This window comes from Hyaena hyaena, unplaced genomic scaffold, assembly GCF_003009895.1.
Source record: "Hyaena hyaena isolate Hyena2069 unplaced genomic scaffold, ASM300989v1 scaffold_90, whole genome shotgun sequence".
Taxonomy (NCBI): Eukaryota; Metazoa; Chordata; class Mammalia; order Carnivora; family Hyaenidae; genus Hyaena; species Hyaena hyaena.
In genome coordinates this window covers 1,082,263-1,143,210 of record NW_024080722.1, presented here as the reverse complement: position 1 = coordinate 1,143,210, position 60,948 = coordinate 1,082,263, and the positions used below count along the sequence as shown (strand labels likewise).

Here is a 60,948-nt window from a genome sequence, read left to right as displayed (position 1 = left end):
CTTTTAAGAATCAGGTCTTTCATCCTTGTGAAATTGGTGGAGTGCATCCCAGGCATCCCTGGCTTGGGAATGCAGGATGTGGTAGACAGGGATGGGAATGGTGCAGGATGAGATACTGGGATGATATAAAGAGATGAGTGGGTTGTCATTAGGGATGGAGAGAGATGAAGTATGGCTTAACCAGAAGGAGAAGTCTGATAGTTGGAATAATCTATAAAGGATAGAGAAGAGGAAGAGAGAAGAGAAGAGAGAATTGAGATTTAGGTGGGCCTGCAGTCAATCATTCAACAAATGCTTATTTGGGTCGTAAAATGTACCAGACAGTGTTTAGGGCAGCAATGGGGAAGCAGACAGGATGCTCATGGAGCTTGGGGTCTACTGTTGAGTACAGACTGTCAAACAAACAGTTAAACCAAATTGTGATGAGCATTATGATGGGGGAACTACACAGGGCCAGGGAAAGAAAATGACTTTATAATAATTAGAATTAGGTTCTGCTGTATATAACACACAACCAAAATCACGGTTGCCCAAATGAGGTAAATGTTTATTTCTCTCTCACATAAAAGAGGTTCAAGGCTACAGTGGCATTTCCATATATCATCAGAGGCAGGGGCCATTATGTTTTTGTTCCACCATGCTATCATTTAGCTTCCATCTTCAGTGTTACCTCATGGCCCATGTTGGCTGCTGGAACTCCAGCCATTGTTTGTAAGATGAGGGCTGCAAAAAAGAAGGCAGAAAAGAGATCCCTTCCTGTTGAATCCACTTTCTTTGAGCAGCCTTCCTCAAAGTCCCGTATATACATACATTTCATTAGGAGACTTGGGAATAGGTTGTACCCAACTTCAAGGGAAATGGAGGCCTGCTAAAGTTCAGGTTTTGATAATTAGGATGAAAGAAAGAAAGAATTCTGGGTTAGTTAGCAGTCACTGACACAAGTGTTTTCATCTTTTGTATTCTATATTCATGAGTACCGAAACATGATGTTGAATTCTAGCAGAACTACCAAAGATTATTATTTTTGGCAATAGAGAGTATTCTTTTGTAATGAAAGGTAGAATTCATAAAAAATATATTTAAATATTTCATTTTAAGACCTTGAGCTTACAGGGGGTAAAGGTGAATTTTTCTGTCAGCAAGGTACTCAACTAAGGAGATCTTTTCTCTGGCTGTAAGTAGCCAGAGATGAGCAGACCGCCAAAAAGATTGGACCAGGGTCCAACCAGTACAAATCAGGGTATCAGGTTGAGTTTGGTCAAGCAGACCTTGCTATTATAAAATTATCTCAGTTGCAGAAAAAAAGGAAATTTCTATACTGATAACAGTGGAAGGTGGTATTTGGGAATTTTTCTGTAGTTTTTCTGCTTCAGCAGTGACTTCTTATCCCCATCTCAGTGTACGCCACCTGAGTCAATGCTAATAATGTGGGTTGAATGAACACTGGCAATGAATTTGCCTCTGAAAGATTCCCTCTTTTTACTTCCTTTAATACAGAAGGACTTGAAATCCATAACCTCAAGTTGCTACAGTATTCCAAAGGAGTCAAAGAGCTGAGTAAAAGTCTGAAGGTTTAGTTATTTATGGTGCCAGAATTTGGGGCTGATGTCTAGGTCTGGATCTCTACTACAGGGCTTGCTTCAGGGCCCTCACTTCTAATAAAAGCATTAGAAATAAATTAGAAATAAAAATGGCCACCAGAAGTAAGAGCAGTTCATTGCTTTTGATTCATCTGTTTCATAACCTCTTTCTTTTTTTAAGTAACCATTTATTTAATGGGTTTATAATTAGGACAGCCAAACAAAAGTGAGAGACCCCATTACTGTTTTTAAAATGGAACTTGATGGGGCACCTGGGTGGCTCAGTCGGTTGAGTATCCAAGTTCGGCTCAGGTCACGATCTCACTGTTCATGGGTTCGAGGCCTGCGTTGGGCTCTGTGCTGACAGCTAGCTCAGAGGCTGTAGGTTGTTTCAGATTCTGTGTCTCCCTCTCTCTCTGACCCTCCCCTGCTCACGCTGCTTCTCTCTCTCTCTCAGAAATAAATAAAACCTTGAAAAAATTTTTAAATGGAAATTAATTTCCAAGTAAGGTTAAGTGTGCTGTCATTCTACTTGAGGACTTAATTAAAAGCATAAATAATATACATAAATCCTATGAAAGCTGAACCCTGAAGGAAATGAAATTGAGCATATTCCAATATATTCAGGGAGAATTTAAGATCTGTGTGAAGCTTCTGTCTAAAAGGCAATTAGCATGGCAAAGGAAACAATCAATGAAACTAATAGGCAACTGACGGAATGGGAAAAGATAGCTGCAAACAACATATCAGATAAAGGGCTAGTATCCAAAATCTATAAGGAACTCACCAAACTCCACACCTGAAAAACAAACAATCCAGTGAAGAAATGGGCAAAAGACATGAACAGATACTTCTAAGAGGACATCCAGATAGCCAAGAGACACATGAAACGATGCTCAGTGTCACTCATCATCAGGGAAATAGAAATTAAAACCACACTGAGATACCACCTCACGCTGGTCAGAGTGGCTAAAATGAACAAATCAGGAGACTCTAGATGCTGGCGAGGATGTGGAGAAACGGGCACCCTCCTACACTGCTGGTGGGAATTAAGCTGATGCAACCCCTCTGGAAAACAGCATGGAGGTTCCTCAAAAAATTAACAATAGAACTCCCCTATGACCCAGCAGCAGCGCTGCTAGGAATTTACCCAAGGGATACAGGAGTGCTGATGCATAGGAGCACATGTACCCCAATGTTCATAGCAGCACTCTCAACAATAACTAAAACATGGAAAGAGCCTAAGTGTCCATCAACAGATGAATGGATCAAGAAGATGTGGTTTATCTATACCATGGAATACTACATGGCAATGAGAAACAATGAAATCTGGCCATGTGTAGCAACATGGATGGACCTTGAGGGTCTTATGCTGAGCGAAATAAGTCAGGCAGAGAAGGACAGATACCATGTTTGCACATATAGGTGGATTAGGAGGAACTTAACGGAGGACCATGAGGGAGGAGAAGGGGAAAAATAGTTGGGGAGAGGGAGGGAGGCAATTCATGAGAGACTCTTTAATGCTGAGAACAAACTGATGGTTGATTTGGGGGGGGGGGGGGGGAGGGGGGAGATGGGCATGGAGGAGGGCACTTGTTGAGATGAGCACTAGGTGTTCTATGGAAACCAACTTGACAATAAACTATTTAAGAAAAAAAAAAGAAAAAAAAAAGGCAATTAGCTACCATCGTTTGCAAGCTACTCAAGCCAGTGAGAATTGTTACCAAATAATGCATCTCATTGAGACAAATAATGCATCTCATTGAGGCAAATAATGCCATTGAAAAAGACTTCTATCTTAACCTTTCTTAAAATGCATTTTGAACAAAACTGAATCCAAATCTATGATTTTCTCAAATAATTAAAGTGTTTAGAAGAATATAATTTATGAAGGATCCTTACTGTGTCATCCTTTACATTTATATTTATTTACACACTCATTCTTGTCCCAGTTGTTTTCACATCCATGATTTTATTTGGGCTTTACAACTCTAAACATGATGGTTAGGATAAAGGTTGAGTTCAGAGAGTTGAGTGATTTGCTCAGGCTACACAGCCAAGTATGAGCCATTCCTGAGGTCGCGTTGAGAGCGTGCATTTATTTGACAGCTATTGGTTGTGCCCACGCTCTGAGGATGCTATTGTAGAGACAATCGCTGCTCTCAGGGAGCTTCAGTGTGCGGACTCGTGAGTCAGTTGGCTGGACTTGGGTCTTGGTTCTTCTACTCACTGTTTGACTTGCACAAATTCATTGCTATGTGCCTCAGTTTCCCTATCCATAAAGGGAGAATAAATGAAATACCTCATAGGGTTATGGTGAAAATTAGGTAAATGAATTATTGCAAAAAGCTTAGGATGGATCTGACCTTGAGTAAGTCCTCAGTAAATGTTAGATTGTGTTAGTAGGAGAGACAGACATTAGCTGTATAAGCATGCTTATGAGAGTGTAATGATAGGCTTGAGATAAACAGAAAGGAAAGTAACAGTTCTATTAGGGCTTGGGGCTAATGGAAGTTTCCCCAAGCAAATGGCTCTCACTGGAACTCTGAAAGATAAACTGGTGCTAACTATTCGGTCATTCCAGACTGAGAGTTGGGGTTTTAATTCCTGGATTACATATTCATTTTTAAATATAGTGCAACTCTTAGCACAATTTATTTAAGACCAATTTGATGCTCTAAAGCATATGGAATCAATTTTTTTTTTCCTGTGGCGAAAAGAACACAAGCCTGGAAGTCAAAAGACCAAGGTTCCAGGTTGAAGTCTGCCATCAACTCACTGTAAAACTGGGAAGGGTCCTTTAGTCTGCTTCTGGGAATAATTTAGAAGTTCAATCGAATGTTTACCTCTAAGTCTACTAGGGTCTGGCCACAATAAACTGTCCATGGTTTCCCCTTTCCATATGTATGCTGTTTTATCATCATAAAATATTCAAGTCATTACTTCTACTTGTGAAAATCCTACCCATTTTCTGAGATCCACCCCAAATGTCCAGAGGGATGGGTGGGTGGGACAGAGATGACTTTACCTGCCAGTCCTCCTACTTTTACCGAGGAGGGGACTTCCACTCCCCTCCCCAACATTAGCCAGTACAAGAAGACTATTCTTTGCTTTGAGGTAAAATTCATGTAACATTAAATTAACCATTTTTAAGGGAACACTTCAGTGGTATTCAGTACATTCACAATATTATGCAATCACCACCTTTATCTAACTCCAAAATATTTTCATTGTTCAAAAAAAAAACTCCTTACCCAGCAGGCAGTCACTCCACACCTCTCTCAGTCCCCACCCCACCCCTGGCAACAACTAGTCTATTTTGTGCTTCTATGTATTAATCTAAGGAAGACTTCCCTCAACTCCCATCGTTCCCAACAAAAATATAACCTTATCCTCACCTAAACTTCCATTCCTTTTCTCTGGTGATACGTTAATTCTATACAACTTGAGAGTCTTTTATCCCTTCCCCTCCCTCTTGCCCCAGTCCTCTCTGATTTTGGATCCTTTTGCATTAAGGGCAGTGTTCATGCCACATTAAAGTGAATTGTGTGTAGTGGTTTTACCATCAGGTTTCTCAGCCCTTGATTCTGGTGCCACACTTTCATCTACTTACTTAGGTTCCTGGAACTTTAATGTGGGAAGTTGTCCCTCTTAATTGACTCTTGTCACATTGTTGTTTACGACCAGGAAACCGTCCTTGTGTGGCTGGAGCTGCAGCACGTCAGCAATACACAGACCTGTGAGGGGTGACAGTGCACAGAAGCACATTAGGGGGCTCCCAGAGTACTTCTTCTTCTCCAAAATTCTTGTATTTTACTTTGAGGCAGAGAAAAATGTGGTATTGAGTTTCCTTCCCCCCTCTCCCTAGATTTTGCTCTTCTTGCAAGTTCTACTTAGTGATGCTTATTTCTCTAATCAATTAATATTTAGAGAGTTTACTACCATTGGCCACTGTTCTGGCTAATGCAGGCAGATACAATAGTGAACAAGACAGGCAAAATCTTCCCTCCAGTCAGGAAGATATAAACAATATGTAATGAACCATTAGGCGGTAACACATATAAAGAAGGGCGGGTCATGAGGGGGAGCGTATGCTGAGGGAAGGGCCCTCTCCTACACAAGTTGGTCAGAGGAAGCTCAGAACCTGTGGCAGAGTGAGTCATGGGGCTATCTGGTGGGCAAGCCTTTGTCTTCAATATTCAAATAATGGCCATAAATAAAGAGTCCTTATTATGATTATTTGTAAAGTTAAAAAAGTACTCTTTTTGTTATAGAAAAATTAAAACTTATATAAAAAGTAGAACAAATGACATAATGAACTCCCATGTTCCTACTACCCAGTTCAGTGATTATTATCAACTCATGGCCATTTCTGTTTCCTCTGTACCTGTCTCTCCTGCACTTCCTGGAATATTTTGAAGCAAATCCCAGTACCATGTTATTTTATCTATAAATATTCCAGTATATATCTCTCAAAGACAATAAATCCATTTTATAAACCTTGTCAAAAACAATGAGAGTTTCTTAGTATCATCAAATATCCAGTCAGTGTTCTCATTTCCACCATCAGTCGTGAACTTCAACCTCCACCACCACCACAAAACATCAGTGACTTCCACTAGCCTGGAATCATTTCCTTAAAGCACTGAATAAAGATATTAAGCACATACCCACAACATTTTTTTAGGCACAGTCTGTTCGGCTCCAGGTATAGGCCAGAATGTTCTTAGCTCACAGTTGACTGCTAAGTTAGGGAATGATAGCAGCATCCTGGTGATTCATATGCACTTTTCCCCCTAGCACTTCAATATTTTTTGCCAGCATGTAATAGAGCTGAACACAAAGTACATTACGCAGCTGAACGCAGCCAGCAAATGAGGAACAGCATACTATGATATAATGTCCATTCACCCCACTTATTTTCCTCCTGGCTCCATTTGGCTGTCAGCTTCCCCAGACGTGTAAACATTTCTCTAACTCAGCCACCACAGCCATCCCTCACACAACCTTCTGTTAAGCTACCTTTACTTGTCTTCTTTTTTTAAGATTGAGTACTGTATGTACTATAATGTTTTTTGTTAGAATTTAATAACTTTAGAACTTTATTAGACTTATCATTCTTTTGTTGCTGTTGTTAGTGCTCTGGTTACAAAACTGCATAGATTTTTTTTTTTTTTTAGCAGTCTTCTCCATCCTATTTTTCAGTGTAGCCAAAGACATTAATACATTATGGAAATAATTTAATGAGTAAAATACTGAATTATAAAAAATCACATAAACATTCTTTTTTTTTAATTTGAAAGAGACAGAAAGTACATGTGAATGGGGGTATGTGAGCTGAGTAAAGGGAGAGAGAGAGAGAAAAAGATCTCAAGTAAGCTCCATTGTCAGGCAGAACCTGATGTGGGGCTTGATCCCACAACCCTGGGATCATGACCGATGCTGAAATCAAGAGTCAGATGCTCAACCAACTAAGCCACCCAGGCACCCTTCAAATAAATATTCTTAAAAACAATTTACAAATGATATTGATTTGCACTGTTCCATAGTTTGAGAGAGAACTCACTAATGAGTCCTGTTTTTACCTCCACTTCAATCTCCCAGCAAATCAGAAAGGTTTTAGGAAAGTAGGAACTTGAAACTGTTGCTCATATAATGATGGCTTACAAAAACATTAAATGAACAAAATATGTTCAAAAACATATAGATAAATCTTTTTCATATGAGGTTACAATGAGAGTCTAAAATATGCTATTGCCAAAGTTCTGGGTAGACTGTCTTATTTAAAACGATAAATATATTGCACTGAATAAACTGTTCCTTAATTCAATATATCATGAATTGTTTACCTTTATTTGAAATGCCAACAGCTTGAATTTCCCAGGTACTTAGGAAACCAGGTAGCACCAACTCTATCTGATGTCTAGAAAATAAAATATTTCATAGCTATTACACACAGGTGAGCCTTAGTTAACCTGGAACCAATTTAACATGGTCTATTAATCAGAAATGTTTATAGTTTTCACATATGGGCTCTTGAAGCAAATTGCAAGAAAACAAAGTTAAATCAGTGGCCATCGGTGGGGAGAAAGTAAAAAAAAAAAAGAACAAAGGACAACAAGGGATTCCTTCATTCTCAGGACAATTGTCTCTACACCAACTAAGTTGAACGACATGAACTAGCTGTGTGGGTCAAGAATGCTGGCTTACAGGCATATACGTATGGTTTGCCACAGATTGAATGCTTGTGTTCCCCCCAAAATCATACACTGAAATCTAATCCCCAGTGTGATGACATTTAGAGGTGAGATCATTGGGAAGTGCTCAGATCATGAGGGTGGGGCCCTCATGAAGTGAATTAGTGTCCTTACAGAAGGTCCTGGAGAATTCCCTACTTCCTTCTGTCATGAGGGGGGATAGTGAAAGACGGCTCTCTGTGAACCAGAACATGGGCTCTCACTGAACACTAAATCTGCCAGTGCCTTGATCTTGGACTTCTCAGCCTCCATAACCATGAGAAATAAATGTCTATTGTTTATAAGCCACTGAGTTGGTGGTTTTCTTTTATAGCAGCCCAGATGGATTAAGACATGGTTCAATATATTCCCATGTTTTGTTTTCATTGCCTGACTTTTACAAATGGAAAGGGCTGTGATAGTTACCAAATAAAAAATTAAATTATTTTCAGTGAACACTACTTTTAAGAAAAGTAGAGTCATCAAAAACAGTTGACACAAAAGGAATTTTCAGAACATCAAAGTCTATTTAGTCTAAACAGTACTTTTCCTAAGTAGTTATTGTGAGCATGGCACAGTCCTAAGACAGAGATAAATAACAAGCTGTCTGCCTTTAAATAACTTATTCTAGAAGAGGAGAGAAATATGTAAACAAATACACTATCACAGAAGGCAATAAGTACTTCGATAAAAGCATACAAACTACAGTAAGAATGCAGAGAGGTAAGTATTTAATTCTTTGGGAGCCACTTTTTCTAACAGTGTCTGAGCTGGGTTGTCAAATGTGAAATGTCTTTTGTCAGGAGTGGAGGGTTAAGAAAGGATTTCCAGGAAAATCTAAGAAAACTGCAAAGAGCAAGTATTGCTGGAGCCCAGAAGGCACAATCAAGGATAGTGGCAAAGGCTGCTGGGAGACGGGCTGGAACTGTTGGGAAGAGCAGTGGATGAGAGGGTCTTAATCTACATAGATTTTGCCTGATGGGTCATGGAGAAGTGGCTTTAGGTGGGGAAATGGCATGATCCGATTTGGATTTTAACATAATCACATGGGTGGCTGTGCTTAGAGACTGAATTAGAGAAGAGGATAAGACTGGAATCAGGGAGAGTAAAGGAGGCTGTTGGGCATCAGGCAAGTCATGATAATGAAAGAAAAATGGATCATTTCTTCAACCCTATGGATAATCAGTTATTTACAGTGTGTGTTTATAAGACGGGGAAAACATTGCCTTCTCTTATTTGTTATGTAGATAAGTAGCATTGGAAATACATACCTAAATGGATGAATACATTATTTGTGTGTTACACACCGCAGTCTGCTTAGAAGTACTGAAACAACTATGCAGAAGTATGACGCCCAGATGTCACCCCAAACTACATGCTCAGTATAAGTTCAAGGTAAGTGAAATGGCATTCTTCTACAAAGATCAGTGCCCAGTTAACCCTGCTACTGAGGGAAAAATCAAACCAATAGCCAACCAAATTAACCTTGATCAAATGTCAGTGATATCTTTAATTATCAAAGAAACCCTCTGAAAACTGATAGACCACTTATTTATCATATTTGAATATTTTTAAAAATTCCTAAGGAAAAAACAATAAAATCTTAGAATACCTTTTAGAAACATGATATGCTTCCCATAACCCGTTTTCTAAGAAAATCCTTCTTTCAAACATTACTATGTGTTGCCTCGGTATATCTAAATTAAAAATATAAAAACAGAGGGTAAACATAACATACAATAGAGTTACATGTTAAAGCATGATGGCTAATCTTTAAGTATTTTAATGAATTTGATCATTTAATTTTTGTGATATCAAAATAGGAAAATAAAATCCTTAATTTAAGGTGTCAAACATACATTACATGCAAAAAGCAAAATACAGAATGGTAATCTCCCATAGGTATAAAACAAAATGTTATACAAAGACACAGACACAGGTATAGATAGAAATGTTTATATAGGCAGAGAAAATTTCTGGAAAGATATAAAAAATTTGAAATAATGGCAATGTCTTAGAAAGCAGGTCGTGTAGGGGTCAGGAATTTTTACCTTATACTTCACACTCTTCTATACAGTATTGTTTTTCTAATGAAAACAAGTGCAAATTTTTAATAAAAGGGTAAAGAAGGATGTGCCAAAGCAAATCAACAAAAGGCAAGAAAGGATATAAAGAAACAATAAGGAAGCATATTCAATAGAAAATATAAGAGAACATGAATAAGTATAAAGTTGACAAACTTGAGTGGGCCTAAAATATCTCATTACAAGTTAGACATTCTAAAACAGGTAAAGAAAAGAAAACTTATCTAGAAATGGATTTAAAAGCTATACAACAGCACCAAGTGATAGAGAAAAGTTTAAAATAAAGGGATAGAAAACCATATACAGGCCAAAAACTGACAAAAGATGAGCTAGTAGTTAAATAATAACTTCTGATAAAATAGAATTCAAAACATTTAAATGAGGTAAAAAAGATATTTTATGTGGATAAAATTATATTTTGCTAAAAAGAAGAGATAGGCATAAACTATGTACTCAGGAACACAGCTTTGAAGTACATACAGGAAAATCTGTAAGAAATACAAGGAGACACCTGAATCCATAACTCACATGAAAAATAAATATAATTAACTTAAAAAGTTAGAAAAAGAACAATAAAACAAAACAAATAAAAGTAGAAGGTGGAGATTAATGGACTATATAAAAAAGAAAACAATTATAGACGTAATTAACAAAACTAAACAATTGTTTCTTTAAAAAGACCAATATGCCCACCAACAGTGTAGGAGAGTGCCCGTTTCTCCACATCTTCACCAGCGTCTAGAGTTCTCTGATTTGCTCATTTTAGCCACTCTGACTGGCTTGAGGTGGTATCTCAGTGGGGGGAGGGGGAGAGAGGCAAACCATGAGAGACTCTTGAATGCTGAGAACAAACTGAGGACTGATGGGTGTGGGGGGAGAGGGAGATGGGCATGAGGGAGAGCACTTGTGAGGATGAGCACTGGGTGTTACATGGAAACCAACTTGACAATAATCTATTTGTAAAAAATAAATAAATAAAATAAAATTCTTCTAATTTTGCTAAAAAAATAAAAAATAAAAAGACCATAAGTATGACAGAGAAAGCTCTGGCAAGTCTAATCGAGAAGAAAAGAGGACATGAATTAACAACATGGAAGGCATTATGCTAAGCAAAATAAGTCAGGCTGGAGAAGGACAAATATATGATTCCACTCATAAATGAAATTAAAAAAACAAAACAGTAAACAAACAAAAAGCAGAATTAGACCTATAAACACAGAGAACAAACTGATGGTTGCCAGAGGGGAAGGAGGTGAGGAGTTAGGGAAAATGGCCTCCCCAGTCACGCAATGAATAATAAATCATGCGGACACGAGGCAGAGCATAAGGAAAACAGTTAACTGACAGAAGTTTTTTAATGGTTATCCTTAAATATTTTATTGATTTTCCTCTAAATTTTATTCTTTGGCTTTTTTGACCCTGTAGATTATAGTACTTTCATATATTTTTTTAGCTAATACAAAATATTTCTATCATGTGCATTTATAAGTTTAGGAGGATTTCCCAGCAATATCACTATTATTGAAGATTTAAGACAAGTTTTATATTTTAAAATATTTTTCAGAGTTTACTTGTTTATACCCTTTTATAAGTTCATGGAAAGGCAGAAGGAAGTTATTAAATGCTTTTTTTAAAAAAAGTTATTTAACGAAGAAAAAATTGTAGCTCTGAGAGGTAATAGATGTTAACTAAACTTATTGTGGTAAACATTTCACAATATATACATAACTCAAATGATTATGTTGTACACCTTAAATTTACACAATGTCATATGCCCATTCTATCTCAATAAAATGGGGAAAAAACTAAATCTAAAAAAATTTAAAATAATAAATAATTAAAAAGTTACTGACTGTTTAAAGGGTCAGATTAAACTAACATTGCAATATTTTTCTTAATTATGATCATGTCTTAACTTGCATGATCTCCACAGTAGTGCAGGTAAGTAGAATTCAGATGAAACCAAGGAAAATAGGTGGAAAAGTAGGTCAGTAAAATGAAACAAAATTTTAATAAATTATACTCATCAGAATTTTCCATGAAACCATGTGAAACTGAACTAAAGGAAACTCTTTTTTGTGTATACTTATTGGGATTCCTTTTCCTTCTAAAATTTCTTATTGAGGGCTATGCTTTGTGGCAGAATCAAGAACGATATTTTGATTCTTCAAAGTCCACTACTGTCTTTATGCAAGATTTTAAGACCCATGTGTGGTCAATGGTATGTGCACAAAATGCGTATCACAGAGTTATTCAGTCAGATATTTCCATTTCACAAACTAGCTCTTAGAGGATAGATAATGACCTACAACCGCTACACACTGAGTTAGTGAGACTAGGGTGACTAGTGGTATCCAAACTAGTATTACTGCCTCTGGCCACTCTGGGTTTTTTTTTTTTTTCAAGCCAAACTGGCAGGAGTTTATACTTCATCTTTTCTACATTAAACCAAATTTGGAAGTACTTCTTCCTATGGCAGCGCAGACTCGGCTTGGTACCTTCTTACTGTACTGCACACAAATAAGGAGTGCTTACATATATCATTCCTTCCGATCATTACAGAGATGTAAGAAGTCTCCCGCAGTTGATCTGCCAGCTTACAACACTGAGAGAAAGCTCTGGAACAACGTGGGCCAAACTTAATCTTCGCAGCTCTCTGCTCGCAGCTCTCCTCCGTTTTAAAGGCTCCGTCACAACAGCACTTCCGGATGAGCGGGTGTTTGAATGTGGATGCTGAGATAATACAACTGCTCTTAGCCAAGTACAGATACAAAGTCTTGGGGCTAGACTTACAGGTTCTGGTCCATCTTCCTCCTTGGTATCCCCTGTTCCACCCTCTCCAGCACCAATGATCAACCGGCCCCTGCTGGTACAGGTATCAGAATGGGAAGCTGCTTCCTCTCCAGACCACCTGTTCCATTTCAGGGAGCTCTAATTGCTGAAGAACTCTTCCTGACATCTTCTAAACCAAATTCTCACTCCTATTACTGGTGCTGACATAGGTACTCATGGAATTAATCCTTTTGTGCAGCAAAAGTCACATAATCACCACTTTCTTGAATATTTGAAGATAGTCATCATGACTACCTAAATCTCATCCTTTCTCCAGTTAACATCCCTGGGGCTTTTTTATTTGGACCATGTTTTCATGGGATATGGCTTCAAAGCCCTTGTATAGTCACTCTCCACTGGACACTCACTTGGCCAAGCTGGTCAAGCCAGTTAGCACAAAGCCTGAGTGGATGAATAGAAGAGTAAGAGCTTTCATTTAGGTTGCCCTCCTGTTTTCTCAAAAAACACTGAAAGGGACCTTAGAACTGGTCATGTCTTCTCTGTCATTTAGAAAGGAGGAAATAACGGTACAGAAAGGGGAAGAGACTTGTCCCAGTGGACGTAGCTGCTAAGGAGGCAGAGCCAGGGCTGGAGCTGAGAGGCAGCATCATAAAGTGAAAAGGCCACTGGGCCACAGAACGGAAGCTCTGACACTTGTGGCCGCGCTACCTCTTCCAGTCATCTGGACTTGGCAACACAGTTCAGTTTTCAGAAACTCACTTTGCCATCATTAAAGGATTATAGTTTCTGCCTAGCCTAGGTCAGAGTGTGGCTTTGGTGAGAAAGAGCTTTAAAAAGAATAAAGCACTGGGACACCTGGGTGGCTCAGTCGGTTAATCATCCAACTTCGGCTCAGGTCATGATCTCATGGTTCGTGGGTTCGAGCCCTGCATCAGGCTCTGTGCTGACAGCTCAGAGCCTGGAGCCTCCTTTGGATTCTGTGTCTCCCCCACTCTGTGCCTCTTCCCTGCCTGTTCTCTCTGTCTCTGTCTCTCTCTCTGCTACTCAAAAATGAATAAACATTAATAAAACTGAAAAGAATAAAAAATAAAAAGAATAAAGCATTAAACATTAGTTCACCCTAAGCCAAGTGCTTTACCTACATTATCTCATTCAATTCTCCTAAGAGCAGAGCAGAGAGAAATTGTCTCTGTTTAACCTGGCAAAGATCACATAGCTATAAGTAGTAAGCTGAGACCCAAACCTGGTCTCTGATTCTAAAAACATTGTTTTATGTGATGCCTTCTAAATATGCCTTTTTGGCAAATACCTGCTGGAATGGGGGGGGCTTTATATTATTATCATCATTATTCTATTAATAATATCATTATTAATAACATCTATTAATGATAATATCATCATCATTACTATTAAATTACAATACCTGTAACTCCTTGACATTATTGATAGTATAACTAAAATGTAAGTGCTATATTAAAATCGGTTCCTTCAGACCCATCTTCCAAATAAGCTCGCCAGTTCCTGAACATCAAATGGATTGAAGTAGTGCCCCTCAGAGCACAGCAGTCACTTGTATAGTGGGCTCTACTGTCAATCTGACCTGTGTCACTCACTATCCCAAGATATTGGACATGTTACTTATTATTAAATTCTCTGGACCTTGATGATTTCATCTGGAAAATGGAAGTAATAAGAATATCTACTGCATGAGATTGGTGTGAGTGTTCAACGAGAAAATCTGATTATGAGGCATCCACAGTGCCTGGCATGTAGTAAGTGCTCAATTAGTACTAGCTATTGTTATTTCATCCTAAAGTTCATCAGACCTACCTTTTGTGAGAACATGGTGGAAGCTACATATTTAAATGCCGCATCAGCTACCCTAAGAGAGAGGAAGATCTATGAGACTATTAGAAAGAAACCAACTCTATCCTAACTATAGAGAATGGCTATAGTGGTGACCTATTTTTTTTAAGTTAAGACTGCACTAAATTTGCTTTACTCCTATAAAGAGTAAAAGCTGGGTGTTCCTACAGATCTTTTCATCTGTTCTATATCAGTTAGTTAGAATGAGAAAATGTAGCAGATCCTTGATCACTTCATCATAACTTCTGAAAACAACATGAAACTTTGGAGCACCTAGACTTTCTATTTCGTCCTTTAATTCTCTTCTTGATCTGGGAATTTTCTCCAATGATCCACCTGTTAAAAAACAGAGAGAGAGAACATCCCTCAGAATAAATGCTTCCATCAGATTATCTAAATTACCAGTTCACAGAATGAACTGAGTATATTTTATCAGAGATCTGTTCTATTTCCCACAACAATTCTGATCTATATACCCTTAATACAGGGATCTACATGAGGAGAGTAAGCATATTTTTGGTAGCAGCATTATTATTTGTTCTTTGCTAAAGTATGACCTCAAGAAGCTCAAACATAGTAAGACAGAAAGCATCAAACACACACATTTTTAAGGTGTTCGTTCATCTCTTTAAAACATATTTAGTGAATGCCTTTTGTCTCCCAGTTAGAGAACACAAAAATCAGTAAAATCCTATCCCTATCCTGGATATCACAAAAGTCTGAAGACATGAAATAGGGGTTTCATTCTATTGATATTATAATGTTAGATTGAGTATAAAGGGACGGTTAGGGGGTGCCTGAGTGGCTCAAGTCAGTTAAGCGTCTGACTTCGGCTCAGGTCATGAACTCATGGTTTGTGGGTTTGAGCCCTGAGTCAGGCTCTGTGCTGATAGCTAGCTCAGAGCCTGGAGCTTGTTTCAGATTCTGTATCTCCCTCTCTCTCTGACCCTCCCCTGCTCTTGCTGTCTCTCTCTCTCTCAGAAATAAAAACATTTTAAAAAATCTTTAAAAAAAGGGACTGTTAGGTGCTAAATTCAGTTTTCCTCCACAAATTCATGTTAAAATCCTAATCCCGTGTCCCTCAAAATATTTGGAGATAAGGTTTTTAAAGAGGTAATTAAGGTTAAATTAGGTCATTGGGTGGGTTCTTATAACAGGAGATTAGAACACAGATATCTACATTGGAAAGACTGTGAGGACACAGGGAGAAAGTGGTCATCTGTAAACCAAGGAAAGAAGGCTTAGAAGATATCTACCCTAGCTCGAGGCAAGATGGCGGAGAAATAGGGAGCTCTATACATTTCTCCTGCACTCATCTCTCAGACAGGGAAGGCCTGACGTCGTAGGACACTGAGCCACAGGAGTTTGGGAAGAGAAAGAGACAGAGTACACTGGGAAGGAAACCTCATAAGTGCTGTGAGTGCGAACTGGGGAAGATAAAAGCGGGCGGGACCCAGGGATACGGAGGTTAGGGGAGGGAACCTGGCTTGCATGCAGCTGCGATGAGTGATTAAACCAGCGAGTGGTGGCAAGCTGCTGCCAGTCCAGGGAAAAGGAAAGGAAAGCTGAGATTGCTCATAAAACCGTCCCTGGAAAAGAGAAGATATCTACCCTAGTGATATCTTGACCTTGAACTTCTGGTCACCAAAATCTGTGGGGAAACAGTTTCTGTTGTTTAACCCACCCAGTCCGTCCGTACTACTTTGTTATGGCAACCCTAGCAAATTAGCACAGGGGGAGAGGTCAGTTCTCCAAGGCCAGCTTGGGAGTGGGATTGGAAGAGAAAGTGAAGCTTGAGCTTTTGTGGCAAATTATAGGAGAAAGGCAGGCCGGGCAGTGGTATGACAGAATAAGACTCCTTCTAAGGTGCTCCCCAAGGAGACAAGTGAGGTTTGATCACAGGGCCTTAAAGCAATACAAGAGAGGAAAAGATCCTGAAGCAGTTTAATCCCACCTAAGATAGACTTTATTCCTTAGAGGGAGTTGGTTGCTGGTGAGAAGGTTCATGCAGAGTGCTGACAAGCTTATCAGAACTGTGTTGTGGGAGTAAAGGATGGAAAAAGATATCTCATGCAAATGGTAATCAAAAGAGAGCAGGGCAGCTACACTTAGACAAAATAGACTTTAAGTCAAAATTATCATAAGAGACAAAGAAGGGATGTTAAATAATGATAAAAAAAGCCAATCTACAGGAATATATAACAATTATATATGCATCTAACATCAGAACGCCTAAATATATAAAGCAAATATTGACAGAACTGAAAGGAGAAATAGGCAGCAATATAATAATAGGAGGAGACTTCAATATTGCACTTTCAATAATAGGTAGAACATTCAGACAGAAAATCAACAAGGAAACAGAGACTTAACACTATAGACCAAATAGACCTAACAGACATATACAGAGCATTCTAACGAACAACATCAGAGTATATATTCTTCTCAAAGGCACACAATCCTTTTCCAGGATAGATCACATGTTAGGTGGCAAAATAAGTTTTAACAAATTTAAGAAGATTGAAATTATGCTAAGTATCTTTTATGACCACAATGGAATGAAACCAGAAATCAATAACAGAAGGAAAACTAGAAAATTCACAAATATGTACAAATTAAACAACATATCCTTTTTTTTAAAAAATATTTTTATTTATTTCTAGGAGAGAGAGAGAGAGCATGAGCAGGGGAGGGTCAGAGAGAGAGGGAGATACAGACTCTGAAATAGGCTCCAGACTCTGAGCTGGCAGTCAGCACAGAGCCCGACGTGGGGCTCGAACCCACAAACCACGAGATCATGACCCAAGTGAAAGTTGGACGCTTAACCGACTAAGCCACCTAGATGCCCCTAAACAACATATTCTTGAACAACCATTAGGTCAGAGAAGAAATCAAAAAGGAAATTAGAAAATACTTCAAGACAAATAAGTATAAAAATTCAACATGTAAAAACTTAGAGGATGCAGCAAAAGCAGTATTAAGAGTAAAGTTCATTGCAATGAATGCCTAATTTAAGAAAGAAGACAGATCTCAAATAAACAACCTAATGTTACACCTCAAAGAACTAGAAAAAGACCAAACCCAACCAAAGTTAGTAAAAGAAAGAAATGAAATATAAAAAAATCAATGAAACTAAAACTTGGTATTTTGAAAAGATAAACAAACTGGCAAACCTTCAGCTAGCCTAGCTAAGAAAAAAAGATAGAAGAAAGAAATAAAATCAGAAATGAAAAAGGAGACATTACAATGATGCCACAGAAATAAAAAGGACCACAAAAAACTACTATGAACAATTACATGATAACAAACTGGATAACTCAGAAGAAATTAAATGGATAAATTCCTAGAAACATAAAACCTACCAAGATTAAATCATGAAGAAGCAGAGGGACCAAACAACCCTATAACTAGTATAGAGTTTGGGTCGATAATCAAAAACTTCCCGAAACCAAAAGTCCAGTACCAGATGGCTTTACTAGTGAATTCTACCAAACATTTAAAGATAAATTAATTCCAATCCTTCTCAAACTCTTCCCAAAAATTAAATAAGAAGGACACTTCCAAACTCATTTAATGAGGCCAACATTACCCTGACACGAAAGCCAGTCAAAGACACCAACAAGAAAATAAAACTACAGGCCAAAATTCCTTGATGAATATAAATGCAAAACTCCTCAACAAAATACCAGCAAAGAGAATCCAACAGCATATTAAAAGGCTCATACACCATGACTAAGTGGGATTTATACCTGGGATGTAGGGGTGGTTCAACATGTGAAAATCAATCTGATGCACCACATGAACAAGTAAAGAATTAAAAGCTATACAATTGTCTCAATAGATACAGAAAAAGCTTTTGATAAAATTTGTCACTCTGTCATGATAAAAAGTCTCAACAAACTGAGAATAGAAGGAAAGAAACTGAACATAATAGGGACATATATAAAAAGCCACAGGTATCATACTCAAAGGGAAAAAACTGAAAAGCATTTCCTTTAAGATCAGGAACAACAATGATGCCCACTCTCCCTCATTTCTATGTAACATACTGCTGGAGGTTCTAGCCAGAGTGATTAGCCAACAAAAAAAAGGCATTCAAATCAGAAAAGAAGAAGTAAAATTGTCCTTGTTTGCAGATAATATGGTATACATAGAAAAAACATTAAAACGCCATAAAAACACTATTGCACTAATAAACTTATTCAGTAAAGTTGCAGTATAAAAAAATCTACATAATCAGTGGTGTTTCTATACAGTAACAATGAACTATCCAAAAATGAAATTATGAAAACAATTTAATTTACAATAGCACCTCCCCATAAAAACCTTAAGAATAAACTTAGTTAAGGAGGTGAAATATTGCTTGCTGAAAGTTACAACCACTGATGAAAGAAATGAAAGAAGACACAAACAAGTGGAAAGACATCCCATGTTCACAGACTAGAAAACTTAATATTGTTAAAATGTCTGTGCTACCAAAAGTGATCTACGGATTAGATGCAATCTATCAAAATCCCGATGGCATTTTTTTACAGAAACAGAAAAAGCAATTCTATAGTTCATATGGAAGCACAAAAGACCATGAACAGCCAAGTCAATCCTGAGGAAGAAGAATAATGCTGGAGGTATCATGCTTTCTGATTTCAAATGATATTACAAAGCTACAGTAATCAAACAGTATGGTCCCAATATAAAGACAAGCATGCAGACCAGAATAGAGAGCCCAAAACCAAATTCATGTATATATGATCAACTGATGTTCAATAAGAGTGCCAAGAGGGGCGCCTGGGTGGCTTAGTCGGTTAAGCGTCCGACTTTCGCTTAGGTCATGATCTCGCAGTTCGTGGGTTTGAGCCCCGCATCGGGCTCTGTGCTGACTGCCAGCTCAGAGCCTGGAGCCAATTTCAGAGTCTGTATCTCCCTCTCTCTCTGACCCTCCCTTGCTCACACTGTCTCTCTCTCTCTCTCCTAGAAATAAATAAAAAAATTAAAAAAAAAAAAAAAAAAGAGTGCCAAGAATACACAATGGAGAAAGGCTGTTCTCTTTAACAAATGGTGTTGGGGAAATGGGATGTCCACATGCAAAAGAATAAAATTGGGCCCTTGTTTTATACCATACACAAAAAATCAACTCAAAATGAATACGGATGGAAATGTAAGATTTGAAACTCCAAAATTCCTAGAAGAAAACATATGGGAAAATCTTCATGATATTGGTTGTAACAATGATTACATGGATATGATATCAAAAGCACAGCAACACCATTTGCAATGACATGGAAGAAGTTAGAGTGTATTATGCTAAGCGAAGTAAGTCAGGGAAAGACAGATACCATATGATTTCACTCATGTGGAATTTAAGAAACAAAACTGATGAACATTTGTGAGGGGGCAAAGAAAGAGAGAGGGAAACAAACCATAACAGACTTTTAACAATAGAGAACAAACCAAGGGTTGATGGAGGGACAGAGGAGACGGGCTAGATGGGTGATGGATATTGTGGGCACTTGTTATGATGGCACTGGGTGTTGTATGTAAGTGATGAATCACTGAAATCAGTATTGTGCTGTATGTTAACTAGAATTTAAATAAAAATTTGAAGGAAAAAAATATTCCTGAGGAGCTACAAAATAAAAATAAAACAACAACAACAAAAAACAGAAACCGAAACAATAAACAAGTAGAATTGCATCAAACTTAAAAAGCACAGCAAAGGGAGCAATTAACAGAGTGAACAGATAACCTATGAAAGGGAAGAAAATATTTGCAAACCATATATCTGATAAAAGGTTAATCTCCAAAATACATAAAGAACTCCTAGAAATCAATAGCAAAACAAAACAAAACAAAACCACCACCTAATAACCCAATTGAAAAGTGGGTTAAAGACACAAACAGACATTTCTCAAAAGACGATATACAAATGGCCAACAGGTATATGAAAAACTACTCAGTGTTACTAATCATCAGAGAAACACAAATCAAAACCACAATGAGAAATCACATCTGCCAAATTGGGTATTATATATATAAAAAAAAAAAGATAAATGTTTACAAGGATGTGGAGAAATTTGAACCCTTGCACACTGTTGGTGGGAATGCAAAGTAAGGCAGCTGCTATAAAAATTAGTATGAAAGTTCCTCAAAAAATAAAAATGGAACTGCCATACGACCCAGTAATCCCACTTCTAGATACTTAACTAAGAAGAATTCAAATCAGGATCTCAAAGACATAGTAGCACTCTTATGTTCATTGCAACACCTATTCAGAAAAGTCAAGGTATAGAAACAGCTTACATGTCCATTAACAGAGGAATGAATAAAGAGTGTGTATGTATAGTATTCCATGGTGTGTATGTATATATATGAATGTATATACACAATGTATATATATACACACACATTATATATATATATATGTACATACAGTATACATGTGTGCCTGTAATACTAATTAGCCTTAAAAGAGAAGAAAATTCTGCAATATGCAACAACATGGATGAACCTTGAAGATGTTATGCTAAATGAAGTAAGCCACTCACAGAAAGGCAAACAGTGTGGTTCCACTTATATGAGCTATTTAAAATAGCCAAGTTCACAGAATCAAAGAGTGGAATGGTGATTGCCAGGTGCTGGGAGAGTCACTAATCAAAAGGCATAAAGTTTCAGTTAAGCACGATGAATAAGCTCTAGAGATCTGCTGTACAACACTGTACCTGTAGTCAACAATAATGTATTTAACACTTCAGTTAACAATTTGTTAATAGGGTAGATCTCGCGTTGGGAGTTATTACCACAATAATATAAAATTTTTTTAGTTAAAAAATTATGCAGTGGGAACAGGGAGGATTTGGAGGGAGAATTACTATAGGTCCAGGAAAAGAGGCTTATTTTCATAACAAGAATATTCAGGTTAGTTGGTTGAAAACGGTGAATTACCATCTTGTTGGGAGTCACCTCCGTTTGCATTGGTGAGGACAGTGAGTCCTGCTAAGTGGAACACTTCAGCACTATTCCTGCCACCACTGCTTCCACAGTCCTGGTCACTTTTAAGTAAAAATTGCAGTAACTGTTGAGAAAGGAAATCATTCCCCCCCACCCCCCCAAGAAAAACAGTTAGTGGCCATTATGGGGAATACTTGAATTGTAGGTAATGTTCGTTGCGAGTCTCTCACTTATCAAATGTTAAGATCTAGTTCCCTGGTTTTCCCAAACCCAAATGCATTTCACTGGGTTTCACTTCTTGAATATATACTATCAAAATTCACTCAAGAGCTAAGCCTTAAACATATAACTTCGATATGGAAGTTCTTGGGAAACTCCTTATGTTCTCCCTTCTTAAAGCTTTGTACATACATTGAATAAAAAAATACCTTTGCATAAATGTATGAATGAATGAATCAGTAAACAAAATATTCACTACCTTTCAGGGTCCTTTTCTAAGCTCTAGTTTCTAAATTTTGAGAGAGATGTGACCCTGTGTTTTGTTGCTCTACCCAGGATAGGGCAGAACATTAAAATTGGTTAAGGATACTCAGTGAATTATTTTTGATAAGGAGGAGGGTTGACTCCTCTTGAGAATTCGTAACCATGACCCATGTGGCCCCCTGAGAGTGGCTGGGGAGGGGGCAGGAGCAGACAAACAGCTACTCATGGCCATAGTGTTCATGTGTAGCCACATAGTCTCCCACACCATCCCCTCTCCATACCTTTTTGCATTTAAAACATTCAACTCACCAAAACCCCAGCATTTTAATTCACATCCCTTCTCTGGAGTAAGAAATTTAATTTTATATATTAGCTTAAAAGGCATCCACACACATGTGCTCTCTCTCTCTTTCCCTTTCTCTGAGAGTCAATAAGGTTATTTTTAAAAAATGGTTTAGTAAACAAGATGATATCATCAGTCCCTGAAAGGAAGCTAGTTTGGAACTGATTGCATCTGAAGGTTTCTGAATGCGGATTTAATTACACTTTAGTTTATTCCCAGAGAAAACTGCATTTTAGCATTTAACTGAAGGAATAAAGGGTGTTCATAGAAAACAAAATAAATTGGAGAGTAAATTAACGGGGTAATTATCCTTTATATGTCTAAAAGGAAAACTAAAAGGGGTAACTCAGATCAAACAAGTTCACTCAATTCCACCCTGTGCTGGATTCCACACAGCTCACACAAGTAACCTAATCTGTGTCTTAGTTTTCCTCATCCATAACACAGGAATTCCACTAACAAGGACTCAACACATTTTAAATATCTTTATTGTTGGTTTGCACCTCATAGGATTGTTGTCAATATTCAATAGGATAATAAATTAAAAGGTCTTACAATATAATACTCAGTATATAGTTAGTGTTCAATAAACATTAGCTGGTGGTATTACTATCCTTAAATTTAGCTGAGAAGACAGACATTGGTACAACCATATCTGTTTCCTTGCTTCTTCTCCCATGAGTGATCCACAGAACACTGAGAGAACCATGGAGGCCCCCTGGCCCCGAGCCATGCTAAGCATCAGTAATGACAGCATTTACTCTACTTAACTCTTTCCATGGGATTTTTGCTTCTTTCTTGGATGCTATTGATAGCACTGCTCACTGATGATAATGCTACCCACGATTCTGACTGAGTTTCCATAGTGAGAGATACAGTTTCGTTTGGAGAATATATATCTTTATTTGGAGACAGATAGATCTAAAATGGGTTGAAAAAAAAAAAAACGTCAAGGTGAAATTAAACACTTACTCAGGATGAGCTCAGGCTAGGGAGAGGGTCTGTGGCTCACCTGAAGCTGGTTGCCACATTCTTCTTTAATATTTAGACAGACTGAGTCCGATATTAATTCTGTTATCTGCTGTGCTGTGACAATGTAATAGACCAGGAGATGGGCTGCAGGAGCCATGTGCTGAGTCACAGAAATGTTTAAAATCTGGTAAGATGAACCTGGAAGTTTCTTCTCTGTGCCAAAGTGTATGATTTTGCCCTTAGATGAAATCTAAAAATACATGACAACAAACATCAAAGTGGGCTTAAATCTGGACTAGTAAGTAGGCAATGATTTAAAAAAAAGAGAGAATTAACATCCCTTGGGCATCTACTATGCATTCGGTATATAGAGATGGACTTAGTTAATCCTCACAATTGTATGTTGTGATTTCATTCAGCCCATTTAGAAGTTGTAGAAATTGAAACTCATAGATGTAAACTGTCCCATTATCTTAAAAGGTTCCTCTCTCAGAATTGATAAGGTTATTGCTTATTCCAACAAATGGCTTAGTAAACAAGATGATGTTATCAAGAGCTGAAAGTAAGTACTTTGGAACTGTTTGCTTCTAAAGTTTTGTTTTTGAACATGGATTTATCCAGGAAGTGAACTCTGATCTTCCTGACTCAAAGCCCATGTCTTTTTCAATATATCATGCTGCCACCCTTGCTAGTTTGTATTTTAAACAGCAGTGAACAATGTCTGGAATCCCTAAATCTATTCTTGAGCACAGGACTTAAATTCTTCCCTTTGTAAATAAGGCATGTTCTGAAGGAACGTTAGCAAGGCCTTAGGGATCTAAAACATGATAATGCTCTGGTTGGTGGTGAAAATATTGCTGAGGTCACTGACTAGTCTGGAGACTGAATGAAGGCTGTGATCAACTCTTTTGTCATGATGTGCAAAGAATATCAGCCCAAGATTCACAAGAACTTGAACAAAATCCGAAACCTACCACTAACAACTTGTGCATATGTCAGGTCACTTGACCACCCCAATTGGTTCCATTGTCTATGGAGTTCAAAGAGGTGTTGTGAGGCTCTGTCATAAGGATGTCTGTGAATGTACTTTATAGATTATAAAGTGCTATGTAAGTTCATCCATTCAATCACTAAATATCAATTGGGTACTGCTTTGTGTCAGATAAGAAATCATTTAAAGGATTATTTGCATAAGTAAAGAAATGCTGCAAGCAGGGGTCTAGATGAATGTAAAATATTATTGAGCTTACCAAGTAATTGTAGTGTGTAATCTTGTCAACATATGGACTTTTAGGGGTAATAGTTATGCTCAGATGTTCCCCCACACGCACACTCTTATGACTGTCTGTCCAGCTAAGGGAAAGGAAACTTTGACTATGTGATGAGTAGGTCACTGCTTGATAGTCATTGCTGGCCTGATATTTTTCTGGAAGGTCTGGGTCATCAGTTCTGACCTAAAAAGACAATGTGAAAAAAAGTAACACACTGAGGCTTAACATGATGATGATGATGATGATGATGGTGGTGGTGGTGGTGGTAAATGTTAACACTTTTCCAGTAGCCACTTATTTCCAGGTCTGGCGTTTAATGCTTGACATATGTCAATGTATCCATATATTTTATACATCTCTCAACCTTCACAACATCTTATGAAAAGGCAATTAGTATTCTACTGCCTTAACATCATGGTAAGCCATATTATCAAGAGTTTACAGAAAAGGCTGTTAATTTAAAAAATAGTAAAGTTAACTATGAAAATCTAGGCTTTTGTAGAAGAGTGAAGTCAAAGAAAAGATCTTAGATCTAAAGTTGGCTCTTTCTTAAATGACATGCCAGCTTATTGACTCATTTCTTTCTGCCACAGGTTGGCAGGAACTAGGAATTTGGGGAGAGGGAAAATGTGGGAAGAGATGTGGCAATAATTCTTTTTTTTTTTAATGTTTAATGTTTATTTATTTTTAAGAGGGAGTGAGCGAGTGTGAGCTGGGGAGGGGCAGAAAGAGAGGAAGACACAGAATCCAAATCAGGCTCTAGGCTCTGAGCTGTCAGCACAGGGCCTAATGTGGGGCCTGAATCCATGAACCATGAGATCAATAATTCTTAAAAGCTGATAGAGATATTGATTGTGAATGAAAATAGTTGTGAATAATTTCAATTCTTAGGAAAGTAAACAAGATTTGTTCTTGAGGGCAAAGTGCAGGGTACACAGGGCACTCTCATAAACATATGTGCCATGCGGTACCAGTTCTTGAACAAGAGAATGCAGTCACCTATGTTTTCCTTGAAGCTGAAGAATTAGATGCCATTCGCTGGGGAAGGTAATTTGATAACAAGAATAAAGGAAAAATGGTTCATGCTATTAGAGGAAAGGGAGACTATGACATCTGGCCCTTGTTTCGGTTTGGAAAGAGATGTACATTCAGCCAATTAATGTTTAGTGATCCCTAATATGTGTCAGGAACTAAGCTAGTTGCTGGGGACTCAAAGGTGAACAATATAGACATAGCTCTTGCCCTAAGAAACTTGAAAACTTGAGACTTTCAGAGAGTAAAGGATACCTACCCTGATTAGCACAGGGTACTTAGAGAAGGCTCCTTGGAGGACATGATTTAAAAGCTGACCCCCAAATAAGTAGGAGCTGGGGAATCAGAGAAATGGATGGAGAGTCCAGGTAGGGGTACAAAGGCCTTGTGATAACAGAGCACTGGGTGTTAGGGGGCTGCAAACTCTCCAATGAAGCTGGAGTTTGTGGAGCCACAGGAAGAGTGGCAAGCAATGGCTTTGGAGTGGGGAGCAAGGATGAGGTCAACTGAGGTCATATTTGTGTTTCAGAAAGATCACTCCACCCCCTCTGCTTCAGTGAGGAGAGTGGGAAGACAGTGAGGAACTGGGTCGCTGTCGGGCCATTCTCTGAAACAGGGTACAGGGAGGTCTAGGGTAGAGGCTGGCAGTGGCCCTCAGTTTTAGACAAAGCAATGTTTAGCTTCTCTGAAATATTCAAGAAAAAAATATGGTGAAGGTGGTGTCTGTAGGAATCTTATAGGATGAGTCTTCAGCATAAGGTATGAGAGCAGATGGAATGACAGAGTAAATGTGTCAAATAAAAACTGTGTCACATAAGAAGAAAGGAAGGTCTGAATAGAACCCTGAGGATCACTTCCATTTAGAGGGCAAATTAAGGATTATTATTCCAAAATGGAGGCTACAAAGAAGAAAGCAAAGAAGAAAAATAAAAAACGAGAAAATGTGGCATCACAGAGGCCGTAACATTGCTTAAAGAAAAAGACAATTGTCAGTCACACCAAATGTCTTAGAGGTGGCAAGAAAGACAAGAACTGAAAACTATCCAGTGGTCATGGCAAACGGCTGATGGATATTTTTGGTGAGAGTAGTTTCAGTGACATGGTGGGGGCAGAAGCCAGATCTCAGCAGCTTGAGGAGGTGTGGAAGGGGGAGAAGAATGTAGGCTGTTCTTCAGTAGAATTAGCATGGGACCTGAGGGAGAGATGGTAGCTGGAAATACTGGACAATAGAAGGCTGTATTCTTGAATCCTCCTGGCAAAATCTAAATTTTCTAGATTTGAGTAGTATTCTGTTTAGCATAAGAAAAAATTATTTCCTAATTACAAAACTGACAGATTCATGCCCTTTGTGGAATGTTCAGTGCACTACACTTTATTACCTGTGCCGAGAAGTCAAATGTTTCAGAGTTGTTCACTAGATTTATGCATAAAATCTCACTCATCTTTCCTGTATCCTCGCTATGATACAGACTGAGGAGACATTTGAAAATACAACAAATGAGAATTCAACTCACATTAAACTCCAGTGTTGTCACATCAGAGGGAATGTTAACCACAAATGAAGCTACTCCATCATTATAATCTGTTGTACTTTTTATTGGATCCAGTTCTCTCTTCTGAGTTTTACCAACTGCTTTTGCTTTCAAGGTTACCGCAACCCCTCCTATGAAATCAGCAAAGGCATCCTTCACCTGTACCTGTTGACCAAATCCATTTTATCAGTTAACACTGATTCTTTACAAAAAGAAAACCCCCCAAATAATCCCCTCCTTCAGGCCCAAACACAAACTTGGTAGGATTTAATTCAGCAGTCAAATGTGGTTCTCAAAGGTCATGTTTTAACCACTCCAGCTATATATGATATGGATTACATTCAATCAATGTACAGTTTTTGAATATTTAATAAGAACAGTGCACTGCTGGGGCACCTGGGTGGCACAGTTGGTTGAGCGTCTGATTTCAGCTCAGGTCATGATCTCATGGTTCGTGGTTCGAGTCCTGCATAGGGCTCTGTGCTGACAGCTCAGAGCCTGGAGCCTGCTTCGGTTTCTCTGTCTCCCTCTCTCTCTCTCTCTCTCTCTGCTCCTCCCCCACTCATGCTCTCTCTTGCTCTCACTCTCAAAAATTAATAAACATTAAAAAAATTTTTAAAAAAAATAACAGAGCACTGCTCCATGAGCTTGTATGTAAGCCATGGGTTGGAAGAAATTATTATCACGTCTGGATCAAGACTGTTGTTTCCCTGACAGTATGTCATTGCCTTGTCTATTCCTCACCCTCTATTCATGTGTCTGTACTGAAGGTCACAGAGAAGCAAGATCTATCAGACATCATTTTCCTCTGTCCTCCTGCAGACTAAAAATGCACCCTATTAGATTTTCTAATCATCTAACCTTGATGCAATATGGAATTCCAGGCTTCAGGAAAAGAGGAGTAGCGACCAAATCCAATGTGTAAGGTAAGAGGGCATATTTGATATTAGTCACGTTGGTTTCTTGGAAGAATCCACCTAAGGTAATAAAACACATCACTTAGAATTTGGCAAGTTCTACATTGTAGTACATGGACCTGCATGCGTACCAACTCCATCCCTCTGCATTTCTTTATTTGGATAAGGACAAGCCATGCATTCATCTCTGACCATTTCACACACAGTTATTAGCCCAAGTCTGGATGATTGTTATGGTCACCCTAGAAGAACCTGGCCACTCTGTGAACCAGTCAAGCGCAGTTTGCAGGAGGTTGGTAAGATGCCCATTCACCAGTTTCAAATACAGTGTCCTCCTGTTCCAGATCACTTGTCAGATTATTTATCCCATTTTAGCTTAAAATAACTGAGCAGGGCCTCATGCCCTCAAGGAGTCAATAATTCTGTTAAAAGAGACTCACATGTAAAGTGGTTGGTTCTCATTTCCAAGGCAACATCCAAACAAATACCAGGTAGTGTGGTATAAGGTACATGTAAAATATTTATTAATAGGTAAGCAAGCACACAAATGACTCAGGGATGCCTTCATAATGTGAATAATTGTTGCAAGGAAAATGTTCTGGTACCCTCATTCTGTTCTTTTGGAAAGATAAAAGGCTATCCTTTGCATGTGGGAGTAGGGGGTCATCACTTTCATGAGCATTTCCCCTACACAGAGCTGGTGGACATGTATTTTGGTGGAGCTCATGTGGCAAAGGCACTTGCCCAAAATGCACCTATAAGAAGTTGCAGAGTTCTTTTCAAACTTTGTAAGAACTGTGAGAAATGAATTGATAGATTAGTTTAAGAACTCACCTGTACTTTCTTGTACTTCCACAAAAACATTAAGATACTTGTCATTTAAATCTTCTAGACTTTTATAAGACAGTTCCTTAACTGCCCTTGAAGTATTAAAATTAATTTCTGCAACTCCATCAATTAGCTGTTTTTTTTTTTTAAAAAGGAACAAAAAGTTAGAAGTTATAATATTAGAGAAGAATTCACTGAGAGGGAATAACAAATTCTGCTTTCATCAGTCTGCAAAATTCTTTACTTGACAGTGACATTGTAGTTAGAGCTGGTGGCAATACAAAGCATAAAGCTTGATTCTATACTCTTAATTATTAATATTATTAATAATGATTAATATTCAGGTCATTTCTTTTAAGTTTCAGGCCATATTGCAGGATCAGAGATGGAACATTCAACATCATATCTCTTCCTATTCAGAATCCGAGGCTAGAATTTGGGTACTACTCTCTATCTGATGGAGCCTTCTCCAGATTGAAGACAGACCTCTGTAGCTTATCTGCTTTCATCAGTGGAACTTCCCAAAGCCCAAAGTTCTATTGGTTTGGTTTGGTTTTGTCTGTTTAATTCTGTGGACTCTTGGGGGTGGTAAAAGCCCACTTTCAATCTCCACATGCAGGTGAATTGCCTGAGTTCTCCAGGACTGTGAAGGTAGCTTGTTCTCTTTTTACCTCTGTCTTCTGTGTTGCTTCATGCATCATTTCTTTTCCACTCCCATCTAAAGTTTCTCTTATCCCAAAAAAGACTGAAGCTTTAGCCTCTGTTACATTCTTATTATAAGAATATCTGTCAAAACAGAATATAATTAATTGCCTTTTGATATTACAATTATAGCAATGATACACAGATAAGATGTGAAATTTGCTTTGTGCTCTTCAACTGGGTACAAAGTACTGCATTTCATCTTTACGGTCTACAGATACAGAGTAAAGTATTTATATTTCTACTGACAAATGAGGGAATTGGTTCCCAGAGAGATAAAACAAAGTTGCTCAACTTCCCACGGTTTTAAACTCAAGTTCATGGAGAAGTGAGCTTAGGACCCAGGTCTCTTTATAAAGAGCCACACTCCTTTCATGACTGTGGCATGGTTGACATGCCCACCCAGGGAACCACTCCCCAGTGCTCATTTTAGCAAAAGGGGCAATATCACACCCATCCTCGAGACATGCCATTTTCAGTCTAGCCCCATATTTGCCTTTGAGTCAAAGAAAAACATAAACTTTCCCTATTTAAATATAAAACAGGCAAGTCAGTGTTCCCATTCACTCATCTTCCAAGTGTGAGTTCTGAGCCTTTTCAATCTGTTCTAGAACTGCTTTTGATAATTAGGTTGTATGATAAATTAATATTAATGAAGTCATGAATATAAAGAACTGAATGTTTTTTATATCATAGTTTTAATACCTAAACAGTTATAGTCACCTGAATAGTCACCATGATTTCAATCTTTAGGATTCTTTGCTTACAAGACTGTAGAATAAGACTGAACTCAGCCAATACACTTCAGGCAAATCTCCTTGAATCCACCTCCCACAGCTATCAGATATTATTAATCACAGTGTTTTTTACATTGAAACTCAAAATCTTTTTCAACATAGGACCTCAGGCAAGCACTAGTAATCAGCCAATTTTGACTCTTGAAATGAAAGCTATTTCACATTCAGGGGCTACATTAATCTGAAAATAGTAATTTTCTTACCTAGCTTTTATAGTAATCTTGAAGTCCTCAAGGTTTTTATGGCTAATGAAGTGCTTTTCTGGTTCTATTAAGACAAAGAAATGTGGTTCCACTGAATGTAAATCTAGGCAAAAAAAAAAAAAAATATATATATATATACACACACACAAACACACACTTTAAACTATGTTTCAAGCGGGGCGCCTGGGTGGCTTAGTCGGTTAAGTGTCCGACTTTCACTTAGGTCACGATCTCGCGGTTCGTGGGTTCGAGCCCCGCGTCGGGCTCTGTGCTGACTGCCAGCTCAGAGCCTGGAGCCTGTTTCAGTCTGTAACTCCCTCTCTCTCTGACCCTCACCTGCTCATGCTGTCTCTCTCTCTCTCCTAGAAATAAATAAAACATTAAAAAAAAATAAACTATGTTTCAAGCAAGAAACTTTTCGGTGCAATGGGACTTAACAGTATCAGTCACATAGGTATCCTACTTCATGATGATCATAAAGCTTCTGAAGCTTCTTTAGCCTCTAATCAGGGACCAATCTCATCTTCCTGCTCTAGCAGTGATGCCCTTATAAAAGCACATGTGTTGCTATCAAAGTCTGAGCTCCATGAAGACAAGTCCTGATCTTGTTAACCTGTATAAACCTTTGCTCCAAGTGCCTTTCATACAGAGTTTGATAAATGTTTATTAAATTGGAAAATGCTCTGCTCCTTTAGCATCTTGTGTTTGACGACTCTTTTCCATGCAGTGTCCAAAGTGTGAGTGTAAATCTTCAACTCTCAGAAAAGGCATCTTCTAGTTATTAGCTGTAGAAAATAACTCTCTTACAAAAATGAGAATTAGAACAAAGGGAAGTGTTAGACTATCCAGCTCTTTGAGGCTATAACTCACAAAGAATAGTTTTCGACTGCTTACAGGACTATGTCTTCTGCCCATTCAAGGAGTGAGGCTGGGTTTCACAATCCTACTTTTGCACAGCTCTGCAGGCTGCTTAATCCAATTGGAGAAGCTGCCTTTCAGAGAGAAGGGAGACTTGGCTCCATGGTGACTAGGATGAGTGGGGAGGGACTGGCTGCAGAAGGGCAAAGCAAGTGTCTCACATTCTGACTACTTTTATTTTAAATTTACTTTGAGAGAGAGAGAGAGAGCACATGCATGATCAGGAGAGGCCGAGAGAGAGAGAGAGAGAGAGAGAGAGAAGAAAGAGAGGAGAAAGAGAATCCCAAGCAGCATGGAGCTGGATCCCACAAACCATGAGATCATGACCTGAGCCAAGATCAAGATCAAGAGTGGGAAGGTCAACTGACTCAGCCACCCAGGTGCCCCCTGGCTGCTTCTCTGTGTCAGAGAAAAATGCCCTCCAATAATGAAAACATAAAGCAAGGGTGTTGTAACTATGAACAGTGTCTAAGAGTGTCAACAAAGCAACTCTAAAGTTCAGTTTAATTGGTTCAGAGGGTATTCTGTTGTGGTGGTTTTAGCATGTTAAATATTTCAAATTTTTACATGTGATTGCTCTCTTTCCTAATTATAAATACCTCTCTGCCTCCTCATCAACTTGGTAAGCAGAGAACATGGTTTAAATAGCTTAGTAAGAAATGTAAAAAAAAAGAAATTTACATAAGAGCATACAAATTAATACTCTAGCCCGTGAGAAATGAACAGAAAGAATTATTAATAAGTTAATTATTAGTACAATTAATGTTAATATTTCCAAAATAAGTTATGCTTTGTTTTTTTCTGAACATTGTAATTTTCCAAGCAATGCTGACTTTTAGGGCTTGATGGGAAGGAGCACGGGCTAAGTCAGAGGTTCCATTCTCCTTGTGAGCCTGGACAAAGTGCTGGTGAAACCCAGACCAGTCTTCCCATTTCTCTGGGTCTGACCCTCTTCACCTGGCCTCATGTTTTAGATGAGGGGATCAGACTAGATGAAACCTAAGAGTGTCAGAGAACCATGGATCGTACAAGAACATTCCCTAATCCAGCCTCCTTATACTGAGGTGAGCCAGACTAAGAGCCCCAGGTCTTCGGCCTTCTGTCCCCCAGTCCACTTCTGTCTACCATTCCTCACTGTCCTGTATTTATTCTTTAGTGAGCCTTTAGCCTATGAAATTATTGCGAACAGTTTTCAAAAATACACATTGGAAATCTCAGTAACTTATGAGAAATTACCATGGCTTTTAACTTCAAAGTTTGTAAGTCCTTTTGCTGTGAAGTCCTCCTTATACATAGCTTTCACTGTCCATACACCATATCTGTGAAAGCAATGCATTAAAACTTTAGGTGTCACCAAGTAATGTATCTCTAATTTACCCAATGACTGTAGGTAACATTCAAATGAACACTTAGTATAGGCCAACCACTGTTTTAAGAGATTTACATGTATTAACTCATTCAATCCTCACAAAATACCATGGAACAGGTTATACTATTATCTCCACTTTATCATCAGAGAAATGAGGCTCACAGAGGTGAAGTGACTTGCTTAGAGATACAGGGCTAGGAGGTGGTAGGACTGGGATTTAAACATGGTTATTATGTCTCCAAAACCCTTGACCACAGCTTCATGTTTAGATGACCCTCACAACAGTTTCAGATTTATGCACCACTTAATTTACTATTTTCGAAAGATGTTTTAAAATTATAAACAGGGGCGCCTGGGTGGCTTAGTCTGTTAAGCGTCCGACTTTCGCTTAGGTCATGATCTCGCAGTTCGTGGGTTCGAGCCCCGCGTCGGGCTCTGTGCTGACTGCCGGCTCAGAGCCTGGAGCCTGTTTCAATCTGTGACTCCCTCTCTCTCTGACCCTCCCCTGCTCATGCTGTCTCTGTCTCTCTCTCCTAGAAATAAATAAAAACATTAAAAATAAAATAAAATAAAATTATAAACAAAAATATGCATTTTGGGAGGAGTTGTAAATATACCGAAATTTATTTTCATATTACGGACTCATTCTCTAATATATCGTAGCATTTCTTTAGCTAGAAAATGATTTTCATTTAAAGGCATTATTTATTCATTTGATGAACCAAGCTTAAAGTTTAAACATATTAAATTACATACTACACTATATAACATGCCAGAAAGTCCAGGCTACATTTCTAGGACCATTAGATCAGTAAAACTTATCAAAATGGTACAAATATATAGTTTTGAAAATTTTACAACTGAGGCCAGAGTGAAATTAGTTTAGAGGGACAGTGTGGTAGAAAGAAAGAGTAAGGATGAGCCTGGCCACCAGAGAGATCTGGGTTCCCATTTCAGGTCCACCATTTAAAGTTGTGTGGTTTGAACAGGCCTAAACATTTGTCTGAGCCTTAATTTCTTGGTCTTGAAAATGGCAATAATAAAGAACTTAGCAGAGTGCTTGGTACACAGTAGAGGATCCATAAATGTCACTTCTTTTACTGCAATAAAATGCTTCACCACTTTGAAATACTACATTTTCAAGACCTTATGCAATATAAGTCTCGAATCAGATCTCAAAAGTATCTTCCAAGTTCTGGGAATAAATGGTAGAGAAAATTCCAAATCCTCTACAGAATATTAAACGCACATTAGTGGACATCTTCCTTTCATACATTTTTTTTCCTTTCTTCTATTGTACTCTCAGCATTTAGGGGGCAGGGTCTGTCTCCCACAGTGTCTATTACCTAGACTTTGGTGTAGACAGTGCTCATTTAACTGAATAGAGCAGACTAGTTTGGTGTTACAGCTGGCAGTATTACATCAGGCCCCCTGCCTCAATGCACAAGAGCCCAAGCAGGTTCCACCTTTCTTTTGGCTGGAAAGATACTCAATAGGGTCTGAGAAGAATAGCCCGAACCAAGAATAGCCCGAACCAATCTTTGTGTACATCAGTACCTTTCAGGCACAGGTAAATGGCTCCATCAGACTGTTCAATAATCCCAGACACGTCCAATGCTTTTAAGAGTAACAACTTTACCCAAAAAGAAGTTAAAATACTTAGGATTTCATGAAAATCCACTTGTTTTTAAACATGTTGCCCTTTGCTTTCATGTAAGAAGAGACCAAGAAATAAAACTCCCTCTCTTTTGTCTGTACATAGTGGTCTTGGCAACTACATAGATCAGTTAGTCGACAAAACAAACATTTATCTGCATAAAATAAAAGAGAATGAAATAAATACTTAGGATTAACTGGAATCTTGAAGTCAAGAAAAGTGATCATTCCACTATAAGTTTTTTCTTCTACCATGGTAAATTCTGACCCTTTTGGATCCTTTGAGTGAAAAGAAAAGTAAGTTTTATTTTTTAAAACAACTATAAATACAGAAGTTACACATAAACATAGCAAGTAGTTCATAGTCTTATAGAAATATTCACTAAATGCTAAGGAACTTTCTTGAAACTAAGCACATGCAATGTTGGCCTGGCATTGAGGTGATGACACCTGGTAAGGCTGGTTAACAAAGGCTGGAACTTGAGGGTGTTATGCTGAGTGAATAAGTCAGGCAGAGAAGGACAGATACCATATGTTTGCATATATAGGAGGATTAGGAGAAATTTAACGGAGGACATGGGGGAGAAGAAGGGGAAAAATAGTGGGGGAGAGGGAGGGAGGCAAACCATGAGAGACTCTTGAATGCCAAGAACAAACTGAGGGCAGATGGGGTGGGGAGGAGAGGAAAGGAGGTAATGGGCATGGAGGAGGGCATTTGTGGGGATGAACACTGGGTGTTATATGGAAACCAACTTGACAATAAACTATTAAAAAAAAAAAAACCTAGGATAGAAGACACAAAGGGCATGAGCCAGAATAGTGCGTTCTGTTTCAAAGTCTGATTCTAGATTATTACCCATGTGCTTTGTAAGTGGGGCAGGATGGCTAATCTTTGTTATTATTACTTCTTCCTGTGAAATAGTTGTTTTTAAAGGTATACATAGAAAAATATTCTGAAAATTCAAGATGCTGGAAGTTTATTCCATTCTATTGCTGTTACTCTTGTGGAAAGGTTGTGAACGATGACGGGTCAATGGGTGGATGGTCAGTTTGAAGTCTATGCAGCCAATGACTTACTCCAATAAGCAAACAGTAAGTTTTCAAATACTTCTTTTTTTTTTTTAAATGTTTTATTTCTAGGGGGGAGAGAGAGAGAGAGAGAGAGAGACAGCGTGAGCAGGGGAGGGCCAGAGAGAGAGGGAGTCACAGACTGAAACAGGCTCCAGGCTCTGTGCTCGAACCCACGAATCGCAAGATCATGACCTAAGCGAAAGTCGGACGCTTAACCGACTAAGCCACCCAGGCGCCCCAATTTTCAAATACTTCTAAACAATGAGGTGGACAGAAGACTTCAAGTGCCTGTATGTGATTTTGCAAAATACCAAAATAGTCATCCCTTTCACAGTTCTTATTTTTGCAGGTCTCATATGGATTAATGTTAAAACTAAACACAGACATGCACCTCTGAAAGCCATCTACCATTAAACACAGACCACATTAGAAACTGAAAAAAACAACAACATAAAAACCAAGAAACAAAGACTGGCATGTCAATAGTATAGTAAATATTTAAGATATATCAGGCAACTCCCAGCAAGGCTCTTTTCCGCCACCCTTCTTCCTGAATTGGACTTCGGGATAATCTTCAAACACTATTTTCATAATGTTGTGTGGTACACACAAGGCTTCTTTGGCTCTGTGTTTCTTCAAGATCAAACCTGAACACATCAGGGCACGCCAAAGAAACAGCCTCTACCTGTTCAAGGTCTTATCTCCATGGGGATCTCTGACAAGGGAAGGATGAGATTTGTGGACCAATTCTGCAACAGGCTCACTTGAATCTGTCTGAACCCCCACAATTCCCCAAATGTACAATAATGCTTCAAAGTGGTCACTGTCTCTCCCTAAAGTGTTTCTGGGTCAGTCTGCTGTGGCCAAGCCACTGTCATGGTCATCTCCACATTGTGCTTCTTCCTGGCTCCACGATACCTGGGACATCATCCTGCTTCTATCAAACCCTCTCCATGGTTTCTATTAAAACCAGACTCAGGACCAGGCTTTGTCCTTTCATAAGTCCCTCTAGAATGATTTAGTAATCATCTCTAGCTTTGCTTCCTGTTCGAGCTGGCCTGCTATGGGTACTACATCATCCCTTACTTGGCTTGCTATATTATGTGTACTTGTCAGGTCGGCTAAACTCAAATACTCATGGAGGGACACATCCCATAATCTCTCAAACAAATCAAGAGAGGCTTAGTGCTAAGGTTCTGGAGACAGACAGACCTGGGTTTGAATCCTGATTCAATTCATTAGTGCCAGTATGATCTCAGTAGTTACTTAGCTTCTCTAACCCTCAGCCTTTTCTTCCATAAAAGGAGATGATAATTATATTGATTATATAAGACTGTTGTAATGATGTACTGCATGCCATGGACTTCTCACAGGTACCACAATTTATACTTCTAGAACTCTCACTACATCTGCCCATGCTTCTTTGCAGTTAATACAAACTAATTAGCTACATCCACTTTGGAGATGGAGTCTCCAAAGGATGTTCTTACATGGAGCCATATAAAATATATTTCAACTAACATTTAATTTATACACAAAAATTAGCAATCAGGATAAAAGAAGTATAAGAATACCAGGTTGTAACCACAATAGGTGCTAAATAAATGCCTGCTGCTACATAATACTGAATAGATTAATATCACATCTGACTTGTGTTACAGTACTGAAAACTACTCATATAATGAAAATGCCAAGGTTAAAATCTGATTTAAATTAAAGGCATACTCACTATCAAAGTTACAGTAACTTCTCTTTGTGATGGCTTTAGGTCTTCATCCAATGAATAAATTCTAACTTTTACTATAAGGAAAAAAGTTGTCATTATTAGAAACTCTGTTCAACTCTAAATGATCTGACAATGTTATTAATAACTCTATAACATGAGGGTCATGAAATTTAAATTAAAATGTATAAAGCTCACACATAAAATCCTAGTTTAAAGTAAAGATGAATTAGGGGCACCTGGCTGGCTTAGTTGGTAGAAGCATGTGGTTCTTCATCTCAGGGTCATGAATTCAAGCCCCACTTTGGGCATAGAGCTTACTTTACAAAAAAAAAAAAAAAAAAGAAGGAAAAGAAAAGATGAATTAGAATATTGATGTGAACTTTATATTAAAATTTCCTGAATAGGTTCTTTTAAATATTTCTCTTCATACATTTAAGATATGATTCAACTTGCTAAGTATTTTCAAACTTCTTAATTTTTTATTTTTTAAGTTTATTTTTATTTATTTTGAGAGAGACAGAGGGCAAGTAGGTAAGAGGCACAGAAAGAGGGAGACAGAATACCAAGAAGGCTCCATGCTGTCAGCACAGAGCCTGATAAGGAGCTTAAATTCATAAACCATGAGATCATGACCTGAACCAAAATCAAAAGTTGGACACTTAACCGACTGAGCCACCCAGGCGCCCCATCAACTTTTTGTATTTGTTAACCACTGATAGATAAGAAAGGCTGCAGCTCCGTCATATCTGAGATTATTATAGAATAGAGGAGAAGGAACAGAAGTGGTAAGTTGTGTCAACAGACCCAGTGAAGCATTCTCTAGCAGAAAAAAATGCAGGCAAGAACCTGCATACCTCAAGGTATAATGAAGTATGTAAGTGCACAGAAAGGTGAGTCTCATCTCTCCTTAGACACGTGGTGATTTTCTTATCAGGCTTCCAGGAAACAGCTCTGAGCATCTAAGAAGCGGTTAATGTGTACTGGCAGGGAGCTTGTCCTGTTGCTAAAATTATGGAGGTGACCTTCATCTTCTGTCACCTAATTAGCATCATCACCATCGCTATCGTCTTTAATGGCAATTCAGAAAGCACTACTGCACTACCTATTACCTGACCTGACTTCCTTCCCTTGAGATAATTTCTAAAAGGGGATATACTGGAAGAAGACTAAAGCCGTTTCTAATGGAAACATGGGAGACAATCATCGCTAGGGCATTTTGTAATTTGGTTCACAATTTTGTACATTAATGTGGAATTGAAACACTATTTGTAAAAGAAGAGGATTTTGAGAATAAACATGAGGTTGTTTTCAAGTTAAAATTCAGCCTCTTGTATTAAGTTCTATAATATGTCACTTCAAGCTTTTTTTTTTTAAACCATTTTAAAAGGAGACTTGGCATCATTCTAAGAAAGGTCTTCCCTACCTCCAAATTATATTCATATTTTGCTAATTCTTTGTTTTTATAATGTACAATTTAACCTTTGGTTTGTCAACTCTTTAGTTTTGTGTATGGTAAAAACTTGGGAATTAACTAATTTTCACCCCCAAAGATAAAACCCTCTGGTCTCAATACCACTAATTAGGTCATCCCACATTTTCCCCAGAAATTAAAATTCCCTCTTTATTATACCTGACTCATCTGAATTGTAAATAGATTTGTCTGTCTGAATGAAGAGAAATCCATTGTCATAGCGTAGTGGAATTTTTGTTGCTTTTGAAAAATGATCACATACAACTTCTAAATATACATATGAAACTGCATTTGGTCCTCCAGATAAATCTTTTGGTTGTACCTGTTTTAAAAAAAGTTAATGAAGGAATATTATATAATAATCTTAAGATAATAAAAGCATTTATCTTTTAGGTAGCTATGAAAATAATTTGAATAATTGTTTATTTGCAACAAAAATCTTATAAAATAAAACATAAATACATTTTTTCCAGAAACACCTCTGTATTTTAGTTTCCTCTCAAATTTAGTTTGAAACAATTACTTCGAAAAATTATCCAGATTTAATGTCTATGAAAAATGACCATCACTGAACAAAATTCAGTTTTTAATAGACAAAATAACCAAATCATTAAGAAAAATCAAAGGCTTATTAGCAACGGAGGGGGGAGGATATATCAGGTAGAGAGTAGAGTACATGACTTACCACATCGTAGTATAGATGAACAAAATATCTCTTATATTTATAGTTCTATATATACTTCTACTTTGAAACCTTTCTTTTGCTAATGTTTTTCAAATCTATTGGTCATTATATAATTAGTATGTAGCCCTCTTCAAATATATTGCAAATGGTCCATATGTTTTATAGTAATAGGGTTGTGGACATGTCTCTAATTTTTCTTGAACTTAGTTCACAAATCTGTTTGAAAGAAAACTTGCTTGATTCAAATCCAAACAGAAAGTATAAAAGGCCTATGATTTTAGGAGAAAATTAATTTTGTAGAACAAAAAGGTTCAAATGTTGTATCTAATTTAGGAAAACAAATGTTCAAATTGTTTTCCACTCACTTCTTTGAATTTTTTAGATCAACAGAGTCAAATCTATGTCTATGTCTCTCTTCCTCTATTTTTTCCTCTGAAAATATAAAAATTTAAGTATTTAATTATCTCTTTCTAGTACGGTAGTCTTCCTTTATCTGTGAAGGATACATTATGAGACACCTTTCTAGAGGCCTAAAACTGTGGATAGTATAAAGCCCTATACTGTTTTTTTCCCCTATACATTATACCTATGATAAAAGTTTAATGTATAAATTAGGCACAGTAAAAGATTACCATAACTAATAAAATACAATTATAACAATATGCTGTAATAAATGTTATATACACATGGTCTCTTTTCCTCTCTCAAAATATCTTACTGTACTATACCCACCCTTCTCCTTCTTGTAATGATGTGAGATGATAAAATACCTATGTGATGGGATGAAGTGAAGTGAATGACATAATGTTAGGCTACTATTGACCTGATGATACATCAGAAGGATGGTCATCTGCTTCTTGACACCATGGTTGACCATGGTTAACTCAAACCACAACAAGTAAAACAGCTGATAAGTGGCCGGGGGACTACTGTATTCATCTTGCAATCTTTAAGGAGGTATATGCGGTGGTTGATTCGTTTTCAACTCATGTCATCAAGTCTTTTCATGTTAATAACCTTAATTTGCTTCATTCAAACTTTTACATTTCTTACATTGTCCCCAAATCAGAGGCAGATTCTTTATTTAACATTTCCCACTTCAAACATATGACACTTTTATCAACTAGTGAATGCACTTAATAGTGTGATTTAACACATTTTTATACCTACATGTAAAAAAGGACCAATGTATGTTTTACAAAGAAACACTTGGTGTATAAAAGAAACTATAAGAATACATACAGTTAAGTTTGCAGAGCTTTGGAATTTATTTTCTGGAGACAAATTAACTTGCCCAAAAGAATACGTAAAACTTTTGTCAGGATAACTTTTAATAGCAATGGTCACAGCAAATGAGTCTGTGTATCCATCAACTTGAATTACTACATTTTCAGAGGCTCCAACATAGAATACTTTAGGTGCTGAGACAACATACCTGTTGAAACAGTGAAATTATAGAGTCAGTCTGTTAATAAAACATAACTGTTTTAAACATTTTTCACTTACGAGAATTAATGAAATTAGCAATGTTTCTTATACTTAACAACATATATTTTATTTCTCAAAGTTTTATTATCTATGATAAAGTCAGGATAGCTTCCTGAAAGCATCCAAAAGATGAGATTTCAAGAAGGCAGAGGGAAGTGGTTTTGATCAGTTGCAGGCAGGGAGGGGGTGTTTAATAGAGTCCACTCTAAGAAACGCAAATCGGGATCATGCTTCTGTCTTTTGAAGAATCCATTTTTAATCAAAATACCAATCAGTAAGTTACTCTTCCCTGGGGCAGAGGTAACAGCTTGGGAAAAATACAAAGTTTTAGAATGCAAGCCATGCAGTGCTCACAAAGTACTCATATAGAAAACAGAGTAACAGCATTGGACAAAAGAGAAAAGAAGAACTTAACTTGGAGTTTTCAGAAGTAGAAAATTAATTTCATGCAGCAGTGATTGAGTTCTGTTTTCTATAAAAGCATAACCAAAATACACTGCAAATGAAAACAGGATTTTTCACTTACGTTTGCTCCTGTGCCCAACTTTTTCCCAAGTAGAAAAAAATACATTCTATACTTAAAATGTCCATGGCTGAGGTAGCATTAAGCTGTTGACACCTTTCCTGAAACTGTCCTCCTTTTTGTGAACTCAGCTTGAAAAATTTGGTTAAATTAGTCTTCAGGTTAATTATTAACATTAGATAGTGGGATCGCTGAGAAGGAAACCAAAGAATTTAAATTATAACCTTTTAATGTCTAAAAGTAATTTTGGGATTTGAAGTGTAAAGCAGATATTGATGAGTAAATCAGAGAAGACACGCACATGGGAGTCTCTAGAAAACTGTTTCAAAGCTGGACACAGACACAAAACACTTGGAGGCTGCTCTGGTCTTGCAGATTTTCTAGGTGTAGTAGATGCGGTTGATGCCACGACCAGATCCCCTTTACTCGGTGTGGTGTGCACCTGTTCTATAGATACTGTGAGTGTCAGCTGTTAAAGCTTCCCACTTGCCCCCTTCTCCAAGTAATTTGCCCCAGCCATGTCAGACAGCCTACCCAGAAATGCTTGAGATGTTACATCCTCTCTCTGGGATTCGTTCATAGTCAATAACTGATTGATTCTGGGGACACAATAACCTACTTCCCTTGCTTCAAGGTGAGGCAACTTGGTGGCACCATCCATCATGCTAAAGAGCATCCCCGTGGGTCAGGCTAAAGCCAGACCTCAGTTGATACCACATCTTTGCTTAGCTCTTGCCCTGCCCTGTGCAGCTTCCCTCACTGCTTACCGGTTTCTCTTGAGAGAAGTCTTGTAATAAATCCACTTGCACGGAATGTCTTCCTGCCTCAGGCTCTACATTCTAAATTTAAGGAGCATGGGAAAGGACTATCATCCTGGACCTCATGCAGAATGTCTCAGATATGGAAGTGGTTCTGAGGCTTCCTGGAATGGGTCTGGTTGAATTGGGGCCCATGCGGTCTGTACTGATCCACTTTAGAGCAGGTCTGAAGTCCCAAGGCAGCTCCCCAAATGCTGAAATGTTCCCAGGAACTCTAGGAATAGAAATGACCCCTCAATGTCAACAGCCAGGGCATGGGCAAGGGAGCAATGAAGCTATTGCCATCTTAGGCTTTCTCAAGTCTGCATTCAATTGCATGCGTGGTTCCATCCTGAACTGCAAGTCTCTAGGTATAGTTGGGCGGCTAGTGGTTAGGTTATTGGGTTTTGTAATTGCCTCTTCACTTGACTGTTTTTCTCTCTAGACTATAGGTTCCATGAGGACAGGTCCTGGGTGTAACATATAGAATGGGGACACACCCTAGAATTTATTACATTCTCCCATCCAAGTACCAACCAGGCCCGACCCTGCTTAGCTTCCGAGATCAGACGAGATCGGGGGCGTTCAGAGTGGTTTGGCTGTAGACTTATTACACTCTCTAAAGGAGACTTAGACACTCCACAATTTGTTGCCAAATGAATGAATGAATGATCACGTGGACCAAGGAAGATAATGTTGAAAGGCAGGATGAGGGCAGACTGTGTATGGCCCTGAATGCCAAGTTAATGGACCTTGATTTCATTTTGAATGCAATGGGAAACAAAGAATTTTGACGTTGCTGCTCTGACCCTGGGGATGTTGCCGTCTCCTTGTGACCTACTAATGTTTTTTGTTCCATGAAAATAATAGATAAGTAGCAGATTTTATGCAAAGTATTAGTGAAATTGTTCTCAAAGGTAAAATGCAAGCAGAAATTGATAAAATTCTGACATGTCAAGCATTCATTCACAACAGCAACTTTAAAAGCTGTTCTACCATAACAGTTTTAGATTTTGATATGCAGGGGTTCTATAACTGCAATGTTAGATTTTTTAATTTTGTTGGGACTAATGGACTTGTGTGAGTAGTTAATGAACATTCTCATGGAAGTGATGCTGCTGACATACACGTTGCTGCAACATATTTTTTTGAACAGGGGCCAGTAAGCTAATATTTAAACCATTGATTGAGTTTTAAACCATCGATTGAGTTTTCAACCATTGATTGAGTTCTAAACCATGTCAAGCAGGAGCAATGACAGGAAAATTAGTAAGCAACAATGTACTGAAAAGGATCATTTTATGTTAAAGGATCTTAAGATTGCAGCTGCATAGATCCAGTCCAGAACGTTTTCAAACCAATGGTGTCAGAAACTCTCATCATAGATGAGAATAATTTTAGCTCTGTTTTAATTTTTGGACAACTATCTCAGTTACTGGAGCCATCCAAAAAGAAAAGTCACTTTATCTCAAGGGCATATTTAATATGTTTTCTTCTCACACAGGCTTCAAAATTTGGGTCATGAAAGGACAATCTGTGTCACTTGTTCTGTAGTCAGTCCCATGCATGGACTCACATGATTACCAAAAAGAAACACACACAGTGGGGCGCCTGGGTGGTTCAGTCGGTTAAGTGTCCGACTTCGGCTCAGGTCATGATCTCACGGTTTGTGGGTTCGAGCCCCGCGTCGGGCTCTGTGCTGACAGCTAGCTCAGAGCCTGGAGGCTGTTTCAGATTCTGTGTCTCCCTCTCTCTCTGACCCTCCCCTGCTCATGCTATCTCTTTCTCAAAAATAAATAAAACATTAAAAAAAAAAAAAAAAGAAACACACACAGTGACAAAGAGCTGGAACCAAAAAAGTGTCTGGTCAAATTTCACACTATTATCAGTACTTTATTTTTTTTTTAACATCTTAAATATATTTTTGAGGAAAAGAGAGAGACAGAGCATGAACAGAGAAGGGACAGAGAGGGAAGAAGACACAGAATCTAAAGCAGGCACCAGCTGAGCTGTCAGCACAGAACCTGATGCGGGGCTCGAAACCACGAAGAGTGAGATCATGACCTGAGCTAAAGTTGGGCACTTGACCGATGTTTGACTGACTGAGCCACCCAGGTGTCCATATTATCAGTACTTCTTAAACCTAAACAGACCACACACATTTAATATTCCCTATACTGAAACTTTCAGAGTTTTCTCCTCCAACCTGTGACAGATGGGAAGAGAAATTATCCAAGCAGAATTATTTCAAGGTTTCTCAACCACAGCACTACTGACATTTTGGGCAGAGTGATTGTAATGGGCAGCTGTCTGGTACATTGTAGGCTGTTTAGCAGCATGTCCTACCTCCATTCCCACTGGATGTCGGTAGAACCTTCTTTCTAGTCACAACAACAAAATGTCCCCGACATTACCAAGTGTCCCCTGATAGGGAGCAGGGCAAAAATGGTCCCTGGTTGAGAATCACTACATTGCTGTATGGTTTAGTATTTAAAGGGAAAATAAAGAAAGTACTTACTTGTGTCTCTATCAAAGATTCAGAATTCAGCAGGCTCTTCTCTTGAGCTCTTTGGCTACTTTAAGCTACCATGGAAAACTGTAATTCCCTTAGTTTCTTTCACAAATAGGAAAGTCATTATTTCATTTTTTAATTAAAAAAATTATTTTAGAGACAGAGTGTATGAGCAGGGAGAGAGGCAGAGGGAGACAGAGAGAATCTTAAAGCAGTCAACTGACTGAGCCACCCAGGCACTCCTGGAAAGTCATTATTTCAAAGACCATCTCTCTACTGATAGCTTCCAAATTTATATCTCCAATTGATATCTGAATGTTGGACTGCCCCAGGGTTCAGGCCCTTTCTACTTTTATACACGAATTTGAATTTTTACATGGATTTGAATACTGTCTATATATACCAACGCACTTAAATTTCATTCCCTGGACTACTCTCTTTTTAATTTTTAACATTTATTTATTTTTGAGAGACTGAGAAACAGAGCATGAGTTGGAGAAGGGTAGACAGAGAGAGGGAGATACAGAATCTGAAACAGTCTCCAAGTTCTGTGCTGTCAGCACAGAACCCGATGTGGGGCTCGAACTCACAAGCTTTGAGATCATGACCTGGGCTGAAGTCAGACACTTAATCGACTCAGCCACTCAGGCACCCCTGGACCACTCTCTTAAGCCCTAGAGTTGTAGATCTAACTGCCTTACTCATAATCTTCATTTAGATATCTAATTAGCATCTTAAACTTAATACGTTCACAACAACCTCTAAAGATCTCCTTGCTCTACAACAGAACAAATATCAAAGAATGAGGAAAGCTTCTAAAATATATGATAAGGATCAAAACATTCAGAAAAAAAAAGCCTTAGAGGATATACAGGTTATGCAAAGTAAAGAAGACTATTCATCCACCTCCCTCCAAAAACACTTTCATTAATATACTCATTAAAATAAAAGAAAAAAGGGGCGCCTGGGTGGCTTAGTCGGTTGGGCGTCCGACTTTCGCTTAGGTCATGATCTCGCGGTTCGTGGGTTCGAGCCCCGCATCGGGCTCTGTGCTGACTGCCAGCTCGGAGCCTGGAGCCTGTTTCAGTCTGTGACTCCCTCTCTCTCTGGCCCTCCCCTGCTCACGCTGTCTCTCTCTCTCTCTCTCTCTCTCTCTCTCTCCTAGAAATAAATAAAACATAAAAAAAAAAAAGAAAAGAAAATATTGCGTCCATGAAGCAAGAATAGGATACCATAAAAAAGGAACATTCAGAGAACAAAATGAGCTCTTGTATATTAAAAACATATAAGAAACTTTGGAATATAAAGTTGAGTAAATCTTCAAAAAAGCAAAGAGATGGTAAATAGGAGGGGAAAAAAGGATAAGATAATTAGAAGACTAGGCCAGGAGGCCCAGCAGCTGAATAATGAGAAATAAGGGCTCCAGAAAGAAAGGAGAGAGTTTATCATCAGTGAAATAATCAAGAAAATTTTCCAGAACAGAAGGATGGGAGTTGTCAGATTGGAAGAACCTTCCAAGGGTCAAGTAAAAAGATGAAAGTATACTAATACCAAGGCACACTATCTGGAACTTTGGAGACACTAAGGACAAGAAATAGATCCTAGTAGTTTCTAAGGAGAGAGACAGACAGACAGAAAGACACAGAGAGTTAATGACATATAAAGGATTAAAAGTTAGAAAGATTAAGAAGGATTATGAATTAGAATGGAGAATGATCTGAAATTTCAATAGCCACAGGGAAGCAAGAGAATGGAGTGATACCTTCAAATTTCTAATGGAAAATTATTTCTAGTGTAGACTTCTATATTCAATAAAACTATCCATCAGGTGTGGAATAAAGATATTTTCAGTAATGCAAGTCTTTAAAAAAAATTGTCCTATATGTCTGACTTCAGTGTGCTACCAGAGAATGTGCTCTACCAAAATATGAGAAAAAAAAACAAGAAAATAAAGGTATGCAAGAGGTCCAATGCAGGCAAGAGGCAGAAAGATTTCTCAATGGGATAAAGGGAAAGTCCAGGATGACAGCTATGCACAAGGTATAAGGAAATCCAAACACCTGTAGCAGTTGAGACTCAAGGGACAGATTTGTTGAGGACTTTCATCATCCAGACCCATGCTGCTCGTATACCATTTTTTTCACTTGAGGTCAGAATCCCCAGGTGAACCTGACCCAGTTTCTTATTTGTATTTGGCTTGTTGCAATTTGTTCTGATGAAATTCCTTCTCTCCATTCCTGATCTACACCACCCCCTACCAGACGCCCACGTGCAGTAACTAATTTGCGTGCTTATCATAACTCACTATATTTACCATGTACACAGGCATTCCCCAAAGTGGCTCTTGTAAATTCTCAGGAGATAAAACCAGGTTGTGACCCAGAAACTATTCACCTATCTACTCTAGGAATACTTCATCTGCTGATGACAATCTTAACTTTTCCTTAGTAACTCTATTTGGCTTTCTATTCAGTTATTCAAAAGTAAACATTATACAAATTAAGGATAAATATATACATGGTAAAATATAATGAAAAGCAAGGAAATTATTCACATACAACAATTATTAATATAAAAGTCATCTTCTTTTGGGGAAGAGGATGGGACACCATATAAAGAATGAGTATATACAGGGCACACCGAGAGCTTCTATTTGTTTTTTTAATTATTTTAAAAATTGTTTTAATGTTTATTTATTTTTGAGAGAGAGAGACAGAATCCAAAGCAGGCTCCAGGCTCTGAGCTGTCAGCAGAGACACCAACGTGGGGCTTGAACTCACAAACCTGAGCCGAAGTTGGACACTTAACAGACTGAGGCACCGCACCCAGTCACTCTGAGAGCTTCTATTTCTTAACCTGGGTGTCCTATATGCAAGTATTCAATATGTTATTATTCTTCAAGCTATACTTATATGTTTTATAATCTTTTCTTTATTTATGATAAATATAGTAATAAATACTCTGCAAAAAAAACCTAAATAATGCATTTTGAGAGTAATGGGACTTTTGACATATCAAATTTAAATGAAAAGTAAATATAACATACTCTACAAATATATACTTGCTCTTCTTCTTTTCTTCTGAGCTTCTTTAATAATCTTAAATTATATAAGGTAATAATTATATTAAAGCATTGGTGTGTTTATAATATATATTCAGGTAATAAGTATAATAGCACAAAAAGGGGAAAGAGGAAAGCTATAAGAGAATAACATTTTTATGTATCAATACAGTTAGGTTAGTATAAATATGAAGTAGATTCAGATAAGTTATGGTAAGCCATAGAGCAATCATTAAGAAAATAAGTTCTAGAGACACCTGCGTCTTGATTTTGGCTCAGGTCATGGGATCAAGCCCTGTGTTGGGCTCTGCGCTGACAGCATGGGGTCTGCTTGGGAGTCTCCCTGTCTCTCTCTGTCTCTGTCTCTCTCTCTGTCAGTTCCACTCATGCTCTCTATCTCTCTCTCAAAATAAATAAATAAATATTTTTAAAAAAGAAAATAACTACTAAAAATAGAGTGAAATAAATCACTTCAGAAATTTAAAACTAACACTAGGAAATATTCATTTAATGTTTTTAAAAAAGCTATAAAGGAGGAATAGAGAAACAAAAAATACATGAGATATATAGAAAACAAAAAGTAAAATGGCAGATACAAATTTAGATATATCAATAATAACATGAAATGTTAATAGATTAAACTACACAATCAAAGGGTAAAGACTATCAGGCTGGATTTTAAAAAGAGCAAGACCCAACTATATGCAGCCTATAGAACACACTTTTGATTTAAAGATACAAATAGGTTAAAAGTAAAAGGATAGAAAAAGATATACCATATAACAGCAACCATAAGAAAACTGTAGTGATTGTATCATATCAGACCAGGATATAAGTATACAAGAAGCATTCTCCAGGATAGGTCATATGGTAAGCTATAAAACAAGACTCAATAAATTTAAAAGAATTTAAATTATATACAATATGTTCTTTGATCACAGTGGAATGAAAGTAGACATTAATAACAAAAAAAATTGGGAATTCACAAATGTGTGGTAGTATTTTTTACATTTTTTTAATGTTTATTTATTTTTGAGACAGAGTGTTAGTTGGGGAAGGGCAGACAGAGAGGGAGACACAGAATCCGAAGCAGGCTCCGGGCTCTGAGCTGTCAGCACTGAGCCCATGCATGGCTCAAACTAACGAACCATGAGATCATGACCTGAGCCAAAGTCAGACGCTTAACTGACTAAGCCACCCAGGTGCCCCACAAATGTGTGAAAATATAACAAAACATTCCTAAGTAATGAATGGTTCAAAGAAAAAATCACAAAGGAAACTGGAAAATACTTTGAGATGAATAAAAATGAAGATACAACATACCAAAATATATGGGATGCAACAAAAGCAGTGCTTAGAGGAAATTCTGCAACTATAAACACCTACATTAAAAAAGAAAGATCTCCAATCAACAACCTAACCTCCATCTTAACAGTGAGAAGAGAAGAGAAAACTAAATGCAAAGCGAATATTAGAAAGGGAAAAATCCAGATTAGAGTTGGAATTCCAGAATGGAAAAACAATAAAGTCAAACCTAACCAAAAGTTGGTTCTTTAAAAAGATCAACAAAATTAGTCAAATCTTTAAGTTCTCTACAAGAAAAAAGACTCAAATTGCTAAAATAATGAATAAAGAAGAGACATTATTCCCAACATTCCAGAAATGGAAAGGATTATAAATAAGGGAATGCTATGTACAACTGTATGCCAACAGGTGAAATTAAAAAACAGATAAAATAGAAAAGTTCCTAGAAATACATAAACCACTAAAATTGACTGAAAGAAGAGATAGACAATCAGAAAAGACCTATAATAAGTAAAGAAATTCAATTAGCAATTTAAAAACTAAACACAAAGCCCCAAGTCCAAAGGCTTCACTGGTGGATTCTTATCAAACATATAAAGAAGAATTAATGCCAATTCTTCTCAAACTGTTACTAAAAAATAGAAGAGGAGGGAACACTTCCCAATTCATTCTATCAGACCAGTGTTACCCTGATACCCAAACCAAAGACATCATAGGAAAACTATAGACCAATATCATTTATATATATAAATGCAAAAATCCTCAACAATACTACAAATTAAATACTAGCAAACTAAATTGAGCAGCATATAAAAAAGGATTATAAGCCATAAGGAAGTGGGATTTATCCCGGGAATGTAAGGTTGATTTAACATTCCAAAATTAATTAATGTAAAACACTGTAACACCAGAATGAAGAACAAAACCCATGGTCATCTCAATAGAAGCAGAAAAAAGCATTTGACAAATTCAATCCTCTCTCATGATTAAAAAAAACCAGTCAACAAGCTAGAAACAGAAGAAAACTTCCTCAACCTGATAACAGCATCTAAGAAAAATCCAGTCAACATCATATTTAAACGGTGAAAGACTGAATGCTTTCCTCCTAAGATCAGTAAAAAAAAAAAGGATGCCTACTCTCGCCACTTCCATTCAACATTATACTGGAAGTTCTAATCAGGGCAATTAGGTGAGAAAAATAAACAAAAGGCATCAATATTGGAAAGGAAGAAGTAAAACTATCTCTATTTTCGGGGCGCCTGGGTGGCTTAGTCGGTTAAGCGTCCGACTTTCGCTTAGGTCATGATCTCGCGGTTCGTGGGTTCGGGCCCCGCGTCGGGCTCTGTGCTGACTGCCAGCTCAGAGCCTGGAGCCTATTTCAGAGTCTGTATCTCCCTCTCTCTCTGACCCTCCCCTGCTCATGCTGTCTCTCTCTCTCTCTCCTAGAAATAAATAAAAATTAAAAAAAAAACTATCTCTATTTTCAAATGACATTATCTTATATTAGAAAATCCTAAGGAATTCACTTAAAACAAAAAACAAAAAACATTAGAACTAAGGAATAAGTTCACCCAGGTTGTAGGACAGTGGATCTATATACAAAAGGCAATTGTATTTCGGTATAGCAGCAATGACTAAACTGAAATCAAATTAAGAAAACAGTTCCATTTATAGTAGCATCAAAGAAAATAAAGTTATTCAGGAAAAAAACTAAAAGAAGTATAAAAGTTATACTCTGAAAACTGTAAAACATGTTGAAAGAAATGTAAAAACCTAAAACCTAAATGAATGGAAAGACATCTCATGTTTATGAATTGGAAGACTTAGTATTGTTAAGATTGCAATATGCCTCAAATTGACCTACAGATTTAACACCTAATATGGATCATCTGAGCCCCTTTGGCTGTGGCACCTAATTTACGGTTTTTATTGCTCCAACCATGCTCTAGCCCAGCTGCCGAACTTCCGGTTCCTGAAGTTGCTTTCTCAAATATCTTTGGTCTTCACACAAGCTGCCTATTCCCTTTGCCTAGATGCTCATCCCAACTTCTTCCTGCGGCTATCCCCACGGTGGTCCTCAGGTCTCAGCTTACAAACCCTATTTTCTAACATATCTTCCTCGATCGACTTTAAAGAGGATAAATATCTCCTTCTGTGTGTGCCTTTGAGACCCATATTGACTGATTTCAACACTTCCTATACAGTTCTGCCGATCTCTTTTCATATTCTACTTGTCTGGATTTCCTTCATGAGATGTAGCATGTCTGGAAGGCAGGGCTGAGTCATACTGGCCATACTCAGTGAACAAACAAATTGAACAAATGGAAGAACTCACATGCTGATTTTGTCAAATGATGCTCCTTTCTTTGGCTTCCACCACCAACGAGGGTAGTGGTTCTCAGTCTTCTCTGCACATCAGGATCATCTCGGGAGCTTTCAAAATCTTGAGTCCTAGGTCATACATTGGGGTGATTAAATCGAGGTCTCTGAATAGGGTAGGGTGGGCAGGTATTACCTCAGGTAATTAAATATGCAGCTAAGGCTAAGAACCACTGTACTAGAAGTAGATTCTCTTCTATGGGACCTTCTCCTAAGATTCAGTTTGGTCTCCTTTACTTTACACTGTTAGAGTATGAGCTGCAGTCTAAGTGTCACCCTAAGTGAAGGCCATCTAAGGCATAATTACTAAGGAGGTCCTCAGAAGTCATTACAAGAGGGAGTTAGGAGGAGTTCAAGTTCCTGCATCAAGCTACATGGAGATGGGAAGGTAATTCTGACAATGTACATTGTCATCCTGACTTTCCTTGGGTTCAGCTTCAACAGGCCTATGCTTGAGCCCCAGGAAACCCCAATGACAGGTTAGTTAAAAATGCTTAAGTCTCCATGGGGCATTGAGAGACTAGTTAAGAGTATGGTTTGCTTGGTTTCACATAGTAGTGATTAGCATTAACAACGAGAAAGAGTCAGTTATATCTGCAAAGGACATAAAGGAGGAAAAAAAGAAATAATGACAAGAGGCCAGGACCTCCTAGTTCAGGAGATTCCTCCCTCAGTACAGAAGCACACTTATCATGAGGCACCAACTCCCTCGGCACATATCTTATGCACTTTGGCAACAGAGTGGTATCTTAGGTTGATCAACAGCAGTGCGACCACCATGAAGATGATCTGCTTGAGTTCCCCTTAAAGAAAGAACTTGCTGGGGTGCCTGGGTGGCTCAGTCAGGTAAGCGTCCAACTTTGGCTCAGGTTATGATCTCGTGGTTTGTGGGTTCAAGTCCCACGTCAGGCTCTGTGCTGATCACTCAGATCTTGGAGCCTGCTTCCGATTCAATCTCCCTGTCTCTCTCTGGTCCTCCCCCCACTCCCAGTTCATGCTCTCTCTCAAAAATAAACATAAAAAGAAAGAGAGAATGTGCCAACCAGCTGCAAGGACCATATTAGTTAACAGCTTCCAGTTGTCAATGCTTTCAAGATCCACTTGAGCTTTCAAGCTGTGCTGTGTTCTTCCCAGGCAGCCCTCAGCCAATGACTTAACAATAGAACTTGGCCATATCTGTTTAAGAAAATAACTTTATCTTTTAAGACTGAAAAGATGATCATGTTAACTGTAAATTGAAGGAGGTTAGCTAGATGATATGACCAAACCCTGAGATTCTCTCTAGTTCTTACATTCTATAAATCTTTTGAAAAGAATCTGGGAAAGTTTTATATGGACTGTCAGTCATGCTCAGCACTGATTCACTGGTCAATACAAATACATGGTTTTCCTTCTTCTAGAAAGTTGTCTCTAGTTCACTTCCTTTTCTGATGCTATCCTGAATTTATTCCCTTTTGCTGATATCTGTATGTGATATTTTGAGACCAACTGAATATATTACTTTTCGACTGTATTTCATGTAATGGTTTTAACATCTTCTGATGATTTTTGTCTGAATCAAATATGTTGAGGGTTATAAAATAGTAATTTCCTAACTTGGGCATTTCATCTATAGCTGGGATGCTTCTGAAAGAAGGGGTTTCCCTTTTGTAGAAATTCAAAATGTTAACTTACAAAAGCTTTAAAATGGGATGGAAGTTACAGGAATTTTTTTTTTTAATTTTAAAATGTTTTTATTTATTTGTGTGAGAGACAGCGTGAGCAGGGGAGGGTCAGAGGGAGAGGGAGATACAGAATCTGAAGCAGGCTTCAGGCTCTGAGCTAGCTGTCAGCACAGAGCCTGACATGGGGCTCGCACCCACGAACCATGAGATCATGACCTGAGCTGAAGTCACATGCTTAACTGACTGAGGCACCCGGGTGCCCTGAAAGTTACAGGAATTTAAAGCTTAAAATATTTCAAAGCTAGATATAGGCCAATAGTATTTGGAGGCTATTCTGGTCACATGGGAAAGCCACTCTAATCCTGAAGAGGTAAATGATAGATAATAGTATGGATTCAGGTGGTATGATTTGGAGACAGAGGAGTACAGGATCTGCCTGTGTAGGTCTGGTTTGGGCCTGAGCACAGAAAGCCTGTCCTGGCCCTGGGGTGCCTGGGTGGCTCAGTTGGTTAAGTGTCCAACTTCGGCTCAGGTAATGGTATCACAGTTAATGAGTTTAAGCCCCGTGTCAGGCTCTGTGCTGACAGCTCAGAGCCTGGAGCCTGCCTTGGATTCTGTGTCTCCCTTTCTGCTCCTCCCCTGCTCACATTGTGCCTTTGTCTTTCTCAAAAATAAATAAGCCTTAAAAAAAAAAAAGAAAAAAAGGCAGCCTGTCCTGCCCTTTAGATCTGAACTCACAGAACCAGCCTCAAATTCTTCAAGTCTTGGTGTCTTTACCAACATTAGCACTGGAAACAGCCCAAGGTTAACCGGGATGGGGTTGTTAAAAATCACTGGATTATTTAAAAAAAAACAACAAAAAAACAACACTGGATTATTATGGGTCCTTCCCATTCTGAATTCAACCCATAGACAAATTCATATTAGAACCTTGGTGGAACAACCACCAAGTCTCTAATTCTATGCCATTACCAGAGTATCTTACTTTCCTGTATTTCCCACTAGATTGCAATCTCTTTGAGGGTAAAAACTATCTAATTCACCACTGCATTCCCACACATCTGTCACATAATAGGGTTTTAATAAATATAGGAAAAACAAATACAGAGGAAAGCCAAGGACAGATGAACAACAATAAAAACAAAAAATGAACCCAGTACACTGAGATGAGATTATCAATGGTTTTGTAAACCAAGCCCAACGAATTTGTTATTTTGCAGACAGGTCACCCTATATTATTGTATAGAGTTAGGTTATTTTCACCTATCAACATTCATAGGTGTCTCATGCAAAATTTGCATTTAGACAAAGTACATGATTCATTTTTATGTTGCAAATTATACCCTACTCTGTGATATTAAAAAAAAAGCATTTATTTAAAAATACATCTGTAATTTAGTTAACTTTCAAAGTCACAGGAAGAAATGGCAGTAATGGAAGCTGTGGAAATGATTAAACTGGGTTTCAAAACATGAGGCAAGTTCAAACAAACAGAATAACCTTGCTATCATTGAGAAAGAACTGAGGGACAGCTAAGCCACTCTACCATGGCTAATATTTGTATTGTAAATGCAACTCAGAAGAGAAACAACTTCTTCATAGTATCAGATAAATACAAATTAGTGTGGAATGAATGAGTTACCTTCACTCTTTTCTAATTCTCACTCTTGCTTTAGGGAAGGAGGTTCCTTGAGTGTGCTAAGAGAGGCAGGTAATATTCAAATTGCCCAAGAGAAAGGTTTCCCCTCTGACATCTCTAAGGCCTAAGGTCAATCCAACACCTTCATGCTAGATAGACATGAGGGTACTGTTATCTGGATGGAGAAAAATTTGGCAATAATGGACTGGAAAGTGCCCATGATGGTTGACTGGATATGGACTGAGACACTACCCACAGGAAAAGTGTTTGGCACCATCCTCTGGACTTTGTGTATATTTTTGACGTCTACTAATAACACTGATAATGAACTATACCAGCACACCATGTGTTGATATTGGAACCCACCTGAATACTGTTATAGACTGTGAGGCATAGCAGTGAGGCTACGCGATAAATCCAATTCTCTGGCGGAAAAGAGAAAAAGAAATGAGCGTCAAAACAAACACAAAATGACCGGACAGAAATTCAGCAACGTGCATATTCCAAACTAATAAGTAAAATCATCTAACTTCAATAAAAAATGAATACCTCTTTCTTTTAAATTTAAAATCTGGAGCTTTTCAGGAATTTTGCCTTTTCAACAACTTCAAGGGCTTCCTTCTGTGTGGGAGACAGGTGGGGAGCATCATTCGTGAAAATGTGAATGTGAATAGTGCCCCCTGTTGGAAATCACCTGAATTTTCTATTGAAGCGAATCCACCTGACTTGAAAAACTAAAAGAGCCCAGTGTGGTTTAGAATATGGCTCCTCTTCCACCTTTTTTTTTTTCCTTTTTTGTAAAGTTTCTTTACTCCAGATTTTTGCATTAGGTATAATGATCTACTTAAAAACCAGCTGATTTTCAAGCTATTTTTTTCCCCTCCTCCTGGGGTTTGCACAAGCTGGTCCCTTTGCCAAGCAAATTCTTCCCCCCTCTTTTCTAGACCTTGACTAAATTCTTTTCCTCTTTCAGGCTCACTTCTTCTGGGAAACTTTTGCCCAATAATAAAATAACAAAATCATATTGAGAACTTACTATGGACAGGCACTTTTCCAACTTCTTTCCAAGCATTAATTTGTATACTTATCAAGGAAACTGTAAAAGGTGTGATTATCCCATTTCATGGATGAGGAAACCTAGATGGAGGGAATTTCTAAAACAGTGTTACAAAGATGGACCAAGAACTCTGAAAAAGGAAGAATCTGTGAGCAAATAAGAACTAGAGATGGGGGGGGGTGTCATAACGAAAATAAAGATTGGGCCGGGGTGGAGGGTGGGGGGGTCTTTTGCACAAATAAGATTCGAAGATTATGGTAAAAGAGAGGTAGTGACTGCACTGGAGATTTCTGGAGTTGGTGACACGGTTCAAGGTACAAGCAGGGAAGTGGGAGGCTGGGGTGGAGGAAGGTGTCCTTGACGAGAATGTTTTTTAATTCACAGTATCCACTAAATTCTCCTTCATTGAATGCTGAATGTATGCGGTGAAACGCGGCACTTTCAGACAAGCCTAATTGACGCTTCTTGCACTTGCTTCTCTGTCTCCAACCAGGGGAATAGTCTGCACGGTCCAGGAGAACATTCGCTGCCCGGGTTCTCCGGCCCGTCGCGCTCCCCGACTGGTCCCTGAAGGAGAGAATTCGCCTCAGAAACAGGCCGCGCTTCGAGAATCTGCGGCCAGCAGGCCAGCATCGGAAGGGCGACCGCTTGGCGACTGCCCACCAGGAGCGTGCCCGACGCCTGGCGTGAGACAACCGCGGCTTCGCCTCAGGGAAAGGAGACGGACTAGTCGGCGACTGCAGCAGGAGAGCTCGACTCCCACAAGCGCCGCATGTGCAAACACCCTCGAGCCGCCAGGCCGCCCGGGGACCCAGCGCGCTTCGGCTCCCAGCGGCGGGAAGCCGTGCCCCGCCCCCTCTCAACGGCTCCAGGAGAGGCGTGGCCGCGGAAGGCCCCGCCCACGCCGCGCGCGCGCGGCCCCTGGGCAACCGGCAAAGCACAACAAAATGGCCGCCGCATCGCTGGACGCTTAAAGGGAACTACCTGCGCGTCTCCCGCCCCGCCTCGTCCAGCGGGCCCGCTCCGCTCGGCTCCTCGCCGGTGAGTGCCAGGCCGGGTCGAGGCCGTTCTCGGGCATCGGGCGGAGCGGTGGGGGCTGGCGGCGAAGGCGGAAAGGCCTGGAGCAAGCGTGGGGTGGGACGGATCCCGGGGCGGGGGCGTGTGCTTGGGAATTGGGATTGGATGAGGAGGAGGGGAGGGCCCGGAACGGGTGTGGGGAGGAGGGTGAAGGAGGGAGGTTTGGATGAGACGTGAAAAGGTCGCGGGTGGGGATGCGGGGGAGGGGGTGGTGGGGGTGGTGGGGGTGGTGGGGGATGGAGAACCAGACCGTGGGGAGGTGTGGACCATGGGGTGCGGCTGCGAGATGGATGGGGGTCCCGCCACCCGCAGGAGGAGGAGGAGGGAGGAGCAGGGGTGTGCCAGGTGTCTGCGGGGAATCGCAGGGATAAAGGACGTTTGGGTGTCCTTACGAGTGTCCTGGTATCGACAGTACAGCACATGCAGAATGATGAAAGTTAGGGCATTGGGAAGAAATGTTAAAAGGAAGAGCAACTATTTTCGCGTATAATGGTTTAAAGGATGGGTGAATCCTGATGTCAAAGCTTGGGTTCAAGTCTTGGTTCTGCCAGCTTGTGTTACTTAACCCACCCAGTGACTTTGGGCGTGTACCTTAGTCTTCTGGAGCATGTTTTCTCGTTTGTAAAAATAATTGCTAATTACCCTAGAATACGGTATATGTCGAAATCAGTCCCAAGCCCTTCTCATGTATTAACTAATTCAGAATTTAAAAATAACCTGTGAAGTAACCATCTTCATTTTAAAGTTGATGAAACTGTGGATCAGAGAGGTTAAGTGATTTGCCTAATGTCACACAGTAAGTGGAGAAGCAGGATTTGAACTCAGGCTGTTTAGTTCCAGAATCCAAGCTCTTAATTCCTGATGACACACTGCCTTGAAAATGAGATGAATAATTCTGACCTTATACACCATCTTTGAGAATTTAAATTTGCTAATGTCTTTAAGAGTGCTTGGCACCGTGCTCCTTTCCTTCAACAATAAACAGAATCTCTGCTGTCTTGTAGCTTGGAAACGAGCAATAATCAAGTTGTTGCACAAGTGATCATTTAATTGTAATCGTAAGATATTATAAAGGAGACTACTTGCTGCAGAGACTATATAATAGGAAGATGTAATCCTTTTGTGCAACCTGAGCATAGAAACCCTGACTTCTACGGCATTATTTTTTTTTTTTTGAGCCTGACAGTTCTTAGTACATAAAAGTCACTCAATAAAATTGAGTTACTGAATAAATAAATTAATGGGAAGAGATGGGCACTTGTGTTTTAGGATACCTGAGCAGAAGGGAGAGAGAGAAGAGAGGAGAACCCAGGATACAATAGGATGAAGAAGGACATGGAGGTCAGGGTATTTGAATGGAACGGCTCATACTCAAACCACCACATTGGGATGAAGAGGAATGGGTAGAGGTTTGGCTGTTTTGTTGGAGGAGAATAAGTTGAAGTCAGAGTATTGGAATGGATTAAGATGTCAGGATATTTGCTGAGATGAGTAGTTTGAGGAATCAGGACAATATGGAAGTGTTGAGGTAGGATGCTGGGAGTGCAGAGGGAAGGAGACTAATACAGTGTTAGGGAATTGGGACAGGATTTGTGGGAAAACTCAGCAGTGAGAATGGGATGAAGTATGGGGGGCTGAGGCTGACAAGTACGGAATGGAGGATTGCTATTGGAGAGGAGTGGGAATTAGCGTATTTGAAAGGACTAGAGAAAGAGTATTTAAATGGATCAAAGGGCCACGACATGAAGTAGAATTGTAGGGGAAGTACTGAGATGGGCTTAAAGGGCTACAGGATGGGGAGGGCTATGGAGGTCAGGAAATGGGGATGGGTATTTGCATATTGAGGTGTGCTGGGAAGAAAGAAGGAGGGTTTGGCGATAATGGATGTCTGTCTCATTGGGAGAAGTTCAAAGAAGATGGAAAGTTAAAAGTGTGAGGAAAGGCTGAGTAGAGGGAGAGGTATGGTCTTTACTAAGCTCTGTATCAGGGCAAGGGAGTGACAAGACAGGATAGTGTTTTCTGACCTGCTCATTTGATTCTGATAATCACATTATTCCAATAACTTTCTCTTGTGCTGCAGACCTTATGGGCTTTCAAAATATGTTTCTAGCTCTGGACTTGTTTTGCTTTCTCTTTATGCCGCCCCTTCACACATTCTAGCCCTACATCTCAGTGTCTTATTTCTATTGCTTGGTCTTTATGTGATTGCAAACTACATCTCTGCAAACAGCATCCCCATCTCTCCCTTAAAGTTGTAGTTGACAGTTTAGTATGTCCAGGTGCTAGTCTCTGATATAATGCCAGCCATTCTCAGACACGGCCCAGTTCACTATTGCTGAGTTAGCTATTTTATGAGATTGTAGTACATATCTGTTGTTTGAATGTCCGTGGCTTACAGGAGCTACGGCAACCCAGGAGGAGGACTTGGAAATGCATTGTGACTTTGGATCTTTCCAAAAGATCTTTCATGTTGCAATTCATAGAAGAAAGGAGTTGATCTAAATTTCTGAAATCCATTCTAATACATTTAAAAAAATCTATAAATGAGTAAAGGCAGAGTTTTTCTGATCAAGAGAGGTAGCAGAGGACCTCATGATGGTCTAGTGAGGCCCCAAAGGCCTTAGTCATTAGGATATTATGAAGAGAATTCAGGATGGTTCAGTTCAGTATTTAAATTATTTATTTATTTATTTATCTAAATGTTTTATTTCTGAGAGAGAGAGACAGCATGAGCAGGGGAGGGTCATAGAGGGAGGGAGATACAGAATCTGAAACAGGCTCCAGGCTCTGAGCTGGCAGTCAGCACAGAGCCCGATGCGGGGCTCGAACCCATGAACCATGAGATCATGACCTGAGCTGAAGTCGGACACTCAACCGACAACCGACTGAGGCACCCAGGTGCCCCCAGTATTTAAAGAATTTAGAGAGAAGACTAAAATGTGGGATACAAAATAGTTGCATTACATAAAAATATAAGATGTGCTTTTTTTAACTGTTTATATATTTTTGAGAGATCACAAGTGGGGGAGGGGTAGAAAGAGGGGGATAGAAGATCCAAAGCAGGCTCTGTGCTGACAGACTGACAGCAGCAAGCCCAATGGGGGACTTGAACCCACTAACGGCAAGATCATGACCTGAGCTGGTGTCAGACATTCAGCTCACTGAGCCAACCAGGTACCTCTAAGATTTGCTTTTTTTTAGCCAAGAAACTCAAAAATCTATAAAGCATGTCTCTGTAGCATGCAGCACACACTATTATTCTAATTATATCATTTTCTATCATGTTACAGGATAGAGACAGAAACATAGAAGTGACAGCTGGGCCCTGTCCCTCCCCTCTTTTATTTTTTTAATCTCTTGCTTTTATGAAAACTACATTTAATTCAAGAATAAATACAATTTTAAATTAATTAATTTTTGTAATTTCATTTTTAAGGCCTCTTAGCTGTCCTCGTTTGAGCATAGTACTCTTATTTAAAAAGAGACGCCATTTCAGCTTATTAGAGAGCCAATAGTATTCATAAGAGATGGGTTTCCATGGCAGGATGGTGTGATAGTAACAATGAAAGTTTTCCCCACGCTTGTGAAATTAGGACCAAGAGCCTTGTCATGGCATAAAGGGCTGTTATGTGACAGAAAGGCCTATATGGATAGTTTAACATGAGAAAATGAAAGAGAGGGGGGCCCGGGTGGCTCAGTGGGTTAAGTGTTCGACTTTGGCTCAGGTCATGATCTCCTTCATGGTTCCTGAGTTCAAGCCTCACATCGGGCTCTTGCTACTAGCGCAGAGCCTGATTCAGATCCTCCGCCTCCCTCTCTCTCTCTGCCCCTCTCCTGCTCTTGCTCTCTCTCTGTCTAAAAAATAAAAACACATTTAAAAAAATGAAAGAGAAAGTAAAGACGCACAGAAGTTTGCAGTTTAAAGTGAACCAGACTATTGATATAAGGCAGTTGCCATATTGTGAT

At 38.7% G+C, this 60,948-nt stretch overlaps 2 protein-coding genes across 2 annotated transcripts in view; one reads left to right on the top strand and one right to left on the bottom strand.

Moving 5' to 3' along the window:
- Positions 1 to 526: 526 nt before the first annotated feature.
- On the bottom strand, positions 527 to 41,595 carry LOC120233403 (complement C5-like). The gene is made up of 21 exons (XM_039234609.1): positions 41,495 to 41,595; positions 40,723 to 40,915; positions 38,955 to 39,117; positions 37,328 to 37,398; positions 34,715 to 34,806; positions 32,739 to 32,821; positions 30,585 to 30,675; positions 29,554 to 29,668; positions 28,889 to 29,015; positions 27,999 to 28,114; positions 27,120 to 27,302; positions 24,553 to 24,756; positions 23,343 to 23,552; positions 23,102 to 23,251; positions 21,499 to 21,628; positions 14,833 to 14,895; positions 12,436 to 12,633; positions 9,429 to 9,513; positions 7,430 to 7,503; positions 5,194 to 5,317; positions 527 to 865 (listed from the first exon to the last, which is right to left on the bottom strand). The coding sequence occupies exons 1-20, from the start codon at positions 41,557 to 41,559 to the stop codon at positions 5,232 to 5,234; spliced, it is 2,499 nt and encodes an 832-aa protein (XP_039090540.1). The 5' UTR covers positions 41,560 to 41,595; the 3' UTR covers positions 527 to 865; positions 5,194 to 5,231.
- Positions 41,596 to 56,852: 15,257 nt separating this feature from the next.
- Positions 56,853 to 60,948, top strand: part of CNTRL (centriolin) — an 81,475-nt gene continuing 77,379 nt past the window's right edge. Inside the window, exon 1 of the mRNA XM_039234644.1 lies at positions 56,853 to 56,946. The gene's annotated coding sequence lies outside the window, so the exon portion shown is untranslated. The remainder of the gene's footprint in view (positions 56,947 to 60,948) is intronic.

Coding starts and splice junctions, on each gene's coding strand:
- LOC120233403 (XM_039234609.1), bottom strand. CDS start 41,559: ATGGACATTTTAAGTATAGAATGTATTTTTTTCTACTTGGGAAAAAGT. Junction 37,399..38,954: donor TTACAATTCAGATGAGTCAG/GTATAATAAAGA, acceptor TTTTCCTTATAG/TAAAAGTTAGAATTTATTCA. Junction 23,553..24,552: donor TTACACACTACAATTACTTG/GTAAGCTCAATA, acceptor ATGTATTTTTAG/ATTTCATCTAAGGGCAAAAT.